General features: G+C 35.8%; 3 protein-coding genes and 1 non-coding gene across 5 annotated transcripts; all 4 read left to right on the top strand.

Moving 5' to 3' along the window:
- Positions 1 to 2,957: 2,957 nt before the first annotated feature.
- LOC127098731 (small nucleolar RNA R71) lies at positions 2,958 to 3,064 on the top strand. Its single transcript, XR_007793431.1, has one exon. It is a non-coding gene; the product is annotated as a small nucleolar RNA R71 (small nucleolar RNA).
- A 39,504-nt stretch (positions 3,065 to 42,568) lies between these two features.
- LOC127096269 (zinc finger BED domain-containing protein RICESLEEPER 2) lies at positions 42,569 to 44,121 on the top strand. The gene is made up of 2 exons (XM_051034862.1): positions 42,569 to 42,853; positions 42,973 to 44,121. The coding sequence occupies exons 1-2, from the start codon at positions 42,569 to 42,571 to the stop codon at positions 44,119 to 44,121; spliced, it is 1,434 nt and encodes a 477-aa protein (XP_050890819.1).
- An 11,922-nt stretch (positions 44,122 to 56,043) lies between these two features.
- LOC127092050 (QWRF motif-containing protein 2) lies at positions 56,044 to 61,521 on the top strand. 2 transcript variants are annotated; one of them, XM_051030831.1, is made up of 6 exons: positions 56,044 to 57,677; positions 59,392 to 59,511; positions 59,783 to 59,899; positions 59,980 to 60,069; positions 60,777 to 60,884; positions 60,981 to 61,521. In XM_051030831.1, exons 1-6 carry the CDS (start codon positions 56,328 to 56,330, stop codon positions 61,041 to 61,043), a joined length of 1,848 nt encoding a protein of 615 aa, XP_050886788.1. In that variant the 5' UTR covers positions 56,044 to 56,327; the 3' UTR covers positions 61,044 to 61,521. The 2 variants fall into 2 exon arrangements, with proteins under 2 accessions (XP_050886788.1, XP_050886787.1); XM_051030830.1 differs by having other exon boundaries at positions 56,045 to 57,677; positions 60,774 to 60,884.
- A 1,554-nt stretch (positions 61,522 to 63,075) lies between these two features.
- On the top strand, positions 63,076 to 64,185 carry LOC127096268 (uncharacterized). The gene is made up of 3 exons (XM_051034861.1): positions 63,076 to 63,351; positions 63,445 to 63,511; positions 63,596 to 64,185. Exons 1-3 carry the CDS (start codon positions 63,076 to 63,078, stop codon positions 64,183 to 64,185), a joined length of 933 nt encoding a protein of 310 aa, XP_050890818.1.
- Positions 64,186 to 72,089: the final 7,904 nt, after the last annotated feature.

Raw genomic sequence — 72,089 nt, 5'->3', positions numbered from 1 at the left:
TAGAATGGATGATGAGATTAATGCTTGTTTTAGCTGGTTAAAGGCCTTGATGCATTTCTCATCAAAAATAAATTCGATGTCTTTCATCAGAAGGCCGGTTAGGGGTTTTGTTATTTTAGATAAGTCTTTTATAAAGCGTCGGTAGAAACCGGAGTGTCCAAGGAAACTACGGACTTCTCTAACTGTCTTAGGAGGGTTAAGGTTTTCTATAACTTCTATTTTTGCTTTATCGACCTCAATGCCTCTTTCAGATATTATGTGTCCTAACACTATGCCTTCTTTGACCATAAAGTGGCACTTCTCCCAGTTTAACACTAGGTTAACTTCTACGCATCTCTCTAGGATTTTCTCAAGGTTAATAAGGCAGTCTTCAAAGTCTAATCCACACACCGAGAAGTCGTCCATAAATACTTCTATGATTCCGTTGAGATAATCTGCGAATATTGACATCATACAACGTTGGAAAGTAGCTGGCGCATTACAGAGTCCAAACGGCATTCGTCTGTAAGCAAACGTTCCGTAGGGACAGGTAAAGGTTGTTTTCTCTTGATCCTCGGGGTGAATGGGTATTTGGAAAAATCCAGAATATCCATCAAGATAACAAAAGTAAGAGTGCCTGGCAAGACGCTCCAACATTTGATCTATGAATGGAAGGGGGAATGGTCTTTCCTAGTTGCCTTATTTAGCTTCCTATAATCTATGCACATACGTCATCCGCCTTCTATGTGTTTAGCGACATGCTCTCCCTTTTCGTTCTGCACAATTGTGATGCCTCCCTTCTTGGGTACCACATGTACAAGACTTACCCTCTTACTATCAGAAATCTGATAGATTATACCAGCTTCCAGTAGTTTAAGGACTTCCTTTTTCACCACCTCGCTCATCACAGGGTTGATTCTTCTCTGATGTTCTCTGGAAGGTTTTGAATCTTCCTCTAGCGAGATCCTGTGCATACACACGGATGGGCTAATACCTTTTAAATCAGAGATGTTGTACCCTAAGGCAGAGGGGTATCTTCTTAAAACGTTCAAGAGTCGATTTATCTCCTCTTGGTTTAAGGTGGCACTAACTATTACTTGGCGGTTCATTTCTTCATCCAAAAACTCATATCTTAGGTTCTTGGGTAGTTCCTTAAGTTCTTGGGCTGGTTTTTGAGAATTAGGTGAAGGGTCTGGAGTAAGATCCAGACATTCGTTAGTGAGAGGTTCCGTTTACTCTAACTCGTCATCCTTTTCATTCGGGTTTGAAAATGGTTCGATCTTAGGTTCTCCCTGATCAAATTCTCTTAAGCACTCATCTATGATATCGATCGCATAACATGCGTCTCCTAGAATTGGTACCATTAGGAATTTCGAAAGAATGAACTCGATCTTTTCGTCCCCTACTTCGAAGGTTAATTTCCCTCTTTTGACATCTATTATAGCTCCGGCGGTTGATAAGAATGGTCTACCTAAAAGGATAGGGATATCTTCGTCTTCTTTGATATCCATGACCACAAAGTCTATTGGGATATAAAGTTGACCGATCCTAACTGGGATGTCTTCTAAAGTGCCTACAGGATACTTAACAGACCTATCGGCTAATTGTAGGGACATCTTAGTTGGTTGCAATTCTCCTAGGTTTAATCTCTTACATACAGCTAAGGGTATTAAACTTACACTAGCGCCTAAGTCTAGGAAAGCTTTGTCGATCACATGATTTCCTAAAATGCAAGGTATAGAGAAACTACCAGGGTCTTTATCCTTCTTAGCAAGTTTATCCTCAGAAATAAAGTTGCATTCCAAGGGTTTTGGGTCGTCAAGCCTACGCTTGTTAATTAAGATGTCTTTGAGAAATTTGGCGTAAGACGAAATTTCGGTGATAGCTTTGGTAAAAGGAATCTCTACATGAAGATTTTCTATCACTTTTATAAATTTTTGGTATTGGTTGTTGACTTTGGTTTGTTTAAGTCTTTGCGGATACGAGATTGGTGGTTTGTACGGGGGAGGTGGTTTGTAAGTTTTATCCTTGGCTTCACCTTCTTGGTTGGTTGGTTTCTCGGATTCCTCTAGTTCCTCTTCTTGGTTGGTAGGCATATTCTCTTTAGAAGTTTTGGACTCGCTCATTGCTGGGTTCTGAGGCCCTTCGTAAGCGGTCCCACTTCGTAACGAGATAGCGTTAGCTTGCCCTCGAGGGTTTGGTTGAGGTTGTCCAGGAAATTGGTCTCCAGGTGTAGTTTGTGGGGCTTGTTTTTGTGCTACCTGTGAGATCTGGGTTTCAAGCATCTTATTGTGAGTGATTATCTTATCAACCTTGGTTCCTAATTGCGTTATAAGTTCGTTCACTTGAATGTTTTGGTTTAGGAATTATTTATTCTGCTGAGTCTGGTCCGATATAAAGCTTTCCATGATCTTCTCAAGGTTAGACTTCTGGGGCACAACTTGCATAGGTTGGTTTGGTTTTTGGGCTTGATAACCTTGCGGTCTCTGAGGTGCATTATTTTGGATAGGGTTCTGGTTTTTATAGGAGAAATTTGGATGATTCTTCCATCCAGGGTTGTAAGTGTTTGAAAACGGGTTACCTTGGGCGTAATTCACTTGGTCGGTATTTAATTCGTTCAAAAGGTTACACTCTGCCGATTCGTGTCCTTTAGACCCACAGAGTTCGCACTCTATGTGGACTACTGCTACGGTGTTAGCATTTGTAGACATATGTTCGATCCTAAGGGCTAAAGCGTCCATTTTCGCCTGCATCATGTCTAGAGAGCTCACCTCATGTATTCCACCTTGGGTCTCCTTTTTCTCTATTGATGCTCGTTCAGTTCCCCATTGATAATGGTTTTGGGTCATATCCTCAATTAGGTCACAAGCTTCTGGATAAGGTCTGTTCATCAGCGCGCCACCTGCGGCAGGGTCGATGCTCATCTTGGTGTTATAATGGAGTCCATTGTAGGAGGTATGAACGAGCAGCCATTGTTCTAGCCATGGTGTGGGCAGACTCTTAATAGCTCTTTTTATCTCTCCCAAGCTTCGAAAAGCGATTCTCCTTGGTTTTGAGAAAATCTAGTTATTTGGTTTCGAAGAACAACATTCTTACTAGGGGGAAATATCTAGCAAGGAATACTCTCCTAAGGTCTTCCCAGGTAGTTACTGAATTAGCTGGAAGTGAATCTAGCCATGAACGTGCTCTATCCCTGAGGGAGAAAGGGAATAATCTTAAACGGATCGCATCGGGTGAAGCGCCGTTAGATTTAAAGGTGTCGGCTAGTTGGATAAAAACTTTTAAATGTTGATTCGGGTTCTCAGTAGCGAGACCCGCGTATTGGTGTTGTTGCACTAATTTCAACAAAGACGGTTTTAGTTCGAAATTGTTAGCAAGTATAAGGGGGTTTACTATACTCGAACTAGGTTCCTCATCAGAGGGTTGAGAAAATTCCTTAAGAAGTCGCCTATCGCGATTCTCGGCCATAGCTTTCTTAATTCGGATGAGTAAGAGGCGTGTACGAGTATAACGTTCGGGTTCCGCTAAAGGATCTACTAAATTTCCGATACTACGGGTTCTTTGCATTTACCGGCTAATAATGCCTTAGTCTATACGGTGTAACAACAGGGTACAAAATTTGACGAAGTTCGTCCCCGACAACGGTGCCAAAAACTTGATCGTATCGATTCGCAAGTGCACGAATAACGTCAAAGTAATATAAAAGAATATCGATCCCACAGAAACCAATCGTCAATCTATCGATTACTATCGTTATGGTGTTTTTCTAAGGCGGTGTAAAAGAGATATTGGGTTTGCAAAATAACGGTAAATAATTAATGCAGGTAAAGACAGGTTGAATGTAATTCACGTCAGTTAAGTGATGTTTCGATTGTCTAAATAGAACTACTTATGAGGCAATATTTTCTACTCTTGAAAAGAATCCATTTAACAGGAACTGTCGCTTTCACGTATTCAGAACCGAGTTTACCCTTAAATTAAGGCCTTTTATTGTCACTTATAAAAGGTGCACAAAACGCTAAAGTAGTAAACCTATATTTAAGAAATGAGACTCGTAAACTTAGTTGAAAAGTGATTTTGATTTGGAAAGTTTACCCAAGGAGTTTACTGATTTTAAACCTATCAACGCGTCCGAAAACAGTTTCAAAAATAGCTTTTCCTTAAAGTGATAATGATTCCTAGTTACTACGCCAGGGTGCTTTCGCACTCCTCGAATAATTAAAACTAACCAAGTTTGTTTTAGAAAACTCAAGTTAAAAATCAAAACAGCCTTTAAAGTATTTCTACAGATTTCAATATGTGAAACATTACTTTAACCGCGATCCTTACATTCTAACCTTTAAAATATTTAGCCAGACATGGTAACACAAACGATCATAACGACGTTAATCATGATGAAAAGCTTGTTTTAGAATGTGAGGCGTAAATAGCGAGTAAAGTGCGTAAAATAAATAAAGTAAAGCGAGTGCGGGAAAATAAATAAAGTAAAAGCGAGAGCGGAAAATAAATAAAGTAAAAGCGATGCGGGAAATAAATAAAGTAAAAACAATGCGGAAAATAAATAAAGTAAAAGCAATGCGGGAAATAAATAAATAAAGTAATAAATAAGAACCTACTCCAAACGGAGGCTTCGATTCTGGTACAAAAATAAACCTCTGACTCCTGAAGCTAAAGACGACAGCAACTCGAAGTGACCCAACTCAATCTCACAAATGTGCGATAACCCCCCAATCTGAAGAATTATCGCTATTACAAATGATAACTATATGTTTAGTGTTGTAAAACTAAGTTGGATCATAGAAAACAAAATGAAATGAGCTATTTATAGAGATTCTCAATGTTTGTAAAGACCATGGTGCCCTCCAACTTCTCCTTAGTGGGCTTTAGTGGGAACGTGATTTCAAAAGGTGGCGCCCGCCATCCCTTCATGGCGCCTGCCATGTGTGTAAATGGGGTGAATCATGGGAACGTGGCGGTTACCTCCTAGTTGAGGGCCGGTGACTCATGGCTTCTGTCATACGGTGAACTGGACTTTATTGGATTTGTAATCGCAATGTCGCGGTTAGCAAGAGTCGCCACCGACTTTTCTTTTATCCCATAAGGAAAGGCGGAAAAGAACAGGAAAGACCTTAATTTAGATTCTTAGGTTCGGGAGGTACTTTATACAAAGGGAAGGTGTTAGGCACCCTTCGTATCCATGGTTATCCATGGGCTCTTAATTGCTCAATCATTTATGTTTTCTTTGTTTGAAAAAAGTGGTTGAGAAATGTATGAAAAATGTTTTGAAAATGAGAATTTAACTTTGTAATGATTCTTGCATGAATGTATACAAAGTGGTTATCTCGTTTAATTTAGAAAATAGTTTAGAAAAATATAACTCGGCAATGATCCTAGTACGGATGTATGCTAAGTGGTGATTTTCCAAAAGAAGACGTTTGAAAGGTGCGAGGTGCGAAAAGTATATTTTTTAGGTTATGACTGAGCAATTAAGGTTATACCTGTCCGAGGTCTTTCCGGGCATTTCCCATCCTTATGAGGGTAAAACTGTCCTTACTATTGAGAAGTAAGTGGTTTTATCCTGGGGATGTTGAAGGGTCATCGTAGGGTCATCGATAGGTCATTGAAGGCAACAGTTGTAAGGATACCTTAGCATTCGAAGGGGCGATCATCATTTAACCGTAGGCTACACCGAAGGGTCGTCGGGGGACAAAATCGTATTTTCGAAGGCAACATCCGAGGGACCATAATTTATTTTATGATGATTTAACCGAAGGGTCTTTGCTAAGGGTATCCCCATACTCGCGGGACATGACCATTATACCGTGATACCGTAAGGCAGCAGAGAGAGGTCCAAGATCATTTATTTAAAGGTCATATTTTAAAGTCAATTAAGTAATTAAGTCCATACTAAAATCAATGCATTAAAATTAATACATTAAAATTAATACATTAGAATTAAGACATTAAAATGAACACATTAAAATTAATTAGGCCACTTAGGATGAGTCTCCACAAGGGTATCCCACAAATAAAGTGGGAGACCTAAACAGCAATCTTTTCCCGGGACATATGAACCTTTGCAAAATTCAGCAAACGGGTTAGAATACCAAATCAGGGTGCAATCGAGAGTTGCACCAAAGTAATAGGTAAACAAAGCATGGTTATGATAAAACAGGTCAGATGGGCAAAGATCAAAATAGGACGAAGAACAGCGGCATCCATTACAACAATTCAAAGTATCCAGGCATACTTAAGTTACATGCAAAGCCTCAAATATATTTATGAATCTCAATTATGATATCACATGTGAATTAGGAACATAAGGCGATAATAGTAACGCAAACCTGTTTGCAATTGAGTCGCAACCTTGAATTGGCCGATCGGATAGAATTGAGCGGAGGTGACCTTGCTGCCGCCGTAAGATTAGATTCGGTAAAAAGGCACACAATAGTTTCCGTTGTAGAAACTATTGTGCGAAAAGAATTAACTAAATACCAAAAGGGAATCCGGAATTGCAAAAGAAATAGTGTAGCACTTGTAAAACACAATGCCTAAGCTGCTGGAAAAGAAGAAAAAAATGCAAAGGCGAAAACGGCAAAGGAAAAAGAATCTCCGAAAAAGCTCCCCTTTTAGGTTTTCAAGGTGGCTATTTATATTGTTGTCATTAGGTCATGCATGCTGCCCAAAAAGTCTTCAACGTGCGCATGGATATAGTGGATGCAGGGCCCAACATTCCTCAACGGATCTTCAAGTCTCCGAAGCGTTACCTGCGCCTACAAAGTAGGGGAATGGTGTGACGTTCGTCACACCATGTGTGACGCCCGTCACAGGGGTGTGCTGCGTGACGCTCGTCACGCCTTCTGTGACGCCCGTCACAAGGCTGTGTTGCGTGACGCTCGTCACGCCCTCTGTGACGTCCGTCACAGGCACAACATTTGTGTCTTGCGCTTTGGGCTGGGCTTTGCTGTTTGGTTCGTTTTCTTTTCTTTTTGCACCCCTTTTCCTTCGCTTCCAAATAAACCACTTTCATATTATCACTGGGTGAGCGTGTAGGCCAGTTTGGGTCATTCGTGAGCTGGGCCTTTGTTCCTTTAAGTGTCATAAAATGAGTCGGAATGCCCTGAAATGTCTTGAAATATTAATGGGCAAATTTTGGGGTATGACAGCTGCCCCTGTTCAATATTCTTGAACCGAGAGAGTAGAATGGTATGCCGTTCGTGGTCTGGAGGTGAAAGATTATTGAACACTAGAATGCCCCAAAATTTTGCACTTGCCAATTAGTCTTGGTGGAGATGGGCTTAAAGATACCATCCAAGAAACTTGCTGAGGAGATTTCCAGATTGTTTCGTACATTAGACGATATCTAGAGACATGGGTGTCACACCGGGTCATACATCAGACCGTATAGTGAACCCTCCATTATGCTGTTGACTTCGTCGGGGAGTCAGAGTATGCTATACTGCTGGGGATAAGGGATCAGAATGGATCATACATTAGACCGTGTCTGAAGACCAGAGTGGGCTGTCCATTAGGCAGATGACTTTGCTGAGGATGAAAAATCAGAACGGATCGTACGCTAGATTGTATCTGAGTTGAAGATCCAAATGGGTCTTATGATAGACTGTATTGGAGTTGCAGGATGAGCCGTCCATTAGGCTGAATCTGATGATAAAAGGGGGTAGTCGTACACTAGACTACACTTCAGAAATGTACCGTACACTAGGTAGCATCTGAGGAGACAAAGGTCTTAATTGGGTCGTACATTAGACCGTATCAGAGCAGAATGAGCCGTCCATTAGGCCGAATCTGATGATAAAAAGGGGGTAGTCGTACACTAGACTACACTTCAGAAATGTACCGTACACTAGGTAGCATCTGAGGAGACAAAGGTCTTAATTGGGTCGTACATTAGACCGTATCAGAGCAGAATGAGCCGTCCATTAGGCCGAATCTGATGATAAAAAGGGGGTAGTCGTACACTAGACTACACTTCAGAAATGTACCGTACACTAGGTAGCATCTGAGGAGACAAAGGTCTTAATTGGGTCGTACATTAGACCGTATCAGAGCAGAATGAGCCGTCCATTAGGCCGAATCTGATGATAAAAAGGGGGTAGTCGTACACTAGACTACACTTCAGAAATGTACCGTACACTAGGTAGCATCTGAGGAGACAAAGGTCTTAATTGGGTCGTACATTAGACCGTATCAGAGCAGAATGAGCCGTCCATTAGGCCGAATCTGATGATAAAAAGGGGGTAGTCGTACACTAGACTACACTTCAGAAATGTACCGTACACTAGGTAGCATCTGAGGAGACAAAGGTCTTAATTGGGTCGTACATTAGACCGTATCAGAGCAGAATGAGCCGTCCATTAGGCCGAATCTGATGATAAAAAGGGGGTAGTCGTACACTAGACTACACTTCAGAAATGTACCGTACACTAGGTAGCATCTGAGGAGACGAAGGTCAGATTGGGTCGTACATTAGACCGTATCTGAGCAGACTGAGCCGTCCATTAGGCTGAATCTGATGATAAAAAGGGGTAGTCGTACACTAGACTACACTTCAGAAATGTACCGTACACTAGGTAGCATCTGAGGAGACGAAGGTCAGATTGGGTCGTACATTAGACCGTATCTGAGCAGACTGAGCCGTCCATTAGGCTGAATCTGATGATAAAAGGGGTAGTCGTACACTAGACTACACTTCAGAAATGTACCGTACACTAGGTAGCATCTGAGGAGACGAAGGTCAGATTGGGTCGTACATTAGACCGTATCTGAGCAGACTGAGCCGTCCATTAGGCTGAATCTGATAATATCTGTACATGTTGTACTTGCAATAAATGTCTGGGATGGGCTTAAAGATGCCATCGTTAGGAAGATACTGAACTGTAGTCAGAATGAATGTCCCGGGAATTGTATCTGAGATACATATCTGGATCTTGTACATAATTGATAGAGGTGTCTGTCTGAATGAATGTTCCCGTGAATTGCATCTGGAATATGTATCTGAATCTTGTCTGTGATTGATAAAGGCGTCTGCCTGGATGAGCCTTTTACTTTGACTATATCAGGAGGATAATTAACCTGCAAAGAAAGGTTAGCTTTATGCCATGTCATGATGCATGAGATGTTTTATGCTTTCGAAAATAAATGCGAATGTTGTATGCATGCGTATGATGTGAAATGATGTAAGGAATGAGTTATGCGTATGAGAAGTTCTGCTTGGAGACTCTACTGGGGAAAATAAATCCCCATCTACTTGATTGGAGATACTTGTAATGATGACCCTTTCGCGGCAGGGGGTTGTTGATTTGGTCTGATGGCGGAAATATTCAACAGAGCCTGGCTGGGGATGGAAGAGAGGATCAATCTGTCTGACGGTGCCGACCTCTGTTGGGGGATAGCTGGCTGTGCCGGGGAATACTGCCCACTTCTTCTGGGGAAGAACAGGCTTGCTGGGGGAAGAGAATTGGTAGTGGATTCATCGGGAGCATGATTAGACCTTATCCTCGATCCCAAAGTCTTGTAGTAATTGCTATTGTTATTCTATGTACGTATTTTTGATAAACATTGATCATATTCAAATGCACATATTAATTCAAATTAAATCAATGGACGTTTACGCAAACAAAACGGAAAAAGTAAAAAACAAAAATATCTTTTTTTTTGAAAGAAGGTTGTATTGATTTTGAAAGGAGGCCTATAAACAGGCAATTTGTGTACAAGGAGACAGAAATCCTGGTAAGAGGAAATTGTCGAAACAAAGAGAAAGCTATGCAGAAAAAAGTCCTATTGATTTTAAGTCTACTACTGCCATTATGTCTTCAAGCATCTCATCTCCTGCTGTCGGATAGAGGTGATTGGCTTGTTCAGTCCCTTGAACTTGGTTGAAGCTGACAGAGAACGGGACATAGTCATACGCTTGAATCCCTAATTTTTGCCTGGACCGCCTTTTCAGGTTTTCAGTCCACCGGGATACCCTTTTTTGCTCAAGCCGCCTTTTCAGGTTTTCGACTTGCCGGGTGTACGTCTTTATATGTTTATCCCTAATTTTTGCCCGAACCCTTTTAGTTCGCCGGGATGCCCTTACTTTTGCCTAGGTACGTCGACCTAGCGGGTCTCTTTTATGCGTAGTATTTTTTTAACTATGTCCGCGTTCACAGGATGCGGGAAATCTTCGCCGTCCATTGTAGCAAGCATCATGGCTCCACCAGAGAATACCTTCTTAACTACAAATGGCCCTTCGTATGTGGGAGTCCATTTGCCCCTGGAATCACCTTGTGGTAGGACGATGCGTTTGATTACCAAGTCGCCAATTTGATACACTTGTCTCTTGACCTTTTGTTAAATGCCTGGGTCATGCGCTTCTGATATATCTGTCCATGACAAACAGCCGCAAGTCTCTTTTCACCCATCAAATTTATCTGATCGAGTCGAGTTTGAATCCATTTATCCTCATCTAAGCCTGCATCTTTCACAATTCTTAGAGCGGGAATCTGAACTTCCACTGGTAAGACGGCTTCCATTCCATAGACTAAAGAGAACGGGGTTGCCCCTGGTCGGAGTACGCAATGAAGTGCGATAACCATAAAGAGCAAAGGGTAACATCTCATGCCAGTCTTTGTATGTTACTGTTATATTCTTGATATTGTTAGCAGCCTCCACGGCGCCGTTCATCTTTGGCCGGTACGGAGGAGAGTTATGGTGTTTTATTTTGAACTACATGCAGAGTTCAGTTTAATACCATTATCAGTGATAACTCTTTCAGGAGACAGCAGGTTTCTCGAATGTATATTTGATAAGATCCATCTTAGAAGTCAATAAGGTGGTATGATTCAACATATACTGTCTTAGTCGGCGAGCAGCCCAGGCCAAAGCGCAGCAAGCTTTCTCGAGCTGTGAGTATCTTGTTTCACAGTCGGTACCTTTTGCTAAGGCAGTATATGACATGCTCTTTTCGACCAGACTCGTCATGTTGCCCCAACACACCCTATTGAATTTTCTAACACGGTCAAATACATAGTTAGAAGTCTTCCTTCAACTGGTAGCATCAGAATTGGAGGTTCTTGGGGACACTTCTTGATTTTGTCATTCATCATTCCATACCATCTCTTGATTTTTCTTTTTTTAGTAATTTGAAGATGGGTTTGCAGGTAGCAGTCAAGTGTGGAATGAATCGGGCAATGTAATTCGAGTGCCCCAAGAAACCTCTGACTTCTCTCTTGTTTATTTCAGTACCCAGATTTACAATTTCAATCGATTCCTCATGCGGCTGTATAGTCTTTTGTAGTACCAGTCTGGCAAGTTCTCTAGGGACTTCACAATCTTCCTCACTTCCATCCTCGGCTTGGTAGATCGGATTTTCAAAGTCATAATGAACAGTAGCAGAGTCATTACCAACAGGATCCAGAGTGGATATGGATCGGCAAATTGTTACGTGAGTGTGTGCAAGAAAACATAGCTTGTTTTAAAAGAAGACAGGAAAGATAAAGAGCGCAATATTTGAATGCAAAAAGTCCATTGATTTATTGAATATGAATATGCTTATGAAATGACAAAACCCTTGAAAAATTAGCTATTATGCCCCGGGTATAGACACAATGCTTTGAAACACAAAAATAGCAATAACAATTACTCCTGACTAAAGGAAATCGGGATAGTGTCTTCAGCCTTCCAATTATTGGGTCCGTCACCAATTGTTGGGAAAATCCAGCTATCCAAGTCATAATCGTTATCAGTATCTTCCACAGCATTGACAGTCTCGTCATGATTAGGCAGAGGGGCAGTGATGCCATTAGGAGTCTCCGGAGGATCAAAGATAGTCGCCTGTATCTTCCCACTTCGAATGCCACTTTCAACATGTTCACCTGTTAATATAAGTTCAGTGAAACCCCATGAGGAACTCCTCAATAGATGGCTGTAGAATGGGCCAGTCAGTGTGCTCATGAACATGTCCACTAATTCTCGATCAGTCATAGGGGGTTTGACTCTGCCAGCCAAATCTCTCCATTTCTGAGCATACTCTTTGAAGCTTTCTTTAGATCCCATGGCCATGTTCTGCAACTGTAGCCGAGTAGGTGCTAATTCAGAATTGTACTGGTACTGCTTATAGAAAGCCGTTGCTAAATCGGTCCAGGTGCGGATGTCAGAGCTCTCGAGCTGATAATACCATTCCAACTGAGTGCCAGACAGACTTTCTTGGAAGAAGTGGATCCACAGTTTCTTATCAGTGGTATGCGGCTGAATCTTTCTCACATAGGCCCTTAGATGCATCTGAGGACAAGACGCACCATCATACTTAGTGAAAGTGGGGATTTTGAATTTGCGGGGAATGGTCACATCGGAGACCAGACCCAGACTTTCGAAATCCAGACCAGGTGTCTTCTGACCCTCCATGGCTAGCATGCGTTCTTCCAGCAACTTGTACTTGCCATCCTTTGGAGAGTACTGTTCATTCTCGTAATCTTCATCGTCATCCTCAGGGTTGAAAGGATCAGCATTCTCATCTTCTGAATCTGTCTCTGTTTCCTCTTCTTGATCCTTCGGAATTCTGATTTTGATTCCCGCAGCCTGTCCTTTAAGCCTTCTTCCCGGGTTAATGTAACTCACAGCTTTCTTGTCTTTCTTTTTCTCGAGCAAGAGAGCTTTCAGTTCCTCCTGCCCCCTGGATAAGTTCAAGATCATCTCCTGGAGTTGAGCATTCTGAGCATGGAGATCCTTGACAGTTTGTTCGAGGTCCATTTTTCTGTGTGGAGGAAAATCGTGAGAACACTGATCCCTTTAGAGTACCTGTTATGCTATGTTATGCTATGCAATGCATGAAATGTTTTCAAGGCCTTTTGGAATTTAACTTTGCATAAACTACCGAAAAGGGAAACTTTTTTTTTGTTTTTTTTTTTTTGTTTTTTTTTTGTTTGGTTTTTTTTTCCATACAAAACAGAGCAAAGTTAAATCCCTAAGTCCTTGAAATGGTTAGTACAATGTTATGATGCCATGATGTTATGATGTTATGATGTTATGAGGTTAAATAAATAACAAGCACAAGCAAGTCACACAACCATCATTCCTAGGTTTTAAGGCTTGCATGAGTTCCATAGGTAAGTACCCTCCCCACTGAAGTTTGGTTGGTTCAACCTGTCCTAGAATAGTAACCGGGTTCTAGAAGGATCTCAAATCATCGACCTTTCTTTAAGTCCACTTCAGTGCAACACCAAGTGGTTGACCGAAGCTTCCCTAAAGTCCAATCTCAAAGAGTGTAGTATCGAGTCTCAACCAACCCCAGTCGGAACCGAAGTCAGTTATCTCACTACTTTCTAATGGCCAGGATAAGTCAATTAGGGTTCTAAAGGTCTGGTTAATGCTTTGATGACACCACGCGGAAGCCAAATTTTTCCTCAAGTAAACATGAGGAACATCAGGACATCCAAAGTGTCACATTAACCGTAGCTATCATTTTGACCATTCCAGTATACGCCGGATAGTCGCGATGATCTATTGCTACTTACCTAGGGTACACTAGATCCGGGTGTAGGATCTTTCACTCAAAGCCCCCTTAAAAGAAGGAATAATAAAACATAAATGATTTTTTTTTTTTTTAAGATGGACCTCTCTTTGTACTCCCCAGCAGAGTCGCCAGTTCTGTCATACGGTGAACTGGACTTTATTGGATTTGTAATCGCAATGTCGCGGTTAGCAAGAGTCGCCACCGACTTTTCTTTTATCCCATAAGGAAAGGCGGAAAAGAACAGGAAAGACCTTAATTTAGATTCTTAGGTTCGGGAGGTACTTTATACAAAGGGAAGGTGTTAGGCACCCTTCATATCCATGGTTATCCATGGGCTCTTAATTGCTCAATCATTTATGTTTTCTTTGTTTGAAAAAAGTGGTTGAGAAATGTATGAAAAATGTTTTGAAAATGAGAATTTAACTTTGTAATGATTCTTGCATGAATGTATACAAAGTGGTTATCTCGTTTAATTTAGAAAATAGTTTAGAAAAATATAACTCGGCAATGATCCTAGTACGGATGTATGCTAAGTGGTAATTTTCCAAAAGAAGACGTTTGAAAGGTGCGAGGTGCGAAAAGTATATTTTTTAGGTTATGACTGAGCAATTAAGGTTATACCTGTCCGAGGTCTTTCTGGGCATTTCCCATCCTTATGAGGGTAAAACTGTCCTTACTATTGAGAAGTAAGTGGTTTTATCCTGGGGATGTTGAAGGGTCATCGTAGGGTCATCGATAGGTCATTGAAGGCAACAGTTGTAAGGATACCTTAGCATTCGAAGGGGCGATCATCATTTAACCGTAGGCTACACCGAAGGGTCGTCGGGGGACAAAATCGTATTTTCGAAGGCAACATCCGAGGGACCATAATTTATTTTATGATGATTTAACCGAAGGGTCTTTGCTAAGGGTATCCCCATACTCGCGGGACATGACCATTATACCGTGATACCGTAAGGCAGCAGAGAGAGGTCCAAGATCATTTATTTAAAGGTCATATTTTAAAGTCAATTAAGTAATTAAGTCCATACTAAAATCAATGCATTAAAATTAATACATTAAAATTAATACATTAGAATTAAGACATTAAAATGAACACATTAAAATTAATTAGGCCACTTAGGATGAGTCTCCACAAGGGTATCCCACAAATAAAGTGGGAGACCTAAACAGCAATCTTTTCCCGGGACATATGAACCTTTGCAAAATTCAGCAAACGGGTTAGAATACCAAATCAGGGTGCAATCGAGAGTTGCACCAAAGTAATAGGTAAACAAAGCATGGTTATGATAAAACAGGTCAGATGGGCAAAGATCAAAATAGGACGAAGAACAGCGGCATCCATTACAACAATTCAAAGTATCCAGGCATACTTAAGTTACATGCAAAGCCTCAAATATATTTATGAATCTCAATTATGATATCACATGTGAATTAGGAACATAAGGCGATAATAGTAACGCAAACCTGTTTGCAATTGAGTCGCAACCTTGAATTGGCCGATCGGATAGAATTGAGCGGAGGTGACCTTGCTGCCGCCGTAAGATTAGATTCGGTAAAAAGGCACACAATAGTTTCCGTTGTAGAAACTATTGTGCGAAAAGAATTAACTAAATACCAAAAGGGAATCCGGAATTGCAAAAGAAATAGTGTAGCACTTGTAAAACACAATGCCTAAGCTGCTGGAAAAGAAGAAAAAAATGCAAAGGCGAAAACGGCAAAGGAAAAAGAATCTCCGAAAAAGCTCCCCTTTTAGGTTTTCAAGGTGGCTATTTATATTGTTGTCATTAGGTCATGCATGCTGCCCAAAAAGTCTTCAACGTGCGCATGGATATAGTGGATGCAGGGCCCAACATTCCTCAACGGATCTTCAAGTCTCCGAAGCGTTACCTGCGCCTACAAAGTAGGGGAATGGTGTGACGTTCGTCACACCATGTGTGACGCCCGTCACAGGGGTGTGCTGCGTGACGCTCGTCACGCCTTCTGTGACGCCCGTCACAAGGCTGTGTTGCGTGACGCTCGTCACGCCCTCTGTGACGTCCGTCACAGGCACAACATTTGTGTCTTGCGCTTTGGGCTGGGCTTTGCTGTTTGGTTCGTTTTCTTTTCTTTTTGCACCCCTTTTCCTCCGCTTCCAAATAAACCACTTTCATATTATCACTGGGTGAGCGTGTAGGCCAGTTTGGGTCATTCGTGAGCTGGGCCTTTGTTCCTTTAAGTGTCATAAAATGAGTCGGAATGCCCTGAAATGTCTTGAAATATTAATGGGCAAATTTTGGGGTATGACAGCTTCCCCTATAGCGGCCTCCATGTGTGTAATTTCGCCGAAAAACCCTAATTTTAGGTCTTTTTGCTTCGTTTCTTCCAAAAGAGTCAGAAAGTGCTAAATATCTGAAAACAAGAGAAAAGAGAGCATAATACAAATAAAATGACAATAAAGTCCTAATAAACATGTGAAATCCGAGTCAAAAACACGGTGTAATTCGGTGTGAACAACATTTAGGGATGATAATGGGTACAACTACTAGTCCTCCGCTACCCTACCCATTTAGTAAATGTGATACCCGTACCCATCCCATACTGATGACAGTCTGTCATTGCATATATTTAGTCGAAGAATCAGAGCAAAACAAATGAAAGTTGAACAAATATGAAGAAGGATGACCAAAGAATGAGGAAGAAATAACTAAGTGTGCAAATTATGGACTCAGTGAAAATTTGAGTGAAAAAGGAAGCAAAAGTGTGCAACCACTGAAATAATCATGCGCACCATCACGTACACGATAAGGCATTTAAAGCTGCACCGCGCGCGCGATGCAGGTTATCATGCGCATGATGGTCACTTTTATGAGCTTTTTCTGACGCGTTATGGTCAATTCTGGCGCCTTTAAAAGAGGACTTTCTACATTTTCACGAGGGTTACAAAATTTGGAGATTGAAACATGATTTTAAGGGTACAAGTGGATTTTTTTAGAGCATTTGAAGTCATTGAAGGTCATCACTTCAAGAGACTTCTCATGTCATTTTTATATATCAATTATGGTATTGTAAATTGCACTATGAGTAGCTAAGCTCCTCTAGGTTAGGTTGTGTTATGATGAACCTATTTCTATATTGTTGGATTCTATGTTGATTTGACCATTGTATAAATCTATTGATTTATAATCTTATTCAATTGCTTCTTCTTCGTAATACTTTTTATGTGAGATACTCTTTTAATCTGATTTTGGGCACATAAGGAATACTGACCAGTAGTGTATGTGTTAGACCTAGGGAAATTATTGCACTTACTCTGTTTGAATAGGGATAGGAGACCCCGAGTAATGGCATAGAGAATTAACGTTCTATACACCATCTAACCCTGTTTATGCTGACGGACTAGAGATTGAAAGATCTAACCCTGTTTATATTTTTGTGTTTGCCAAGACTTCCTGAGTCTCATGCCTATGTACCATGGAGGATCAAAACCCCGTAGTTCGTGGTAAAAATAACAAAGATGTTTGTTTTGATTCACTTTTAATGAAAAGACAATTTGTCATTTTAAGGAGAATATTCAACTAGTCACCCACAAGTATGAGAACTTTGTCTCACCACAGAGAAAGGCTTCAACTTGGATAGGGATCAATAAGTATGCCAATATCTCTATTAGATGGGAAATAATTATCATCAATGCTATGGGGATAGGAGAATTATACCTCAACTATGGAAATAACTCATGTCTAAACTTTGAGAAAAGTTTTTAAAAGAAAAAGTGCATAAAGGGAACAAAATAGTTTGAATGAGTTATGTATTATTTAGTCTTTTGAAATTTGTTTGGATATGCTTAAGATGTGTTAGAATTTATTAAGAAAGAATCTTTAAAGTCACTTGACAAAAGTCAAGGTTTATTGAGAAAGTAATTCAAGTTTGAAAACAATAAGGTTTTTGAAAAGAAAGAATATTTTGAAAATTAAAGAAGGGGAGTGTCATACCCCAATTTTGTCCGGGCATTTTAAATTTTCATAAAATTGATTTCATTTTTAATTCACATCATGCGCACAACATGACATGCATTTCATCATGAATAATACCTAAAATATCAGTCAGAATAAATTTATTGAGAATACAGACAAATCGGTTGAATCATTTCTCAAGAACGTGCAAAATCAACGGGTAAAAAGTTTCAAAATTAATATTGCATACGTCAGTATTATTAATCTACGGTTCACATAGTTTAACCTGGTGCGCTCGTTGTATTTTTCAGCGGCTGTTTCGGTTGCATTTTGACCCGCCTGATCATTTTAGTGTGTCTAATTTAATTTTTCAAGCAAATTTACATCCGACTTCTATTTATAATCAATCCTTTTATTTCTTTGTTTCAATATCCAAATTAGAGATTTGTCTTATTATTATCATTTTCTAAATTAAATTACTGTCTAAGAATTTTTAATGAACATTTTTCTTTAATAATAAATAATAAGAATTATTAATTAAAAAAAGAAAAGGAACATAAAAATTAATAAAGACTTTGTCCTCTTCTTCTTCCAACATGCGGCCACCTATCCCCTCACCCACTCACAATCCTCAGACTCACGATTCTCTTTCCTCACACTATATTCCCTAACGGTCATATCTCCACTCACGTTTCTCTCTTCACTCACCCCCTCATCCTTTCACTCACGAAAAACACAAAAAAACAAAAAAACAAAAAGAAATAAAAACTTATTACTCACCCTTACTTTCGTCTCTCTCTGCTCTGGCTAATCACCTACCACAAACTTCACCTCACGCCTCTCTCACAGATTCCCACTCATTCTCTTCCCTCACCACGTGTCCCCCTCATTTAATTGCCCTCACCACTCACGTTTTCTCACCTTTCCCCTCACACACACTCTCTCTCACCCTTTACACACTCTGAAGAAAAAGAAAAGAGAAAAACAGAAAAAGGAAAATCAAGAGGACTCTTCATCTTCCTCCGCCTCCACCGTTCACTAACCACCACACCCACAAAAAATTCCGCCGTGCTTCTCATCCACCACCATCAAAACCATCCCTCCGTCAGAGTACACATCCCCTAAACGAACCACATTCAATAACTCAACGCGCCCTTCACCACCTTCCCATCCGTTCGCGATTCGCGTCGGTAACCACCCACTTGCCTTCCACCGTCGTCTTCCCCTCGCACCACTATACAACCGTCCTCAACAACCCAACGCCTTCAACAACACAGCCGTCGTCGCCCCCTCCTTCCGCGATTAACCACAACGACACACTCCAAACACCGCCGCCCTCCTCCACAAACCACTGTCACTCACCCTCCATCTTCTCCGAACCACACCACGAAACCCCCACATGAAATCCCATCACCTCTGCCGTTCTCACGCGCGACCCTCACAATCACAATCGTTCGCCAACAAATCGCCGTCACCGTGATGCCGACTTCACAACAATCATTTCACAAACAGCAAAATTGCCGACAACGCTCCTCCACGGGAAACGCCACCGCCGCGATTTAAGGAAGCAGCACGAACACCGTCTTCAACAACTTCAACAACGAGACACCGACAAGCCCCGGCTCGTTTCAGTTATCTTTTGCAACACAAAAACACCCTTAACTCGGCTGGTTTTTCGTACCTTTTGTTCGATTTTTGATGTTTATTGGGTTGTTTCTGTTAAAGCCTCTTATTCAAACCTAGTTGGTTTTCATCTCTCGATTTAGTTATGATTGGTTATTGTCCCGTTTCATTCAATATCTTGATTAGAATGTTGGTTTACATTAACACTTAAACTCTGAAGTTTTTATTGAGGTCACTTTAGTCATAGAATCAATTTGTGTGTTGAGTAGGTTTTTGATTTCAATTTCTAAGTTGGTTTCCTTTCGTTTGCTATTGGATTTCTTGAGAACATGTTATTAAATTTCTGGAAAAACATATATGTTGCTAATGTGTATGCCGCTTAAGATATTGCAAGAATCCTGTATGTAATCATAAGATACCGCGCTTTAAGGATATACTTTGTTACTGTTATGACATTCGTTTCAATTTCAATGTATTTGCATTACATGTTCAACATATTATGTATGAACCGTTTGGACTACGTTGGCAGCTATGTAAATATGGAAATATAGTTTTGTATATTTATCTCGTCCCATTCTTGCACGATTTAATTAATGGATTCGACAAATTCATGTCGCTATGCCACCAACATTTCAATAAATTAGTTGCATATTTCACCGTGTTTTCATCTTTACATATGACGTTTCGATTGTCGCTATGTATAAACCGGATTATGAGCACATTGTGACCGATTCAATTCAACCCATTAAATTAACATTGACAGTTATTTTCTATCACTTTTAATTAAATTAGTTGAATTTTGATTAATTAGTTAATTCCGATTAATTAAAATTAATTAACTTAATTATTTTGATTCAATCAAACAATTTTGATAATTAATCTTAATCAATTTAGTTAATCGAGTTAACCCAATTTTTAATAAATTAACTTTGCTAATTAAAAACATTTTTTATCGATTTATTTCACTATCGCCAGTTTCTAAATCAAGGCCAATTCAATTATCCATCCGAACCAATTCCAAAAACACAAATCTCACATTTCTTGATTTAACATCAAGCCCACTTTCAAAACAAACCCTTTGTAAGTCTATTGCTTTGGCATCACCGTCAACCTCACGTGAAAATAATTTCACTAACGTTTCCATACAAATTAAAAACCATTTTTTTAACAATTTAACTCTTAAAGAATTTCCTCTTTTAGCATCAACTTGGGATGAAAAGATATAGGAAACATTCACTTCACTATTTCTTAAGTATTCGAATGATTGGCGTACGCCATATTACTTGAATTCTTGTCATCCGATTAAAACTTCAATCACAATATTCAAATCATTTCTTCCAAATTAATATAATTTCTAAATCCTTTTAAATCTAAATTTCAGATAATAAAAGGATGGGAGGCGTTCGCCTCACTATTTCTCAAGTATTCAAATGATTGGTGTACGCCATATCACTTGAATTCTTGGCATTCAATTAAAACCACAATCATATAAATTCAAATCACCCTTTTAGATCAAACACAATTTCGCAAAAATAAACTCAATAACTTAAACTTCAATTGGACGAATGGGAGGCGTTCGCCTCACCATCCTTTGATTATTTGAATGAGTGGCACACGCCACATTGCTCAAATCATCGACTTTTCAAAACCTACCAATTCAAATTCAAATTATTTTCCTATACAACATCTAAAAACATATCTTTTATAAATTAAACCTCGGATGATAAAAGATAGGAGGCGTTCGCCTCACCATCTCTTGATTATTTGAATGATTGGCGCTCGCCATATTACACAAATCATCGACTTCCGATTAATACATTTTAACTAAACTTGGACAAAGGAATAAGTGGCGCACGCCTCGTTATTCTTTGAATAAACAAGTAGAAGGCGCACGCCTCACTACCGTGCACATTCAACATCCACAAACAAACTTTCAAAATAATTCGAACGAAAAAGGGAGTAGAAGGCGGTTGCCTTATTATTCCTCGAAAGAATTGGACGATTGGTGTGCACCACATTGCTCAATTTTTCATCGTTCTTCAAAACATCTCAAACAAATCAAACTAACTTCTCGCCCCCACGCGATCGAAATCAATCAAACATCAAACACATCAGTTCAACTTGTCATCCCCGTGTGACCAAAACCCTTTTCAAAAGAACACTCTTAATCCTTTCTAATGCGCACAACAAACTAGTGCTAGAGCTTCCACCGAGAGTAGACAAGCCAACGTTTAGCCGTTAGAACGCCGACCTACACAGTCGTTCATCAAACAAAACACACCAAATATTTGTAGTAACTCGAACTACGAATGCTCTGATTTCCTTATTGCACCATAAGGATACGTAGGCAGGAAATTGATGTATCTTCGCGAGCACACTAATAAAAAACCTCACCTTTCCCCTTCTGAGGTCTTCACCCATATCTATCATCAATTCTAATTACTCGAAGAAAGCAAATAACAATCAACTAACATTCAAATAGCAAATCAGACTAAAAGGTTCCCGTTGAGCACAACGGACGTGAGGGGTGCTAATACCTTCCCCTTGCGTAATCGACTCCCGAACCCGAATATGGTTGCGATGACCATTATTCCATTTTCTTAAAGGTTTTCTCGATATTTTCCTATTCCTTCATTGGAATGAATAAAGTTCGGTGGCGACTCTGTTCGAACTAACATTTTTCCGCGTTCCATCGCGAGGGATCGCATTTTTTCGAGGTGCGACAGGGAGGAGATGGAGAGACTATCCTAGAACATAAAGTAAAAGCTAGTGAGGAAAGATCTAACCAAGAGATAGAAAGCTTTATGACATAAGTCAAGCAAGAATTCCCTCATTTGGATTAAGCCTCAAGCAAACCAAATGAGTAAAGAATAATCCATGTACTAGATGAAACCAAAGTAACTAAGCTAAGTATTCAAAAGAAGTCCAAAGTCAAAGGCACCATATGCATCCCAATGTCTCAAATCACAAACTCCCAAAGTAAGGGCCAATGTCCTACTTCTAAGTCCATAACTCCACAACAACGTTAAGAATAGTAACCTCAAGTGCATGAATAAAAAAAACCAACTTTTTAGGGGGGTTTTATTTATTGATATCTTTAAAAGAAAAAGAAGTCCAAATGGACAAAGAAAAAAGAGCATAAACATAAACAAAGGTCCAAGTGGACAAAGAGCAAATATGATATGAGATGTTAAACATAAAAGCATAAAGTAAATAGCAAAAAATAAAGAGCATAAAATAAACGACATTAAAGTAAAGTTAATGCAATAAAATGTTATTAAATTCTGTTAGTAATCAAGACTGGAAAGAGGATTTGGTCATTTTTTGGAGAACACTCAACTATTCACCCACAAGTATGAAAATATGGACCTTTACATCACCATGAGAAGGGATTCAACTTAGATAAAATTAACAAGAATGCCACTAGCTCTCTTAGGTTAAAAGGAAACAATATTTTTCACACAATACCATGTGGAGTATGAGACTCAAAATCTCACTTATGAAAATGACTTGCTTTTAGATTCGGGAAAAATTGTAAGACCCCAATTTTGACCCTAAGATCCCTCATGCCATCTCATCTTTTGCATTGGATTTGGGATCACACTTTGGTATCTTCCTAACCCCTCATTCATTGGGTTTGTATTGTGAGAGATCACCAAGCACTTTTGATTGTATCATACTTTGTTTTTATTAGTTTACTAACCAAAATATCAAAAAATATATCTAGTGCAGCTTTCTTTCTTTTGTAGGTAGTGTGCGTGTCCATCTGTGCCCCACCAAGTTCATATCTAGGGTTAAGACCATCAATGCAAGAGATCAATCAAGAAAAGGTTCAAAATGGTTATAAGAATCATATATGGATCCCCATGTTCTTTATTTGCCATTTTTTATCAAGAATTCATCAAGATTTTAAAGCTTGTTTGCCTTGGAAGTCCTAATTCATCTGGGTATTTTGTATGACTTCCTCAACATGTTTCTTCATCAATTGATCAAACATATCAAGGGATACTTCATTATACATCATCTCAAGCATATATTATCCTTCATGAGCCCCAAAGATCAAAATAACTTCAAGTTTGCAAGTTGGTTCAAGGAGGTTGACCAAAAAAGTCAATTGGTTAAATATGGGATTCCCTATACCCTATTTCCTACAAAAAAAATCATATGAAAATGATTCCAAGATAAAAGTTACTATTTCTAACATTCCAAACAAATTTCATGTTTTCATCAACAGCTAATTTTTCTTGGAAAGTCATTTTTTTTATGTTGAAAGAATATAGGTCATTTTGTTTGTGCCCTAGATAGAAGGTCAACTTCCAAGAACCATAACTTGCTCAATTTTTATGATATGTAGGACATCCAAGTTTCATGATTAATTTCAAGATGTATTATCCAACTTTGTTTCTTTTATAAATGTCAAAATCTACTTGCAAGGGCATGTACCAATAGGAAACATTATAGGTCATTTTGGGCCATCATCATTGAACAAGCAATTTTCCTCAACTTCTAAAATCCATAACTCCCTCATGAAAGATTCAAATGGTGTCAAATTTGTGAATAAATTTAATATGAATGAAAGAGATACAACTTTGAAGAAGGAACCATTTTAATTTGAATCTCATAGAAAAATTTATTCAAGGTGGAAAAAGTGGTCATTTGACTTTTAACTTAGAAAATTTTCAACTATGTTTGATTCTTCCTAGTTCCACCTCAAAATTCATCATGATCCAAGCTCCAAATGGAAAATGTTTAAACTGAAAAGTTTCTCCCCTTCATGTTAGCTTTCCAAAGAGTCTAAGATCATGGTATTTGGAGTATTTTTAAGTGACTTGCACATGGGTGTAATGCATGGCCCTAATTGGAAAGTTTCATGATCATTTTTCATTTCACTAATGCATGGTTTCATGTTATTGTTGCAGCATCATTTGAACTTGATTTTGGACCTATTTACATCATTTTATAGGCATTGTGCATGCCCATGCAAGCATGCATGATAACATTTCTATTTTTGGAATTTGATTGAAAGTGTGTGAAAAGCAAGTGTGTAGACTATACATACATTGCCCTTGAGCTCAGAATGAGGACCCTTCTGCCCCAACTTTGATCCTGCAACTCCCTACCCTCCATTGATAGGATAAACTTGAAGATTTTAATTAAAATAGATTTTCAATTTCACTTTTGTTTTAAGATTGAAACTCAAAGAGTCCAAACCATTTGATCATCCATTTCACTTCTTGCAAGCTGGTAGAAACAAGCCAAGCCAAATTGGAAGCAAGATCGAGCTTAATTGCATCAAATCGAAAGTGATTTTTCAGAATTTTCTCTTCTTCGATTCTCCCTCAACCCTCTACTATTTTTCTTGTCCTTTGGTTGTCTGGAGACCTGCCAATGTAGGTAACAAGATTGAGTTGCTTTGATGCCAAGTCGAAGCAACTCAGTTTATACTCCTCAATTTTCAATTCCACGTATCTCTCTATATAGTGAGAATTGAAAATTTCTGAGGGCAGATTCGAGCTCCTGGCATTTTTCTCTTCAAATTAGTGCACACGTCTATTATTTTTATGAACTTTGGTGGTGTTCCCATCCATCTTATCTTGCTCCAGCGTTTTAATCCTAGCCTTTGTTTTGTTTGACTCATTTTTCAGCGCGTTTGACTTGGTGTATGGTAGACCATAAGCGCGTGCCCATCAGATTTGTCACCTCAATTAATGAGGGAGATCTGATGGCCCTTTTTTTTTCTTTTTATTTTAATTTCTGATTTTCTTTTAATTGCTCCTACTTTGTTTAATTCATATAAATTTCATTTTTAATCCAAAAAAATATGGGACTTTCACCAAAAATCTTTAAATATTTTCCTTTTCCATATTCTGAATTAAAATCATTTTTTGGATTGATTTTGATATTTTTTGTGAATTAAATGATTTTTGAATTGTTTTTAAATATTTTTAAATGCTTATGACTTTCCAAAAATTCTCAATTTTTTTGTCTAAGGTTCTTTGACCTTTTTTGACCTAGGATAAATCCCTTGGCCATTTATTTGGTGATTTAAAGGGATTTAAGGTTTTTACTTTTGAAAAATGTATTTTAATTTATTTTTAATTGACTAATTATTTAAAAATATTTTTGAGCCATTTGGCTGACTTTGTGATGCTTGACTTTTTGTTTGGCTTTGATCATGGTTGATTTGAACTTCCATTTGATCAATACTATTGGATTTAGGGGGTTGATAAAATGTACATTTCATCCCTCAAAATGAATGGATGGTATTGATCAGATGAAATTCCTCTCGTGATCAATTTGGATTTCTATTTCCCCTCGCATCTTCATCTTTATCCCCCTTCTTCCCCAATCCATCATTGACCAATGAATTCTCTACAAGTCAAATGCTAGTCGATTCATCAATGATCTTGTGTCAGATGAATCAACATGAGTCTGACTAAGATAGGTCCATCCCACTTTATTTTTGTGTGTGGTATGTTTTAGGAGCTTGGTTATTTGTACCATGTCTCTAACATGTATTAACTATTTGATATGTTGTTTCTTGTTTAATATCTAATACTTGCTTAGGGTATTGGTTTATTTTTGTTGTTGTGAATCATGTTGATATTGATTGTGTTTTAATAATTATAATTATTTTAATATAAATTATTTCTGCATACTTTCTCTAAAAAAGACGTTTGCCCCCAAAAAATAATAATAATAGGATTGATTATGAGATAGTAATGCATTAGAATTAATTTATGGGATAATTTTTTAGATGAAAAAATTAGGGATAAGGGATATAACCCTTGGGTTTACATAATTACCGTTTAAATTTATTTTCTCAAATAAACTAATAATTATATTTTTGCAAATAATTAATTGGGATAAATTTATGGGTAATATGGGATAAGGTTATGAGATGAAACCCTGGCATTTTAAGGGATAAAAATATATGAGATAACTATAATTTTGGAATAATTTTTGGGACAGTAAATAGGGATAAATTTGTAGGGTTTTAGGGATAAATAATATGATTTTAAGGGATAAAAATATATGGGATAATTATAATTTAGGAATGACTTTGGGATAATTTTTGGGACAATAAATAAGTATAAGTTTTTAGGATTTTAGGGATAAATAATTAGGGATAAGGGATGTAACACTTGACTTTTTATAATTAACCTTTTAATTTATTTTCTTAAATAAATTAATAATTATATTTTTGCAAATAATTAAATGGGATAATGGATAAGGTTATGGGATAAAATCCTAGGATTTGATGGGATAAAAATTTATGGGATAACTATGGGATAATTTAGGGATAACTTTGGGATAATTTTTGGGATAAAAAATAGGAATAAATTTTTAGGATTTTAGGGATAAGGGATATAACACTTGGATTTATATAATTACACTTTTAATTTACTTTCTTAAATAAATTAATAATTATATTTTTACAAATACTTAAATGGGATAAAATTCTATAATAATTTTTTAGAGATAAAAACAAGGGACAAACATCAAGGATAAAGGATATGGTCTTTGAGATTACATAATTAAACTTTTAATATATTTGTTAAAATAACTATATATATATAATATCACTATGAGTTTACTTTCTTAAATCAAAATAGTTAGATTTTTTAAATCAAAAGGGGTATGTCATATAAATATATAATATTTATTTTTATAAATAAATATTTTATTTATTTATTTTTTAATCAATAGTGGGGATAATCATGCGATAAATCTCTAAGGAAATTTTAGGGTTTAAGGGATAAAAGAAATTAGGGATAAAAGTTATAATATTTGGATTTATATAATTAACCTTTTAATATTTTCATTAAATAAATACTTAATTTATTTTCTTAAATAAATTAATAATTATATTTTTGCGAATAATCAATTGGGATAATATCAATCTAAACTCACCGCAAACTATAAATTCTCTACCCTAGTGCATTGAGGCATTTTTCCAAAATCAATTACTTCTCTGCCCCCGAAGCGTGAGAACTTTCAAGAGATAAAAACAACCAACCAACCAATGTTTTTAAGACGAACTACGGGACTCTGATCCTTCAATAAATTTGAGGGTACTGATAACATGAAATAATATCACATTCTAGGACTCGATTTAATTAAATTATATTATTATTTACTTCAATTTACTTCATTTTATTCGATATTACTCGGTATTTTCTTTCTATTTATCTCAGGTAGCTTATTTGAAGCACAAGTGAAAAAGGAAGAAAAAGAGGTGCAAAAAGAAATGAAAAGAAGCAAATTCCACCAAGCCAAAGCCCAGCCCAAAAGCAAGGCGCTGCGCCCGTGACGAGCGTCACACAAGCTGTGACGAGCGTCACGCCCTACCTACTTGTGTTACGAGCGTAACACATGGTGTGACGGACGTCACACCATTCCCCTATATTTTTGGCTTCAGAAGCGCAACAAAGAGGTTGAGGCCTATTGTTACGCTTGACCATTTGCAACGTGAAGACTCTTTATGCGGAAGATCTTTGGAAACAGTTACAACAAGTGACCAATATAAATAGTAGCTTTTGGCAAATCCTGCCAGGACTCTCCGCTTCGTTCAATTTTCTTCTTCCAGCCGTGCAAGCATACCATTATTTTTCCTTTACTGTTTTTGCTTTTAATTGCAATTCTTATTTTTACTTTCCTTTCCAGTTAATCTTTCAGCACTTCATTAATTTTTCGCACAATAGTTTCTACACCGGAAACTATTGTGTATCTTTTACTAGATCTAACCTTACGTTAGACCCTAGATTTTTATTCCTTCACTTTTATTTTCCTGTCCGATTGAAGAATTCAAGAACAAATCCAACCGGTCTGTGGTGGAGTGTTCAAGATTTCTATAAATTATTCAGGTTCTTTAATTATTGTTTGAATTTATATATGCTCTGCTTTACTGTTTATTTATATTATTTGTCTGAGATGGAATTATTTATGCATGCTGATTATTTAGATCTGTTAAGCATGTCTGGCTAATTTATTTAGGTATCGGTATGTAGAGTAAGCGGAATGAAGGAATCAAAACTAAGTTGGTTTAATTACATTTAAAGATAAAATCACTCTTTTTACGGTCTCAATTTACAGGTTTAATAACAAGGTTTTGTACGAAAGTAAAAGACATAAAGAAGTTAAAATCAATAGAACGAGAGTTTGAGTTTTTAACTGGACAGTGTAAATTGGACATTAATTCTAGATCAGGGCGAAAGCAATTTTTAGAGTTAATTAAATTCTAATCTTTTTCAAAAAGTATTTTTAAAGGTTGAATGTGAGGACGAGAGTTAAGCATTTGAATTTAATTATATAATCTAAGTCAACAGAGCGAGAGTTTGAGACAAGGATGTTTAAACGTTTAGTGTTTTCTTAAAAAGAGTTTCTACGGATTCTATTGTTTTCAAAAAGTGATTTTGGACTTAACTAATAAGTGACAGCTACGTTAATATAAAATCATAGTTTATTCAACAGAGCGAGAGTTTGAGAAAAGGCTTTTAATCAATAGTGTCTACTGAAAAGATTTATTTTAAAACCAAGAAACCAACGAAGAATTGATTCCCTAATTACGACGAACTACATACCGATATCCGCTTAATTAATATTTAATTTAGATCTTATTTTAGTTTTAACTTTTCCCCCAAACAATCAAAGTATTATCCGCCTTAGCTTTACGAAGTAACCTTAGAAAACGGTATATCGATTCATAAGTCCCTGTGGGATCGATATCTTTTAAAACTACGCGATAGAACTGTGCACTTGCAGTTTGTACCCCAAATTCGACTCATTAAGTCGCGATCAGGTACATAGACATAGAGTTGTAAGACTCTAGCGAGTATAATAATAAAAAAAAACAATTTTTAGGGTTTCCCTTATTAAAATAATAAAACATTTTTGTAAATAAATAAATAATTAAACAATTAATAAATATCAAGCAAACATCTTTAAGCACACACTAATCCTAGAAGTAAAGGAGGATCCCATTGAGTATAATAGAGGTAAGGGGTGCCTAACACCTTCCCCTTAGTTAACTGACTCCCGAACCTTGCATTTTACCCTTTGTTCATAGGTTTTATCATTATTTCGATGTTCCTTAGAAACAGATAAAGGATGGTAGTGACTCTGTCATTTTTCCAACCGTGACACTTTGGATAGACTAGTGATCTATTCATCGTACGTCACATCATTTCAATAATGACGTTGATTTCAAAACTCATAGAAGCATTGCATTAAAACTACCATTTTTGAATAAATAATTTTATCTTCAATTTAACACTTAGCATCAAGGAAGTTCCAACAATGAACAATCAACGAGGAATTCGATCATTTGTGGAGGACCTAAGTTGGGGAAAACCATCTAAGGACCCTGTTGACCAGGGGTAAGCAGTCAAAAGACACCATGGCCAGGGGAAAATCCGTCAAAAGATCAGTCAACCTAGAGTAAATAATTTTAAGATTAAGTCAATCTAGGGTAATCACTTCAAGGCATGGTAAATCCCTCAAAGAATCGGTTAATCAAGAGCATCCTGCTTCGAAGCTCGAAACACTAGGGCAAGCGATATTAAAATTATATTATGGTAAGGTTGCTTCCAAATATCCTCTAAAGGCAAATATCTCTAGAGATCCAACAGACCAGGGCAAGGTATGTTACAAAAGGATAAGTCATCTTCATACCTTCAAGTTGCCCAAGCGAGACACTGTCGTACATTAGCAAGCATTTAGTCCAAAACGAGCGTCGAGGAATTATGCCAGCATAACATCTTCTTGATGGGAAACTTGTTGCAAGAACCCTTCTTAGTATTAAGCGTTAAAATAGTTGAATTGTCCTTATGCATTGACATCAATCATGTTTGCATGCATTCGTATTACTCTTGCATCAAATCATGGATTTCATCTTGTGTATTATGGCGCCACCCCTATATTAAAAATCCAACCTTGTTTGGTACCTCAAAGTCAAGTTCTTGTCTGACAGTTACTTTCAAATCCATTTCTCGTTTAGAAGTTACTATTGGAATCTAGTTCCTGTCTGGTAGCCAGTTCTCGTCTAGTAATTTAGTTTTTCAAACCAGTTCTCGTTTGGTAGCCTATCCAGTTCTTATCTGGTGGCTTAATTTTTAAGTCACTTATCATCTGACAATCTTTCACTAGTTCTCGTCTGATAGACTAAATCAAATTCAGTTCCCGTCTGGTAGTCAGTGCTTGTATAATGGTTAAATTAAATCCAGTTCTTATTTGGAAGTCAAGTTTCAAATCTAGTTTGTGTCTGATAGCCAGTTCCCATCTGGTGGCTTAATATTTCAAGGTCAGTTCTCGTCTGGCAGTTAAACCATTTCTAGTTCCCATCTGGCAATTAATATTCAATCCAGTTCATGTCTGGTGGTCACATTTCAAAGTTCAAAATTCATTTGGCAAACATATCCATTAATCCATTGCAATATTGACCATGCGCATCATCACATAAATTGTTGTCATGTATTAATCATGTCGCTTCACTCGAGCATATCATGCAACACATAAGCACATTACTCATCATGCATATAACATACATGCCTAAGCCTCATCCATGGTTCAATAATCTATTAAGGAAGTTTAGTGTAATCCTCAGTAAAACCAAGAGTTATTCTCAGAGAAGACTTAGGTCTTCATTGCAAATTACAAAAAAAAAAGATGTTCAGAAGACATGACAATAATGGTATTGATCTTCAAGACGAGGTTCTTCCCCAATGAAGTGATTGATACTTCCCCAAGTGAGCTATAGTGTCTACAGAATTATTACCCGATTTCCCCAGTAGATATCTTCCTACAGAGTTTCCTCTAGAATTTTCTCCAGTAAAGCTTCACGAGCTCCCCAGATAAGTTCCATTTTAGCATGATTCCTTATTAAGGTATCCCCAACAACATTATCCTCAGTAAGTCCATATGATATATTTGTCTAAGATAGACATCTCTTCATAAGGATATCTCAATTTAACAATCTCCCTAGTGAGTCTAATGGAGATCTCTTGATAATAGAGATGAGTAACTATATTCACATACTAGATTAGTCGAATACATATGAAAAAGGTTAATGAAATCTAATCCTGATATGTTTCTTTACCTATTAATTTTTGAAGCATTTATCATTGTTGCATTTTATTGAAATTGTTTCTTTTCACAATTAAAACCATTTTGAACCCTTCCTTAAAATAGTATTAATTATGGAACGACAGTGATATCACACTAATCCCTGTGGAGACGATACAAAATACTTACCCTATCGAAAGTGTTTCAACACAGGTCCCCTGGGCGTTTATTCCCCAGAGAGTCTTTTGCATATCCCTAACATATTTACTTTCATCCAAGAGTAGCTGGATGCATTCTCTTCAGCCAAGAGCAATTGGATACATTTGTTGCATATATTTATATTCAACCAAGAGTAGTTGGATACTATATATGCACATATTTTCTTTCAGCCAAGAGTAGCTAGATGCAAGGTCTTACACCAAGAGTAGTTGGATGTGATTAGTTTCAGCCACGAGCAGCCGAATATGACATCTTCAGCTAAGAGCATCTAAATATGATCATTTTCTTCTCCAGGAGAGTCTGCCTAAAATGAAGAATGTTTAAAGAATAGATGAACATAATACTTTGTAATAAATCCACCCCTTGTAAAGTTGTCTAACATGTTTGTTGGGATCTACCGTCAACAAGAAATGGCAGAACATGATCAATCAACGCTAGAAAAATCTACCGTCAGTCAAGAGCAACTGAACATGATTTTCTAATCCCCAGAGAAATCTATTGTGAGTTAAGAGCACATGAAAAAGATTCTCCATTTCTTAGAAGAATCTACTATCAGTCAAGAGCAACTGAGGACGATCTTCTAATCCATTGAGGAGTCCATTTTCAGTCATGAGCAACTGAATTTGGTTTCCCAAAGCATTTTTCATCATCCGATGATTAATAAATTAAGAGTATTTCTTAATCTCAGCGCATCTACTCACTATTTCATGATTAAGAAATCAAGATTATTTCCTAATCCTATTTAATTTCATTTGATGGTTAGGAAATCAAGAGTATTTCTTAGTCCTATTCATTGGTAATATCTGAAGATTAAGGAGTCAAAAGTATTTCTTAGTTTCAATGCGTTCATCCATCCATTTGATGATTAGGAAATCAAAAGTATTTCCTAATCTTAGTGCATCCATTCATATCACTTGATGATCAAGAAATTAAGAGTATTTATTAATCTCAATATATTTCATTCATAGTTCATCAACATCATATCCCTTACATCAGAGGGCAAAATTTGGGTTTGTTTAATATTTAAACTATCTTTCACTATGACGATTTGAAGACAAGAGTTATTCATATCCTCTAGTTAAATATGTTTAAATATGGGCAATTGTCATACCCTAATTTCCCCCCAAGCATTCATCCATACGATGATTAAGGAGTCAAGAGTACTTCTTAACCTCTGTTCATTCATTTATATCATTTGATGATTAAGAAGTTAAGAGTATTTCTTAATCCCAGTATACATAATTCATTTTCATGTGATGATTAAGAAATCAAGAGTATTTCTTAATCTCTTTGTCTTCATTCATAACCATAACATATCATTTCCTCGTACAAGAGGACAACATTTGGGTATGTTTGATATTTAAACTATCTTTCACCATGATGATTTGAAGACAAGAGTTCTTCATATCTTGCAGTTAAAGATATTTAAATAGGGGCAGCTGTTACACCCAAAATTTTCCTTTTAGATCGATAAATCGATCATTCATCAAGACATTTGTATCATCTACATAGCATAACGTACATTCATCTTGCATAATGCCTGAAATGTCGACCAAAATAAATTTTCAAATCTATAGACAAACCGGTTGAACTGATTCTCAAATGTACATAAAATTAGTGAGCGAAATTTTTTAAAATCGAGATTGCATACATCAATTTCATTGATCTACGATTCACGTAGTTTACAATGGCGTGCTCGTTTTATTTTTTTCGACTTCTTTTATGGTCACATTTTGATCAGCCTGAGTCTTTTCAACCAAACATTTTTCACTTAAAAATTTGATCAAAATATGTCTATTTTCTAGAGGTTTATTTTGCTCTAATCATTTTAGTGCATTCATTTTAATTTTTCGAGCATTTTGCGCCCAATATTTATACATTTTGAGTCCTTTTATTTTGTTTTTCCGTCAAAATGTCCGAGATAATTAAATAGAATTAATTATATTTTCATTTTGATTTCATTTTGGTTATTTTAAAGAGTTTGATTTTATTTGATTTAGTTAGTTTTAATTCTTTTTATCACTAAATAATAGTCAAAAGGGTAGTTTTGAAAATTATTAAATTCAAAACGCCTAAAATATCATGTATTGTTGTGTTGAAAATTGGAGAGGAACAGACCAATAATAATGATCTCTTTCTCTAAATATGGACGGACTCAATAAAAAGAGAGGTTGACAATATAACGTTTGGTTAATCTCTTCTTTTTCATTTGGCACGTTGCAACCAAACTGAAGGAGAATTGCCATCCAAGGCGCAGCGGAATTTAAAAATTTCTCCATTTAGTGATCCTTACGAATGGGCATGATCAGTGATAGAATCATTACCTCTTGTGGTGATTCAAACCTTTGGTGCAGATCTCTTGTAACGATCAAAACCTTGGATACAAATCCACGGGGCGATCACGAACGTTGAACGATGACAACGTCTCTACTCAGTCCACACGAACGGATTCCTTCAATCGCAGTGCTAGCTGTTATGAATGAAGGCTTTGAGTGAGAGAAAGAGAGATACGAAATTCCAACTCTTCAGTTGTGTTGTATTCCCATACAATGCTTCTGCACAAGAGTTCTATTTATAGAACCACTTGTGTGGGCTTCAAGCCAAAAAGCCCACTTAAGTGCATTTTGCCCATATCTCATAATATGCCAAAATCACTTAAGTATTTGGTACCTTACCATATTTCTTATTCTACTTAAGGGCACCATACATTACGGTATTCCTTAATTACTCTATCTCTCATCAATCCGTCCTTTGTGTGTGACCCTGTAGGTTTTTGCAACGTTGGCAATTATATTAAATCACGCATTTAACATAATAAACAGTGAGTGGTATCTAGCAACATATCACTGCTACCCAAGACACGAAAATGTCATGTGATATGACAAAACCTCCTGTGATAATAATTATGTGTATAATTACCCCTTTGCCCTTATGTCTATATTGAACACAAGGTATAGACCGTGTCATCCTTGTCCAGTTCAATATTGGGCCCATAGACATTTATCCTGTTACGCATGATGGGCAAATTCCATCTAGGTCACTCATGTCCCTCAGTATGCTTCGTGGAGTACCCATCAACTGTCTTTATGGTTATCCAGTTACGGACAATGTTGGATCAGCAATAAAGCACTCGACTCTACATCTAGGATCCATAGTGGTTTCAGGTCGAAGAGTGGTATACACTATTATCACCATAAGAATAACTTATGACACTTTGCATAACTTTCTATATAGTATTCTCATAGCGGGTCAATCCGGTATAAATATTACTCTTAATATTCATACCTATGTTTAAGACTTGATAACTCTTTATCCATGATCCATGAGATGTGATCATCAGTCTACAAACATAATAGCCTTAATGCTTTAATGTTATCCCACTTCACACTAAAGCTTGACTATGGTTACTTTAAGAATAATGTCCTTATGTTTAATGTGCTCTCATGATTAAGTCACACTTAATACATTAAACGGACTATCTATTCCAGGGACTTTTTTAATCAACCATAATAAAGAAAAAGCATTTTTATTAATTAATAAATAATTCGATACAAGTACCAAAAGTATTGGCCTCTAGGGCTTACACCAACACAAACAACCATAAACCACTTCTTAAACCTCTGTTTTAAAACAACATTGCACATTTATCTTCTCCATACAACCATCTCTTTCTTCAATAACCTACACAATAACATGCATAAACAAAACAAAACCCCTCTCATTTTTTTAAAATCAATTCAACCTTCTTCTACTGTTGAAAAACTTCAACACACACAAGCCATCAAAACACCATAAACATTCTTCATACAAACCATAATACCACATGAACATTTTCACTTTCCATGTAGTCTCTCTCAAATAAGTTGAAAGGAAGTAGAAAAAGAGAGTTTCAATGGAAAGGACACGAGATACACTTCATCATAACCACACAACCACCACCATCATCGATGAAATCCGACCAAGTCGTTGCCCTGACCTGTTCCGCACACACCATCTCTAGCTATTCCGCATCATGTCGACCATTATACAATTGCACTTCATTCACCATAAATTTGGTACCCCTTTTGTTCTCTTGTTTTGATGTTTAATCATTTTTATGTGTGTAGATTATTGGTGTGTTAGAGATGTAAGATTGATTGATTTTATTATTTTTTTGGTATCCATGAATTTGATTGGTGAGATTTTGAATGTTTGAGTGGAAAAAAAGGAGAAAAAAAAGAGAGCAAAGGAAGAATAATGTGAATGAGAGAGGAAGAGGATTTGTGTTTTTGTTTCTTTTGCCTTGCCAGGTGTCAGTGAGTGATTAGTGGATTGCCTTTTTTGGAAATATTTGACCAACAACAATGGTGGTGCGCCTCCCCTTGTATCAGTGTAGTCATGTTTGATTTTTTTGTTTCTAATTTTTTTTTGGTATTATTATCACTAAATTAGGGTTTTAGTATTTATTTGTGTTGGGCCCAATTGATTTTGATGTTTACACTCCCTATTCATGTATGCACCCTTGTTCTATTTTTATTTTTTATTTTTATTTTATTAGTAAATTAGCAGTTAAGTAGTTTATTAGATTTTAAATAATTAGTTTATTATTAGATTTAATTAATCATTTGCTTTTTGATAATGAGATTTATTGGATTAGTCGACTTTCATTTGCTTAGTTGATTTAATTAGGTTATTTTATTCATGTTCATATCGTGCATGTAAATAATCACATTAACATCGAGCAAGTTTCATAAGTCAAACCATTTTCGCCGACGCGAGTGCTTGATCCAACGTCGAGTATCTCTTCTGCTTAATTCAAATTCTTTTGTAAATCAACTTCAAACACGTGATCCAATGTCAGTTCATCCATTTTCAAAATCATTTTCATAATAAACTGGAATAAAGAAGAAGATGATCAGGTTTAGACCTCTTCCCTTCCCAAATACTTGAATATTATTGTAGAGCTTATTGTTTGGGTATTTGTCTTCCTAACATGATAAGTAAACGAAGCTTGATTCGTCTTAAATTTTTCCTTAATAACTTTTGGATGAAAAAAGAGTGATTGGGCTTAGTCCTATCCCTTTTCAGGTATTTGAATACTATTTTGAGCTCACTGTCCAAATACTTGTCTCCATCTAAAATTAACTCAACTCATCAAACCTCTTTTTTTCTCCCGTATACGACTTTGAAAACCTTTTTAAGAAACGAGCATGCTTTATCAATTTCGATGCAAAGCAAACAAATACTTCAGTCACCAAGAGCGAGCAACAAGTAAAGGTGTAACAGCTCAAATGCTATCTAAGCAACACTCTTTAAAATAAATCAAAAAACAATTATATTTTTACAATGAACTACGTAGCCTTGAGTTCTCCATTGCACCTAGAGATACGTAGGAGCAGGATTTTCAAATCTTATCAGGCACCCTAATAAAAAACTTAGGTCTAGTTCATTTCTTTTAACACACTAATAAAAAACCAAAAAGACATTTTCTTTCTTTCTCTTTTTCTCGCTCAATAAATAGAAGACCGCGAACTAACATCACGGTAACACTCGATCATGAAACTAACTAAATGGGTCCCATTGAGTACAACGAATGTGAAAGGTGCTAATACCTTCCCCTTGCATAACTGAATCCCAAACTCGATCTGGTTGCGACGGCCATTTCCCTTAGCTTTAGCAAGTTTTATTCGATATTTTCTCATTCCTTTGGAATAAATAAAGATCGATGGCGACTCTGTTGTTATTTCGAGCGTGCGACACGCTCGTGGTATTTTTTGCATCGTGACAACTACATTCATCCTTCTCATTATAACTCACTTAACCTCACATGAACCTCACTCCCTCACACGATTTTAGAAACAATCAGACACAATTTCTTCTCAATTTTCACACGCTTTTTACATATCAGATGCTCACCAATTTAACCTAAATCTAGCTTATAAAACCTCATATAATTGCTTCACTCAGCAACCACACACACATTGAGAAAGCCACCACTCACCCTGATAAAACTTCAAATCTGCAACCACAAAGTTCTTCAAAACCTTCACCCAAATCTCTTCCTCTATAGCTTGTTAGAGCTTCACATTGAAGCTCTAAACAAGTTTGAGCTAAACTCCTTAAGACCTTCAGCAACAACTCGACACATCATAGCAGAGAAGTATACGATAAAAATAAAAAATTAGAAGGAGTTAAGTGTAGAAGAAGAAAGCAGAGAAAAAGAGGAGAGAGTTAAGAATAAGTTACCTATATTTTATCAACCCGCAAGAGTTCAAAACAATCGCTGGAGCTCTATTTTGGTACCTCCACAGTTCTTTTTTCCATATTTTCTGCTTGCTAAATCTTGATTTATGCTTGAATATGTATTCCCCCATGTTATCTCCTCTTAATTATTGGTGTATGAACCATATCAACAATTTTTTTTGTTAGGATTCATGAAACTATGGGTTCGATTTGGGTGTTTTGATGTTGTTTTTGTTGATTTCAAGCACAAATTCATGTTTAGGGGAAGAAAAGAGGCAGGACTTATGTTTATACTTTTTGATTTTGATGAAATTTAGAGAAATATGGGTTTTGGATTGAAGAACATTCATGAAGTTCATGATGTTCTTCATAGGTTTGTGTAAATTTGTTGGTTTGATCTGAAATATAATATAAAAGTGTGTGTTTGTGTGTTTGTGTGTTTGTGAGGAAGAAAGGTGTGTGAGTGTGTGTGTGTGTGTTGTTTGACGATATGCCTAGATCTAGATGGGGTGAATATATCATAAGTTTAAAATTTGAACCAAAATTGGTTTGAAACTGTTTATAGCGAGGAAGCAAGTTCCAAAAAATTTCTGGATCAAAAATCATCTAACCGAACCTAGTATCAAAAAGCTCGGATATGCGTAAAGGTGTCAATGTAATGATAATATATCACAAGTCAATTAACAACAACTAATCACAACTAGTTTTAATATAATACAATAGGAAAAGTCTATCTCCAATGAACAAAACAACAAAAAATTTAGTCAAGTAATTTGTCAAACACTTAGTGTGCGATCAACAATGTTTGAAACTTTATGTAGTGTTTGTTGTTCTTAGAAATCCAATCACAACCAAATGGTTTGTGATCTACACAACAACACAAATTTCAAAACGCATTCAAAAATTATGATCCAAATAATATTGATCGAATGATCAGTGCAATTGACAATTTGCAAACCACAAAATAAAAGAGATAGAGAAAAAGAGAGAGTACATAAGGATTTGCTTAGACAGTTTCCCAATCAACCTCACTATGGGTATGTCTGCCTTTAATTCAAATTCGAATTGAGATATTATAATAAATCTTACTTTGCAAAATGTGTGTATACAAGAGCTGAAGAACTCGAACTCTACAAACCCTAAGTTTGATGTTGACTATACCACCTCCAAAAGCCTTGATCAAAGATTGATCAAGTAACCAATAATGCTGCTTCAATTCACATGTTCTTGCTACTTCCTTGCAAGGCACTCCTTGTCTCAAGTTTTTCATCCGGTTGAATTAATCCCAAGCTCACACTTGTTGAAACCTAAGATTTTCTAACACAATCCATCGTCTCACGCTAATCCCATGCAAGGCACCCCTTGTTCCAAGCCTTTCACTCGATCGGATTCGGATTGCACAATCTTGTCCAAAACCTTCAAACCCTAAGAGATATTGAAGGAAAACCCCTACTCAGTTTTCTGATTTTAATCCCTCAAAGTTCTCAATCTAATATTCTTGTTACAACAAACCTAATTGTATGTTATCAACACTAATCTAGATGGCTCCCAATCAAAAAATGATTATGTGTAGTTTGATTGCGTGTATGCATAAATGAAGTTGAAGATGATGAGAATGCTTTAAAATCCTGGATTCATGTAGGTTTTACTCACTCTAGAAACCTTACTAGAGCATGTTGGATGTATGAAGTATTTATATACATGGATGATTTAGGGCAAAAAGGAATGCAAAGGACTTGAGAAAAATATGAATTTTTGAAAAAAATACATCGCATAGGTCGACCTATAAAAGTCATGTGTTGACATGTTCGATGCATAAGTTGATTTGTCTAAGGTCATGTGTTGACCTATGAATGTTATACGCTCTCTATGTGTCGACCTGAAGAGTCGGCACATGAAATAGAAGGTACATGCTTTAATGCTGCAGCATATGTGTCTACCTATAGAATGCATGTGTCGACCTATAGTCAAGAAATATTTTCCATAGTTCGACCTATATACGTATCTGTCGACCTGTAGGTCGCCTATAATTCCATGTGTCGACCTGTAATGCCATTTTTCACAAAAAAAATAATTTTTCATGCATGTTTGATGCATGAGACCTTTTCTAAGTTGTTTCCAAATGTTTTTATGCTTCCTAATGTTAAGATGCACATAGAGAATCAGAGGATATCGTCTAATATACGTTAATGCTAAAGTATCCTAGTTTTGACATCATACAAAACATATCTAACAGAAGTTGTACTCACATACTCCTCCTTTTTTTATCATGGAAAAACTTGAGATGACACGTTTTCAATCTAAAGCTCCCCCTGAATATATGCATCCTAACTTCATCTTGCTTCTCCCCCTTTGACAACATCAAAAAGAAATGAAGCAATTCACGAGAAGCATCTAAAATCACGCATAAACCAATATAACATACAAAGGCGATTTGCAAAGATAATATCATCAATACGACATCACTCACATAGAATGATTTGTATATTGATTTTTTTTCCTAAACATAAATAAAAGAAAATAATGCAACAATAGAACATACTTGTCACAACTTATGCCAAATAACATAACACAAACATGAAAAATGAAGGATACAATGTAATAAAAAACTCTTGAGTTGCTACAAAAACGATACGATTACGTGACATATGCCTTTGGTGCTCTCGAAATGTTGCACCCTCATATGCTCTAGCAAGGCGATAAAACAATATACCGCCACTCAAACCAAAAACAGAGATGAAAACATAACAATGACAATAGATAATAAGCCAATAGATAACAAGTTCAATCACAATTCATGAGACAATAGATAACAAGCCAATGCACCAACTATATATTTTCAAGCATGAAGAAGATAAACATAAAGTCACTATAAGCATATAAATTGGCATACATCAATTAGACATTTTTAGAAGTGAACATTCATGAACTATCTTATACATCAAGAATATCAATCATTCAAAATATAACAGCATGCAAAAGGAAAATCTTACACATAAAAGGGAAAATGGAACAATAGTATCTTGCTTATGAATTGATGAAGAATGAACTTTTATGTAATATAACTTCCAAAGAAGGTTAGAAAAACAAAACCTATATATAAAATCCATTCGACAAATCATATTTGGACAAGATTTGAGATGTTAAGAATCCCCAATTCCCTTTGAATGTTGAAAAATGGTTCGGTCGCAAGTGGTTTTGTAAAAATATCTGCAAGTTGATTTTTACTATCAACATGCTCAAATACGACATTGTCTTTCTCAACATGAACGCGTAGGAAGTGGTGACGAATCTCAATATGTTTAGTACGATAATGTAGCACCGAATTTTTGGTTAGATTAATGGCACTAGTGTTTATGCATATAATAGGAATACATTGTAGTTTAATAAAAAATCAAGTAGTTGTTGTTTACGCTACAAAATTTGAGCACAACAATTATCGGCTGCTACGTATTATGCCTCAGTAGTTGACGAAGCAACGAAAACCTGTTTCTTGATATGCCAACCAACTAACCGAGCTTAACAATGCTCAAACAATTCATAAAAGTTAAAGATTCAAAATCTGCAGCTTAACATCATCAAAACAAGTTTTTACACCTAATTAAGGCTTATCGCGAGTTACCCGCCATGGGCATGAAACCCTCCCTCAACATCAAAACCCATAGCGACATGGTCACCATGACGATGGTGCTCGCCATTGACATGCACATAGCTGAATTTGTCATCCTAGATATACTTACCATAACTTATAATCATTCAACACAACATATACTCACAAATCATTCAAACATGACAATTCATTGGCACTATCATGATGTAGCTATATGCATTATTTTTCCAATGCTTTAAACCACACCTGAATTCGAGTTCTGAAACTCAAGCTATGACCAAAATCGTATTTACACCCATTTAAGGCTCATGGCGGGTTACCCGTCATGGCCATAACGTCTGTCATGGACATGTAGAATGCATAATTACGTTTTCTGCTATGGAGTTCACTTTGGAACTCCGATTTTCCATTCCAGGTACTCAAATCAAACAGAAAAAAAAGAGAATCAATATATTAACATGACCCAACCTATATCTATAAGTTAATAAGCATGGTCATCAGTTATTCACCACTTTTATCATGATTCAAGACCCTAAAAAGTCAACAATGGTGAAAACATATTAACACATCAAAACATAAACTACTCCAAACACATGTACACAAATTTCATCATGAAAAACAGATCATAACACCAATTCAATACCAAATTTTAGATTTGCATACAAACGCAATAAAACATGCATTATCAAATTAAATATTTTAAAAAATACTTGTGATATTTTTTTCTACAAAGTAAAATACTTCTAACTCAAAAAAAAAACATAATGCACCGTGACCTTTAATTTTAAAGTGCCATTTTAAACTACTTCTAAATTTGTTTTTTAAACTACCACTTTAAAAATAACTTTTTTTAAATATTGTACCATTTATATAATTTAATTTGTATCCTTTTATATTATTTTTGACTTTATTATTATTATTAACTATTTTTAAGATTTTAAATATGCCTATTTATTAGTATTGCATTTTCCAAAAGCAAAACCTTTAGTATTCCTTTTTAGATTTTAGGTTTTAGAGAACTTCCTTCATCCTTCATATTACGTATTTTCAGTCTTTGTTCTTTATTCTGAATAAAAAAACTTTAACTCTTTCTTCCAGATTCAACAATTTTTTTCAATAGAGGTAAATATTATTATTCTCATCATCTGATTGTTTTAGTAGCTTTGTCATTTTTACTGTGTTCTGAACATGTTGAATATGTTCTCCCTGTATATAATGAACTATAACTCTGTTATGAGGATTTTATTTATTTTCTTTGTTTTGTATATGTTCTTTCTGAATCTATTTTTCTTGGTTTGAACTAAATATATAACTCTGTTATGAGAATTTTTTTATTATGTTCTATTTAAAAATTTTAATGATTTTTTTAATGGAACTTGTGGTTTTATTTATTTTTCTATTGTAGATATGTCATACAGTACCTCACTTGAATCATTGGGAGATTCACAATCACCACCAAAAGATGGAGAAGAGTGTTTAAATGTATTGAATCCTATCATTGATTTAAATGCAAATACTAATGAAGAACCACTAACAAATGAATCAACACCGGCAAATGAAGTTGTGAATGAAGAAAATGTTGAGAGCAGTGACATTGTTATTCAAAAGTCCAAGAGGAAGAAAACTTCTCTAGTTTGGGATCACTTCAAAAAAGTGGAATTAAAGAATGGAAAAAATGGCAATGTATACACTGTAAAAACAATTATTCTGTTGTTGCTAGTGGATCAACCAGTCATTTGATGAGGCATTTAAAACAAACATGTCATGTTTACAAGAAGCTAGTAGCACAACAAAAAAAATTAAACTTTCAGCCAGCAAAAAGCAAGATTGATGAGAAGCTTTCTGGACCACTACTAATGAATTCAGGAGGTAAATATGACCATGAAAGACAACGAGAAGCCACCGCACATTGGATTATGATGCATGAACGTGCATTTAGTATTGTTGAGGAAGAAGGTTTTCATTTTATGATGAAGTGTTCTAATATTTCATATGAGAAAATTAGTCGGAAGACACTGAAGAATGATTGTATTGCTGTTTATGAAGCTGAAAGAAAAAAGTTGAAGTCTACTTTAAGGACAGTAAATAAGATTTGTTTGACCACTGATTTATGGAAGTCACAAAATCAGAAGATAGAATACATGGTGTTAACTGGCCATTTCATTGATGTTGACTGGATTTTGCAGGAACGCATTCTTAGTTTTGTTCATGTTCCTCCTCCTCGGCGTGGTATTGGTATTGCTGATGCTATCTTAAAATGTCTTAAAGATTGGGGTATTGAAAATAAAATATTTAGCGTGTCAGTGGATAATGCACATTACAACGATAGATGTTTGAAAGAGTTAAAAGTTCTGATTTTAAGGCACCGGAAATTAGTGTTAGATGGAAAGTTATTTCATGTGCGTTGTTGTGCGCATCTACTAAATTTGCTTGTTCGAGATGGTATTGGGAAAATAGCAAAAATAGTTGAAGACGTGCGTGAAAGTGTGAAGTTCATCAATCAGTCTGAAGCAAGGTTGCAAACATTCTCACAAATAGTTCAACAACTAAAGCTTGGTGGTAAAAAATTAATTCTTGATTGCCCTACTCGTTGGAACTCCACCTATCAAATGTTGTCAGTTGCAATGCAGTTCAAAGAAGTCTTCCCTCGTTTTCAAGATCGAGAACCAAGCTATACGACTCTTCCAGATGATGATGATTGGGAAAAGGTTGAAAAAGTTTCCAAGTTGCTAGAGGTATTTAATGTTGTTACAAATATTATTTCAGGTAGTGAATATCCAACTGCTAACTTATATCTTGCTGAGGTATTTCGAATCAAACTAGTTTTAGATCAAGCTATCCAAGATGAATATGATTTTATGAAAGAAATGGAAAAAGCGATGAAGGGAATGACAAATATTGGAGCCAATGTAATCTTGTTATGTCGCTTGCTTCTGTTTTGGACCCTAGGATCAAAATGATGGGGGTTAACATGTGTTTTCCCTTAATTTATCCAGAAGTTGAAGCTAGAAAAAATATAGAAAATGTGCGTATCACGCTTGATGATATGTATAAAGAGTATGCTGATATACTTAGTGAGCATAGTGAAGAAGGATCTAGTAGAAGTGGTGTTGATCAAAATGGGCTTATTTTGGAGTCACAAAAATCCTCAGGGTGGTCATTGTTAATGAATTATGTCGAAGAACAACAAGCAATTCCTGCTGTAAAATCTGAAATTGAAGAGTATTTGAATGAGCCAACTTACAAACCTAAAGATAACGGCCATATGTCATTTTGTGCCTTGGAATGATGGAAATTGAATTGTGGAAAATATAGAGTGTTGTCCCATAGGTGGAGCAAGTGCAAACAGAAATTACATTACTCCCTTGATGATAAATAGAGAGATATCAATGTAGGTGAGTGAGATTGTTGTATAATTAACTGTGTATTTAGTCTCTATTACTTGTTAGTTGTTAGCATCTCATACAATTAATAGGGTGTTTAAACCATACCAGTGTTGTAACATAAATCTAGAAATTTCATGAATTTAAAAAGAATTAATCATTTAAAGTACTGCTATTTGTTATATATGAGGAACTAGTATTGTGTTAATTGTGATATATTTAAAAGGTAGCTGCAATGTATATTAATTTGTGAGCTTTAATATGGTGTTCAAACCATACCAATGTTGTAACATAAATCTAGAAATTTCATGAATTTAAAAAGAATTGATTTAAGGTACTGCTATTTGTGATATATGAAGTACTGATATTTGTGATATATTTTAAAGGTACTGCTATTTGTGATATATTTAAAATGAATTTATTTATAGAAGTAATTGATTTAGCATAGCATACCATGATCATGTTGTGTTGGTATTCTGATATATGAATTTAATTGGCTTAAAAATTATCCTCTTCCATCTTGCAAGTTATCCTTTCCTTACTAGCTATGACAGTAAATCAGTTGACAGTTGGTGTAATGAAGATTGAAGTTGAATAATCATTTTGTGATGGGAATGTATCAATTTCTAATAGTTTTTGTTGTACTATTTTATTATATTTGTAATAGATTTTGAATTAGACTTTTAAATTTATCTCTTGAAAGCTTTATTTTGTTTTAATATTTTCCCTTTAAAAAGAATAATTTAAAATGTCAAATATAATAAAAAAATTTAAACTTTAAAAAATGACTTTTTAGTCCGTGAAATAAACAAACTGAACCTAACGAACTGAACCTAACGAGTTGAACCGAGTTGTTCAAGAACTTAAAATGAGTCGAGTTCGAGCTTAAAAAAATTTGTGTCGAACTCGAGTCGAGTTTCGAGTTAAACCAATTCTTTTCGAGTCGAGTCGAGCTGACGACGGGTTCGACTCGACTCGACTCATTTCCAGCCCTAATAATCATACAAACCTATTGGAGGTTAAAGACTCATCAACTCTACCCCTTTAGCAATCTGAATCTAAACTGGTTTGATTGAGTCTTCTTCCTTAAACTCTAAGTTTTTCCTCTCTTCTTAGTCTTCTAGCCTTTTCCTCTCCAACTCTGTTTTTACGTACTGATAGAAATCCCCTAAACATAGGTTATCTCTTAGTCTTATATATTTAGGGTAATCTATTGATAATAATAATAATTTCATCTTTCGCTACCAATTACTCTTACTCTTTCCTCCCCTTTATTCTCTTAATTTACAATTCAGCCTGAAACCTTCTATTTCTTATTTTAGTTAAATAAATCTAATAAAACACTATTATTTTAATTATTAAAATAATTTCTAATTATCTTGGAAAAACTCTAGTTACTCTCTACACCCCCACCTCAAGGTCACACACCTTCATCCCCTAAACCAATTCAATTATCATACATAATAATTAAATTAAAAGATAAATAAATCAATTAAAATAATAACTCAAAAACTGGGGTGTTACATTTCTCATGATCAGAACATCACCAATACCTTCAGCATATAAGGTATTATCGTTTGCAAATTTTACCTTGTTCTTCGGCGAGGGATTGATGTTGATAAACCCATCTTTCCTTCCAGTCATGTGCGATGAATAACCTGAGTCGAGATACCATTAATCTCTGAATCTTTCTTCTTCTTTTGTTGTGACCATTATCATCACTTCGTCTTCTGTAAGCTTTACATCACTTTCTTGATCTTTCTTGCCTCCTCGACATTGACTTGTATAAAGACCAACTTTTGACAATTGTAGCATTGAATACGACTTTCATCAGGTTTTCTTCCATCGCCTCTTCCTCTAGCTGCACCACCACCTCTGTGATTTCCTTGGTTAGAAGATTGTCTTTGTTTCGATGAACTACCTTCTTGATGGTTTTCTCTACCATTCGAGTTATTGTAACTTCCTCTGCCATTACTACCATTCCATCTTCCTTTGTCTTTCTTAGTCGATTGAGCTTACAAAGCCACGTAAGTCTTCAACTTACTTGCATTTCTTTCAACCATTCTTTGTTCATGAGATTCAAGAGTCCCTTTAAGCACTTCTTTTGTAATACTTGACAAATCCTTCGATTCTTCTATGGCTCCTACCACATGATCGAACTTTGGAGCCAGCGACATCAAAATCTTTGGCACTACATATTTTGTTGTCAACACTCCTCCATACGTTTTGATTTTATTCACCAATTTTGTTACTCTGGTGAAGAAATAAGTCACGCTTTCATTAACTTCCATATTGTCATACCCCAATTTTGTCCGGACATTTTAAAATTTTCATAAATTCGATTTTAATTTCAGTTTGCATCATTTGTACAGCATAATAGGCATTTCATCATAAATAATACCTAAAATATCAGTCGGAATAAATTCTTGAATATACAGACAATTTGGTTAAATCATTCCTCAAGTACGTGCAAAATCAGCGGGTAAAAAGTTTCAAAATCAGACTTGCAGACGTCAGTGTTATTAATCTACGGTTCGCGTAGTTTAACCTGGTGTGCTCGTTATACCTTTTGGCGACTTTTTCAGTTGCATTTTGATCTGTCTGAACCTTTTAACCGATGAAAAATTATTTTTGAATTAAAAGAAACGTTGTATTTTTTCAATAAATATATTTTGTGCTGATCATTTTAGTGCGTCCGATTTAATTTTTCGAGCAAATTTTTGCCCGACATTTATTCATTTTTAGTTTTCTTATATTTATTCTCTCGTCAAAATAGTCAGATTATTTAAATAGAATTTTACATATTCTTATTTTATTTTTACCATATTCATTTTAGAAGTTGTGAATTTTATTTGATTTAATTGGTTTAAATTGTTTTAAATTAATTAAATCATCTAGAAGGGGTAACTTTGTCATTTTAAATTGTTTGTATTTCTTTGATTTAATTTGAACCATCGATTCAAATTAATCAACGGCTCATGTTAGTTATCCACACTTATTTCATTTATCCAATCGAAAATTAGGATTTAATTAATAATATTATTAAAGAAAATCTGAAAAATAAACAAACATATCTCTCTCCACCGATTATAACGTGACACCTCATTATTAATAGAATAAAGGTGATATTTGAAATGAAAAAAAGAGACGAGTGGCTTTTGGTTATAGGGGGTGAGTAAAGACAAAATAGGAAAAGGGTGGATTTTCTTCAGCTCCAACGTTTCATTAGTCGGCATAGTAAGAAAGAGAGGGACAATTTGGGGAGAACACGTCTCCAACAATTTTGAAAGAAAAAAGAAATACAAGAAAAGAGAGGACGCTATGAGAGGGAGGATACTTTTTGGCCTCTCCATTTCAAAAGGAAGAACCACCTCTTCATCTTCCATTTCTCTCTATTAAAAAAAAGGAAATCAGTTTTCACGCCACCTTCACAAACAAACCCATAACCATCGTCTTACTTCCTCTCACCAACAACAACACTCGTCGCCATCACTGTCACTTGCTCCCACGACGTCAACTCCTCCTCACACTTCCACTAAACCCCACACACAAAACCGTCAACCTCTTCTTCCTCCTCACAAAAAAACTTCAACAATCTCCACCGAAAATCTTTCTTCAACAATATCGAGCCTATTTTCCAAATACCCTTGTAAGTCGATTGCTTTTAGCATCGCCATCAACTTCACATAGCTTACTCTTGAGCTTTCTTACAATGTGACCTATTCGGTTATTAATTAATCGAGTCGATGATTGATACACCAATAAAATCCAATTTATCCATAAATACAAATTTAAAACCTCGATCCAACATCGAGTATTCTTATTCAAATTAGTTTAAAATGCTTATCACAATTAAATACCACTTCATTTAGAAATGAAAAGGGGGATGATTTTGAACCTTCAACTCCTCTCCTCGATTGTTTGAATATGAGTTCCCTTACTTGGTTAGTCAAAGCAATTGTCATTTCTTACAAATTTCTAACACGATTGAATCAATTTTTTTCATAATAAACTGAACGAAAAGGGAGATGGTCTAGAGCCTTCGATTCCTCTCCTCAAATACTTGGTTATGAGTTGTCTTACTCAGTCATTCAAGCACTTGTCGTTTATCTAAACACGTCAACCATACATAAACTTATTTTCTTAATCACTCAGATGAAAAAGAAAGTGGTCTAGAGTCTTCTATTCCCTTTCCTGCTTATTAGGATATGAGTTATCTTACTCGACTATCCGAGTATTCGTCATCCATTTAAAATACCTTAACTATTATCAAACTCCTTTTACAATTAAGGATGAAAAGGGAGATGGTCTAGAGCCTCCGATTCGTCTCCTCGACTATTAGGATACGAGTTGTCTTACTCGACTATCCGAGTATTTGTCATCCATTCAAAAATATCTCAACACATCAAATCTCTTTCGTCGTCCCCGTGCGATCGAAACTCTTTCCAAAAAGAACATTGTTTAATCCTTTCTAACGCGCACAACAAACTAGTGCTTAAGCCTCCGCTGAGAGTAGACAAGCCAACGTTTAGCCTTTAGAACGCGATCTAAACATTTGTTCACTAAAAGACACCAACAAACTATAGTTCCCCGAACTACGAATGCTCTGATTTCCTTATTGCACTATAAGGATACGTAGGCAGGAGATTGCTAGATCTTCGCGAGCACACTAATAAAAAACCTCCCTTTACCCCCTTCTGAGGTTACCATTCATCTCTATTTCTAATATTTATTCACTCAAAGAAAACAAACAACATAAGTTAACATTCAAATCGCAAATTAAACTAAAAGGTTCCCGTTGAGTACAACGGACATGAGGGGTGTTAATACCTTCCCCTTGCGTAATCGACTCGCGAACCCGAATATGGTTGCGACCATCATTATTCAAATTTTCAAAGGTTTTATCGATATTTTCCTATTCCTTCATTGGGATAAATAAAGTTCGGTAGCGACTCTGTTCAAACACATTTTTCCGCGACCATCGCGAGGAATCGTATTTTTCGAGATGCGACACATATGAAGTAATTCATACATTCTTTCGTGACTTTGTAACCTCACCTCCTCCGTATTCTCAGCGCCTCTAAATTATTTCTCCAGGATGTCGCATGCTTCCTTTTCTGAATCTATGTCACCAACTTTCTCAAAGTTGTCTGGATCAACACATTGATGGATTAAAAAAAGAGCCTTGTAATCTTTCTTCTTCAAATATTTGTGTATAACCTTTTATTCATCCATAGAATTCTCTCCAATGGTATTGCACCATTCTTCACAAGATCCCAAAGATCTTGATAACAGAAAACAACTTTCATTTGCTTACACCAATTTTCATAGTTCTTACCATTCAATATGGGAATATTCTTTGGAAAATGCTTGTTCGGATGATTCATCGTGATTCAATGTGTTATAAAGATCACATAGTCAGTGCTTTAGATACCAGATGTTGGGAAAACTCCAATCTTGATGGACAAGAATCATTCTTTTGGATTGATTTTGCCTCATGTTCTTCACGCTTCACTTAGGTGAAACAATTATCTCCTTGGTTGCAAATGATTCTACACTGCAAAAAAAAATGAAAGAAGAAAACAAGACAATTGAAAGTGATAGAAAAGAGAAGTTATGGAGGAAGAATAAGAATGTATATTGGTTTTCAAACTATACCTTAAGTGTTTTCTACAATGTGTGTTAATCACAACGGTGATTTCTAAAACTACACAATGCAAAACTGTTAAAAATGAAATATAGCTCCTCTTTATTTATAGATGGGATCACTTGCACTCAAGTAATCACAAAATAACTAACTCAACTAAAACTAAGATAAGTTAATCTATTTCTACTCTGTCGACTCCTTTGACAACTACATGCTTAAATTGCATATTTTGACAAACTATATTTGACTTTTTGTCAAATATAGAAAATACATACTCTGTTCGATACAAACACATTTCGACTTCGACACAAATAATTACATATTTAATATTGGTCATGTATAATATTTGTTTTCCTCCCTCTTCTTTTCGATTTGGTTATGTTTGATTAAGTTTGATTTAATTCAATTTCATTCAATTTTTTATGTGTATTTGATTTGGTATAATTTGGTTCAAATTAATTTGATTTGGTTCAAATTGAATTGGTTCGATTTAGATTAGTTATGTTTGGTTTTATTTGGATTGAATTAGATTGGATTGGTTCTACAAAATTGATTTAGACTAAAATTAAGTTGAAGATAAAGGGATTTATGTCCGGATAAATTATTATAAAAGTGAGTTAAACATTAAATTTTATTGTAAATATCACATTTAGACTAAAAAATACAAATTTTAATTTCATGCAAAACTAATTCTGAAAAATATAATAAATAGTATTCGAGAGCAATCAAACATGTCAAAATCAATTCTCCCTATCTAGAATAAATTATGAGTATTCCAAACATGAAAACAAACATACACTTATCGTGCATTTGGTTCAGCAATGAAAAAAATTGATTGTAAAATTAATTATAAATAGAAGTCAGTTAAAAGTAAAGTAATTTGTGTTTGGTTAAATTCTTTCAAAAATAAGTTGAATATTAAATTTCAGCGTAAAAATCATGTTTAGACTAAAAAACTCAAGTCCTAATTTCAAGTAGAATATAATTTATTCAAGAGTTACCAAACATATCAAAATCAGAATTAAATTGCTAACTCTTCATGGATATGCTAGGGTAAACAAGTGAAAACCGCACGAATCAAACGAAAGAAGATGGCCAGAAATAGTGGAACACTAAAAGAGTTAATGAGGTATTCTCGTACAACGCTATATTAACCAGAGATAAAGAGAACTCTGTATCTATGAGCATCAACAACCCTAGTGGAAAGCCCACATCGTCGGTTAGTCAGAACCATAAGGGAGGCATGCGTATTGAAGAATGAAGATTCAGGGAGTATGAATGTCCTGAGTTCATCCTAACAGTGTAATAGGAGAACATAGTAGCGGTCCCATGAAAGAACAACATGGTAGTAAAGATGTTGGGGAAGAGGAATGGCTTTAGAGCATTGGAGAATTGTCTACACCAAATATGGGCGAGGAAGGGTGCATTAACAATGGTTAACCTATGACAAGAATACTACCTGTTAACCTTTATATGTGAAGAAGATCAACAAGCTGCACTAATGGAGGGACCATGACTAATCTATGCTCATTACCTCACTGTTAGAGAATGGAGCTCCAACTTCTTCCTGGCGAGTTATACTATAGAGGAAGTAGCAGTATGGGTCAGAATCTTAGGCTTGCCTATAGAGGATTATGATGATCAAGTCCTCACCTTCATCGGTAATAGAATAGGGAAGATGGTGAAAGTTGACAAAAACATGCTAACCATGGAGATGGGGAAATATGCAAGGCTTGTGTCCAAGTGGATCTAGCAAAACTTTTAGTGGCCATGTTTTCCATCAAAGATGTGAGTGCACTATCCTCTTAGAAATGTTTTGAATGACGTCAAAACTAGGACACTTAGTATTTGTGTACATTGAATCTTATTGTCTATGCCTAGATGTGCATTTTTATATTATGACACTTAAAATCAGGTTAGATAGGCCATTACAAGTCAAAATTATAATTTTTCATGAAAAATAAGTATATGGGTCGATACATCAAATCTATGGATCGATACATACTGAAGGAATTGATTTTTTTAATGAAAAACAAGTTTATGGGTCGATACATCAAGTCTATCGATCAATACATACTGGAGGATTTTTAAAATAAAAACTATGCCTTCAATGCATCGATATATATGAGTGTGTGGGTCGAGACATTATGCGTATGGGTTGACTCATCCTTGATTGGAGTTGACTCCAACTGAAGGTTTTGGCAAGCCAATGGCTCTGCCTTAGTTGTATCGACTCCTTGAGTCTTTGTATCGACTCTCAGGCTTATGTATTGACTTATACTTATTTGGAGTCAATGCATTATGTTATGATTTTACAAAAGTTGTAATTTTTGTTAAAAAATTATTTTGTTTGTTATTTTTATACACACACACATACATATAAATATGCATTCATGCATCATTTCTCAAAATTGAAACCAAGAACATACAAAGAGTTTTCTCATCATCTTCCTTCTTCTTCTATGCATACACACAACAAATGCACATAATTATTATTGTTAGGTGCCATCTAGATTAGATGATAAGGTCCAATTTAGAAATATCTGTAATCAAATTGGATTGAGTATTCTTTGGGGGGTTTCATTGATAAAACCAGTTAGGGGTTTCGATCCAAGATCAAGGTTGATTTTTTTTTTGCATAAGCCTTTGCATTTGGATTCAACTGAGTGAAAGTTTTGAAGAACAGGGGTTCTGTCAAAGGAGTAACGGTGACCGAAGGATCATTTGAAAGGCTCGAGACAAGATTTTGCAACGAGGATTCAACCGAGTGAAAGCTTTGAAGAAAATATTTTATGTCAAAGGAGTAGCGATAATTAGAGGATAGAATTGGAAGTCTTGGGTCACTTGATCTTACTTAATATCAACGGGGGAGAAAAGTTTAGGATCAACATAAAACATAAGGTTTGAGGGTTTGAATTGCTACTTTTTTTCTCTTGTATACAACTCCTGCAAAGGTTAATTACATATCCTAATTCTATCTGGGATTGGGGGCAAACATACCCATAGTATGATAATTAGGGAACTGCCTAAACAAATCCTTGTGTTCTCTCTCTCTCTCTCTCTCTCTCTCTCTCTTACACACACACACACACACACACACACACTTTAAATTTTGATAATACACTTAGTGTGCAATTTAATAAACTGAAAATCATGTTTGTGTTGAAGTAATTCAAACTATTTTGTAAAGATAATTGCAATCTAAACAATTGCAATTGGTTTTTCATATCTTCAACACAAAGCAAAACCAGCTCGGTGTTCATTGCACACCAAGTGTTTGATAAATTGTCTTAGTTAATTTTTGTGTCCTATTTCATTGAAAATTGATTACAAGATGTGACATTGTTCAAACGATTATTTTGTAAAACATATTGATTTACTTTATCATCATTGTTTTACATTTTGTTACGGTTTATACGCATATCCGATTCTTCTGATTACAGTTTGGGATAAATGAGTGTTGATCCATAATTGCTTTCGTTTTCCATAGTAAATAGTTTTTAAAAAAATATTTTTTAATCAAAGGAAATATTATTTGTGATATATTCACCCCCTCTAGACCGTTTCCCTTGTCTAACAAAAGATAGACACTACAAAGTAGACTATAAAGGCCTTCATATGTTGTGCTTGAGTTGTGGTTGCTTTGGGCCCAATAAGGAAGGATGTGATGAAACTCACCAAAAGATGAATCCCATGTCTGATAACATCCAGGTTCATGCTAAAGGTAATGAGATTGATATCAACGTCCAGGTTGAAGAGGGACTCTGGATGGTGGTCCAGAAGCCCAAAAGATCTCGCAAAGGAAAGGAGGTGGAGGAGAAACGATTGGAGAAATGGATTACAGTGAAAGTTATTAGCCCTCAGGCAAAGGCTATTGGTTCTCCAAAAAGGGGAAGATTGTTAGAACAAGATTTGGTTATGCATCTATATCTTGAGTTTTGATGATAACAATGTTGTATTTGTATGAGAATAATTTTGGTACTCTAATGGTTTGTTATTGTGTAGCTTTAACATACAATTCTGATTCTGAGTATATGACGTGCAACATCATCAGTTTCTGAATATTGTGTTCCAAATTCTGCTTATGTGCTAATCATGAGAACCTATGAAAGATATCAAGTTGCTTCTATAATGTTCTTTCTTCTTCTATGTTGATTCACCCCTGAGAAGTTTTTAAAGAGACGATATGTTGTTGCTACAACATTCTCTCCACTTCTGCTTCTGGTCGTAACTCTGATCATCAAGCTTTTAAAGAATGGCAAGCTTCTGAAGTTGTGTTACCTAGCTAAAGATTCTGAAGATCTCAAGGCAGACGTTGAGGTTATCAAGGTTCTGACTGAGGATTCTGAAGATACTGAAGATCTCAAGCCAAACTGCTGACATTGTCAAGGTTCTGACTGAAGATTCTGAAGTTTCTGAGTTCAGTTGTGTGTTTTTTCATTTCATGCTTTATCAACTTTCATCAGAAGCCAATGAACTTGAAGATAAGATCAAATTGATACGTGATCAAATAATACATAATACAAATCAAATATTCTTTCCACTACCAGATATCATGGGAAAATGACAATACTATATATCACATCTATCACTGAAATTATGGGCGAAGGATGGTACGTTGTATCACTCCTTACACCAATTCAACAGTGGACAACCCCTCTATTTGATATCCCCATTTTGTCCTTCAACAGTCTCTTTTCTTATGCTATATAAGTGGAACTTGGAGACTTGAAGAAATGTTGTTGAGATACTACAATATTTGACAAGTCTATTTCTACGTGAAAAACTATCAATTTTGTACACAACTTTCTTTAAGTATTTTGTATTTCATTTGTGTAAAATCTGCTTGTGTAGAAGCATCTTGTAAACACAAAACCTTTGATTCAAACGTGTTGTTTGAGATTCCTTAAGGAGACTAGGATATAGTCGTATTCTTGAGAAGACAAAGAAAGTTGTTCTTTGTGATTCCTTAAGGAGACTAGGGTATAGCCGGATCCTTAAGACAAATAAGGTTATTCTTTGTGATTATTGTAATCAGTTGATTATAGTTGATTAAGTCCTTGTGTATAAGACAAAATCACCTTGACGGATGGACTGATGTAGCTTTGAGTTTCAAGCGAACCAGAATAAAAATACTTGTGTTTTTATCTCTTTGTTATTAACATTTAAATGATGTTCTTGAGTTGATAAAAAACTTTTGTTTTAAAACCCAATTCAACCCCCTCCTCTTGTATTTTTCACTTCTTCAAAAATTCATCATATTTTCGAGAAGCCAATATGTACGCAGAGACATTGACTAACCTAAATATATATCATAGTTTGTGCGGTGTCTTTTACCGAGTCTTGCCTGCCTCAAATTTTTGATTTAATGTTATCGGACTCTTTAAGGATCCTATTTCTAGGATCGCTCATGTTTAATTTCTTTTTGTTTGGACTATAAGTCCTCTCTTATATAAAAAAAATCTTTTTGTTTGGACTATAAGTCCTCTCTTATATAAAAAAAATATCAAAATCAATTCTAAGTGTTATAAAATAAAATATGCATTTTCTTATCGCAATGAATCATATATGTTTTTTAGTGTTTGATATTTATTATGCTTTTTTTCTTCTTCTTAAATGATTACTTTTTTTATATTTTTAAATTCCCCTTCTATCAAGTAAAAAACATAGTTTTTCTTGCTTTGTCCATCATATATCCTACCTTGTTTACTTATTTTAACCACATTATCCTTCCTTTAACAGTACAAATACTATTAGAATTTTGACTTTGAGTGAGGGAAAGAAAAAGCATTAACAATAAGAAACTTACAAAACCAACAAAACAACATTTAATTCATCTTAATTAACACTAACGTTCCTCCAAAGATTCACAAAACCAAAACAAAAACAAAAACAAAAACCCTTCTACTCAAACAAAACCACTTTCTCTCTCTAAAACAAATTTCTTTTTCATTTTTTGTTTATTCACCTACTTCACTTTCTGTCTCATTTTCTCTCTCTAAAATCTCTCACTGTTCCTTCTAAAATTGCTGAATCTGAACCATACCCATTTTCCATCTCCTTGATCTACACCATTTTGCTACCATTTTCAAGCTATGAAGTTAACAATGTGAGGTAAAGTTTTCATCTTTTTGCAATGGTGGCTGCCATTTCAGAGAACCCATTAACCTCATCAAGGTCTGAGAAAGACAACAATGGCGTCATACCCAAAAGAGGTAAAGGTAGACAAATTTCTTCAAGGTATATGTCACCTTCACCTTCTTCTTCTTCTTCAACAACAACAACAACTTCATCATCAACTACAACTACAACAACAACTACAACGACTACAACATCTTCTTCGTCTTCTTCAAGGAGATTCGCTTCACCTCTTCTCACACGTTCAACGAATTCACCTACACCGCTTGTTCCTAAACGTTCTCAATCGGTGGACCGTCGGAGACCTCGACCAACAACACCGGTTCCGGAAGCGACAAAGCTTTTGGTAACTTCTACGAGGAGTTTGTCTGTTTCTTTTCAAGGTGAGGCCTTTTCTCTTCCTATTAGTAAGAGTAAGGCGAAAGCCGCGACTCCGGAGCGACGGAGGGTTGCTCCGGTTGCTGGAAAAGGAGATCAGGGTGAGAACTCTCGACCCTCGGATCAGCATAGGTGGCCTGCACGGTCTAGACAGCCTAATCAGTTGTCAAGGAGTGTGGATTGCAGTGGTGGTGGTGGTGGTGTTGGGGATGGTGAGAAGAAGAAGGTTGTTGGGAAAGTTGTTCGCGCATTGCAACAATCAATGGTTATGGAGAGTGGTAGAAGAAGAGCTTCGTTTGATGGATTAAGTGGTTTGAGTTTGGATTTAGGGAAAACTAGTACTCCTCAATTGAATGAGCCTCGTTTGAATTTGAATTCAAATTCTGATGTTAATGCTTCTGATACTGATAGTGTTTCATCTGGTAGTAATTCAGGAGCACATGATTCTTCTCTTGGGATCCTTAAGGTTCCGAGGGAAAATCGTGGCATTGTTGTTTCTTCAAAGTTTTGGCAGGAAACTAATAGCCGGTTACGCCGGTTGCAGGATCCTGGTTCACCTATGTCAACTAGTCCTGCTTCAAGGGTTAGTGTTCCATCCAAGAATTCTCAATTGAAAAGGTATAATAGTGATGGTCCTGTGTTGTCGCCTCGAACTATGGCTTCTCCTATAAGGGGAAATGCGCGGCCTGCTTCGCCTAGTAAACTTTGGGCGTCTGCTGCTTCCTCTCCGTCAAGGGGTTTTTCTAGTCCTTCGAAGGTGAGGAGTGCGGTTGCCAGTTCCATTAATAGTAACTCTGGTAATTCGCCTTCGATACTTAGCTTCTCTGCTGATGTGAGGAGAGGGAAGATAGGGGAAGATCGGATATTTGATGCACATACTTTGAGGCTTCTTTATAACCGGTATGTGCAATGGCGGTTTGTTAATGCGAGGGCTGATGCTACCTTTATGGTGCAGAGACTGAATGCAGAGGTATGGTTAAATTTGTGTTTTGTCAAACTACATTTGATGCTATGGCTTTTGTTACTTGTTAGTGATATGGATTTCTCAATTGTTGATTTTTTCTTATAATTATGTCATTGTCTTGTATATTATAGTGTGCTTGTGGAGTGGTTTAGATTAATGTACCATTGTGCGTAGGGATTTATTGTCAAACATTAGAAACCCTGTGCCAGAAGAGAAGTTATTAAGAAAGATCCTGAGATTAACGATTTGGATAGAACATTTCGGCGAAAGTTCATCCATGTAGCCGACCCCACTTAGTGGGATAAAGCTTGGTTGTTGTTGTATTAGAAACCCTGTGCTAAGCTAAGCTAAGATATTTGGGTGAGTGACCAATGCTGCTTTCTTATTTTCAAGGAAGTATGCTAGTTTTTAGAATGCAGATTGACTGAGATGATGAAACTCATCCCTCATTTATTGGATTCATCATCTTAATATCAAAACATATATAGTATTTCTCATCATCGTTCCATTACTTTGGAGTTTTAATTATTTGTAGATTTCAATGTTTTCAAGCATTGCCAAGTATCATACTAGTTGCAGATAATGCTGGCTCGTTAGTGGATGATCTAGTTCCGCACTTACTAAATAAGGATGGTTGTTTGTGGTTTATGTATTGTGAGTTAAGAATCTCACCGACAACGACATCAAGAAACTATCTTGTTGGCGATGATCTAATTTGGATGTTCTTTAAAGCAATGTTGTCATTTATAGATTTGCGTGTAGCTTTATCCCAGATATGGTTTAACTGTATTAGAATATAAACAAGTAGAATTCTACAAGAAGTGATTCAAATGGAAATGGATGTAAGCTAAGCTGATAGATAGGAATATAGTATTTCTAATAAATGATTTAGGGAAGGATTCCACCTATTACACAGTATATTGTAGAGCTTCGAGGTTATGTATCTCGGTTGCCAAAAGAATGAAGCCCCCTACACTTTTTCAAATGACAAGAATCAAGATAGTCTCCCTCTCATCCCTTCCTACCTCACTAGCTATCTTAGTAACGACTGATCGCAACTAACTCTATCATACTAACTCCTTCAATTAACAACCCTATCATAAATGGTCAACCTTTCTATCTATGTGGAGAAAAACTTTATTGCACGCCGACATAAGGAATGTGTTGAATGGCCATATATATTTAGGTATACGTACCGAAAATAGTAGTTGCTAAAAATGGTTGAAGTTTACCTCAAGTAAAATTCTTTGTTGTACATCATGAACTAATATCATGTTGGCCATGAGTCATGTTCAGTGTTATCAAATATCCGCGATGGTGGTTTTTGGGCTCGCCGCAATGGTTATTATTGGCCGATATTGCGGGGTTTTCCGCCATAATCGGCTATGGCGGCGCCGCAAAGCAGCCGGTATGGCGATATTTTGGCTATCTGCCATCGACAACACTTGTCAAGTTTCTACCCAAGTTGTCTCCATTCAAGTTTTTTTTACATTACTTTATAGGCTCTGGAAATCTACTGGTCTTCTTAGTGACATTCAACAATTTCCTACTTATCCGGTTTTTCATTACGATATAATGCTATGAAGTGTTTATTCATGTATTATGAAATAATGCACTCCTACAATGTTTAGCTTAGGATGACAATGGCAACACTGTTTGCTGATAACAATACATGGTAATGTACTATACAAGCCTAAACTAAATGATTTTCATTTGCCAGAGACATTTGTGGAATGCATGGGTAACAATCTCCGAGCTTCGGCATTCAGTCATACTTAAAAGAATAAAGCTGGTACTGCTGAGGCAAAAGTTGAAACTCACTTCCATTCTAAAGGGACAGGTATGATTCAGAACTTTCGATTTTAAAACATTGCTCTTATGCATTGAATGTAGCTCATGGAAGGCGATAACTGATAAGCTTGATAAACGAATTGTATTTTCGGTAACAATGTTTTTTTTCCAATAAATACTCACGTGCCCGTTGATGTGCGTATTTATAACGTGATGCAAAGTCTAATATTCAATAGTATTTTGCTAATATTTCAAGCATACACGTTATCAAGTATTTCAAGTATTTTGTCATAATTAAAGTTTATTGTACTTGGTTATAGATTTTGTATTTGGAAGAATGGGCACTTTTAGATAGAGATCACTCCAGTTCTTTACTCGGAGCAACTGAAGCTTTGAAGGCCAGTACTCTCCGTCTCCCGCTTGTTGAAAAAGCAACAGTATGTATTTCTATTTTTAGATACTTCATACTAATTTAAAATAGTCTGTCAAATATTGAACTGTTGCGATTTCTTATCAGGCCGATGTACCCAATCTGAAAGATGCTTTGGGGTCCGCAGTTGATGTGATGCAGGCAATGGCGTCCTCAATTTATTCTCTTTCGTCAAAGGTGAGTCTCTATAAGGTGTGCTGTTCCTTTAATCCGGTAGCGTTAAGCCGTTAACAATGTGTCTATATGGCGTCATTTTGTCATAGTCTATGGTCATAGCACGAGCACGTTAAAAAATGCGTCTTATCCTCATCTGGTTCATAGTCGTATCAACACTCGAGAGTTTCAACATTATTTTACGAAAATTAAAGGCACATGTTAGCATTTGCCTATTTTTTACAAATCCTATTTCTAATGTAGCATAGTGTCAGAATCTGATGTGTGGCCAGGTTACTTGCCATTCTCCATCTCATTTGCTTTGAGCTCTAAATAAATATTTTGTAATGTCAATTCACACTACCCTATGCATAGTTGTTTGTGTTGGTTCATTTCTGAACCAGTCATCATAGTTTTCATAATTGCTGTTATTATTTTGCTTCCTCTGTAGTCACCTTTTCAAATAACATGATGAAAAAGAGCTTATTTTGTAACAACTCAGCTTATTAAGTGGGGTCAATTTCCCCATTTTGATGGATCAATCAACACCATTTTTGCTGTATACAACCCCCACCAAAAACCTTTTCTCACTATATGGACCATTTTGCTTTATCCAAAAGCAATTTTTCAGGAAATCCAACTTATTAAACTGTACTTGTACTTGTACATACACTTGTGTATACTTGTATCAGTATAATACTGAACAACATGAGTTTGTTTGTTTGTAGCAGGTGGAGGAAACTAACTGCTTGGTAGCGGAAATTCTAAAAGTAACCTCGAAGGAAAGGTATTTGCTTCAACATTGCAAGGATTTTTTGTCGTCCTTAGCAGCCATGCAGGTAATAATCACGTCCCCGAGATCAAACCTTTCCCGTACTAGTAATTTTGACTATACCACCATTCTTAATCGCTATTTCCGTGTCAAACTACGACAGGTGAAGGATTGTAGCTTAAGAACGCATATGTTACAACTTTCTCGCGTACCATCAGCTTCCTGACAACAAACAAACACGTGTGTAGAACTGATCTTATTTGACGAACCTGACACCTCTCACTCTTAATGCTAACACACTACTCTCCGAATCCGAAACCTTTTTAATTAACACAGAAGAAGGTAATAATAAGAAGAAGAATGGTATGAAGAATCAATAGCTGGTTTTCGTTTGCTGTTTGTGAAACCTGTTATGGTCTTGAATGTCTTGTGTGTAGTAGTGTATCCATGTGTCTGAATATTAATTACAGTTTACAAAAGAAAACAAAAAAAAGGTTTTTTCTCTGTCTCTCTCTCACTAGATCTGTCTGTCTCTCTCTCTCTCTCTCACTAGATAGTTAGATTAATTAAGATGTATACAATTAATTACCTTTGTCTGTGTATATATGAAATATGTAAACAACTAATTATTGTTTAGTAGGTGTTAGTTTGTGGTTTAGATTTTCATTTTAATGAATAGTGTATTATGTTTTATTGTTTCTAAATATCACTTTCTTTTAATTATTAAAGTGAATATGTCTTGTCTTTGTTACGTAAAACCTCTTCTGTTGATTATTATTAACTTGGATTATAAGCAATGTGGTGGTAGTACAATGAATTTAAAGCTTGTGTATTGTCAACAGAATCAAACATGTGATTTGAACAATTCGATGAATGAGGATTGTAACGTGAGTGAAAGGAACGTAGCTATGAATGTGGTCCAAACCAGAGAGGCCCATTTCATGTTACTGGTGTGGTCCTATAAGAGTGCCGTCTTCTAAAGGTTTACTTCCAGTTATATATTCAATCTGTTTTGAGTGTCAACGTTACAATTTTAGAGACATTAGCTTAGTTGTGAACTCATTCGATGATTCATCATGTGTGTTATTTTTTACTATTACTAGGTTGAAAGAATGGTTTGTTTTTAGTAAAAGTGGACCACATGCATTTAGGAATTTGGTGAAGTTTGGTGATACAGCCCATTTGCGAGTATTGGAGAAAGTTATCATTATTTGAGGGAATTTCTTAATCAATCCTATATATTACTACGACATCACTTGGAAATATAAAATGCTTTAGATTTCATAGATGCATTTCTAGACGCATCTCAAACACACACATCATAGGTTAATTCAGAGTCATGTTCTAGGAACGTGACTTTTTAGATCCGAAGATGCATCTCCGGACGCACCTCAAACACACACATCCTAGGCCAATTCAGAGTCACGTCCTAGGAGCGCGACTTTATTAGATCCGGAGATGCGTCTTCGGATGCACCTCAAACACACACATCCTAGGTCAATTTAGAGTCACATTCTAGGAGCGTGGTTTTCTTAGATCCGGAGATGTATCTTCGTAACTTGTCTGCAGATGAATCTCCGTAGTATAGTGAAACAAAAACATAAGTAAATGCATTTATGGAATATCCACCGGGCTGCTCAAATGTCAATATATTTGTTGAAAATACTCGGATATGCATCTTCGATATAACATTTTATTTTACTCTGGGGTGACACTCATTTGATGCGTCATAAGATGGTGCAAGGGTGCGTCCAGAGAAGCATCGCTGAAATCTGAGGGACATTTTGAGTCTTTATAGGGTGTTTTTTCGCCCTATAGAGTGGGATAAAAAAATCCCTTATTTGATTCAATTCAATGAAAGGCTTGTGACATTCTTGTATACATCCCATACTAGTAACTTATACCGTATACTATATATGCGATATGATTTTGCAAAAAATATACACATGGTTGTTGAGATATAGGTAATATAATCCAAGTTGCTTGTAACCCAAGCCCACAGTTAATTAGGGTTTAGGATTTGTTACTTAGTATACAAGTTAGTTGTATATAAATATACATATTTTGTAATTCAGTTTGTACAATCATAATTCAATAATATCAATCCTTATTTTCATTCTCTCCTCACTAAAAGTGCCTCACACACTAACAAATTGGTATCTAGAGCTCCAATTAGATTCTTGATCGTGTTTTCAAGAATAACACGTCGATGATCGTGTTCCCGGGATTGTGGATTGTTAATCGCGTTTGCTGCAAAAATGAATGGTAACAATGACATTCTGAATTCTCTTCCGATTCTTGACGACAATAATTGGATCCGATGGAGAAAACAAATGCAATATCTGTTTGGCTTTCATGAAATTCTAGAAGTGGTTACTAATGGCGTCTCTGAGCTTGTTGAGAATGCAACTGATGTTTCGAGAGTCGCGAACAAGGAGGCCAAGAAGAAAGACTGCAAGACTGCATTTTATATTCAATCGGCGGTAGGCGCGACGAACTTTGATCGTATTTCTCATGTTGAATTGACGAAGGAGGCATGGGAAATGTTTGTCAAGTATTACGAATGAGGTGAGAAGGTTAAAGTCGTCAAATTGTAGATGTTGCGAAGGCATTCTGAATTACTGCAGATGGGAGAAGAAGAAAAGATTGCAAGCTATGTCTTGAAAGTGCATAATCTTCTCCATCTCATGAAAGGTTGTGGTGAAACCCTAATTGATAAGATGATAATTGAGAAGGTAATGTGTACGTTGACCTCTCACTTTGATCACATTATCGTAGCTATTCAAGAATCCAACAATATTAAAACTTTGAAATTGGAAAATTTGGTTAGTTCGTTGGAGGTGCATGAGATTGGGATTGTCGAAAGGAAATTAGTTCAAGATTCGATACAAGCACTACAGGCTCGGGTATGGAAGAAGCATGGTGGTCCCAACAAATTCAAAGGAAAAAGAGATAATACTCATAACAAGAAGTCTTGGTCGAACCCTCAAAAGCATAAGGTCGACGATAGAGCTTATGAATCCTCGAAAAGAGGAGAAGGAAACTCCTATCAGCAAGAGAAAGATAAAAAAGGTGTGCAGTGCTATAACTGTGAAAAGTGGGGTCACTTGACCAATAATTGTTGGTACAATAAAGACAAGGGAGCGACAAAAGGCAAGGACGAGGGAACAAACCTTGCTCTTCAAGATTCAGATGATTATGAAGATATGATGGTTATGCTTGTAGTTATAGATGATCATATCGATTCCAAGATCTGGTTCCTCGACTCGAGCTGCTCGAATCACATGACTGGTCGAAAAGTGTGGTTAGCAGATTTCGATTCGTCGAAGAAGAGCAAGGTCAAACTTGTTGATAATAGCTCATTGTAAGCAGAAGGTACTAACGACATAGTTATTCCAAGGAGCAATGGAGGAAAAACTATGATAAAAAATGTACTATATGTACCTGGAATGAATTGCAATATGCTAAGTGTTGGACAATTGGTCGAAAAAGGTTTCTCAGTGATTATGAAAGATGGAGCATTGGAACAGTTCGACACTCAAAATAATTTTGTCTTGAAATCTCCTTTGTCGAAGAATAGGACATTCAAGAGCATGATTAGTTCGACTGAAGTACAATGTCTAAAAACTATTGTCGACCACAAGCATAGTTGACCGTGGCATGCGAGGTTTGGACATTTCAACTTTCGGTCACTCAATCAACTGATTACCAAAGATATGGTAATTGGTATACCAAGTCTTGAGATGCCCGACAAACTCTGTAAAAGTTGCTTACTCGGAAAGCAATCCAGAAAGTCTTTCGTTTCGACCATGCCAATGAGATCCTCCTATATACTCGAAGTTGTACATTCAGATGTATGCGGCCCTTTTAAGGAGCATAATATTAGTGGAAACATGTGTTTTTTTTTTCGTTTGTCGATGAGCTTAGTCGAAAGCTATGGATCTATATGATCAAGTGAAAGGAGGAAGTATTTGAAATCTTTAAGAGATTCAAGATGCTTGTCAAAAACCAGAGTGAGAAGAAGATCAAAGTTCTGCGAACAGATGGAGGTGGTGAATACACATCCAAGATGTTTGATGAGTTTTGTGCAGAACATGGTGTCGATCATGAGGTAACTTCTCCTTATACGCCTTAACATAATAGACTTGTATAAAGAAGAAATAAGACCATATTGGATATGGAGAGATGAATGCTGAAGTAGAAGAACTTGCCAAAATTATTATAGGGTGAAGCAGTCACCACTACTGTCTATATTATGAATAAGTGCCTTACCAAGAAGTTGAAGAACAAGGTCCCTGAAGAAGTTTGGAGTGGCAAACAACCATCAGTGAGTCATCTGAAGGTGTTTGACTCTATTTGTTACAAGCATGTTCCTGATGCTATAAGAAGGAAGCTTGATAACAAGAGTGAACTTATGATTCTGGTAGGATATCATAAAACTGGTGCATATAGGTTGTTCAATCCAATTAATCAGAAGATCATGATGAGTCGAGATATTGTGATTGATGAAAATTCTTCATGTGATTGGAATTATAGTGATGCATTTGACAAGCCATTGATGAGCTATGATTTTGACGAAGTAAGTAATGATGTCGAAGTCGAAGTAACAACTGACATGCTCGACACAATCGAAATCGAAGATGATGTAGCTAGTACTAGTCAAAGACCTAAAAGAACTAGAGTTCGTCCAACAAGACTTCAAGACTATGAAGTGACTGGTGATAATGAAGTCACACCAGATGAAGAATTAGTTCATTTTTCCTTACTTGCAGATACTGAACCAATCAACTATATAGAGGATTTAAAGAATATGAAATGGAAGTCTACCATGGTCGAAGAGTTACAAGAAATCGAAAGAAACAACACATGGGAGTTAGTCGAATTGCTGATACATACAAAAGCCATCGAAGTGAAATAGGTGTTCAAGATGAAGAACAATGTCGATGGGTCGATAAAAAGACATAAGGCGATTTTGGTAGCTCTAGGATTTCTTTAGAGATCAGGACTCGACTACTCTGAAGTATATGCACCCATTGCAAGATTGAAGACTGTCAGATTGGTTGTAGCCTTAGCATGCAAGCAAGGCTGGTCGACATTTCACTTAGATGTGAAATTAACATTTTTTAATGGTCCATTAGACAAAGAAGTCTATGTCATACACCTGAGTTTATGATACATGATGAAGCAAGGAAAGTGTATAAACTGCACAAAGCGCTCTATGGCCTCAATCAGGCACCTAAAGCATGGAACAAGAAGATCGACTCATACTTAGTCGAATTGGGGTTCGTCAAATGCAGGTCTGAGTATGGTGTCTATTCACAGGTTGTGATACAAGATATAATAATCATCTACTTATATGTTGATGACTTAGTGGTAATTAGAAATAACTTGAAGAACTTGTCGAAGTTCAAAGAGCTGATGATGAGGGAATTTGAAATGTCGGATCTGGAAAATTTGTCTTATTTTTTAGGAATGGAATTTCAAATTTCTAAGCAAGGTATGATGCTACATCAAAGAAAGTATGTCAAAGAGATACTCAAGAGATTCAAGATAGATGATTCAACTCCTGCATCTTCATCCGCCGAACCAAATTTAAAGTTGGAGAAGCAAGGAGAGGAAGACAAAGTTGATGCAACTTTGTTCAAAAAAATTGTCGGATTTCTGAGATATGTGTGCAATAGTCGACATGATATAGATTTCTCAATCGTATTAGTGAGCAGATAAACGAGCGAACCAAGGGTGTCACACATGAAGGATGCAAGAAGAATCATGAGATACTTAAAAGGATCGATAAAATATGTAATTCTATTTTGACGAGACTCTGAAAGCAAATAATATATGGTTACTTGACATTTAGATGCTGATTAGTGTGACGATAAGGAAGATCGAAGAAGCGCAACTGGTTATTTCTTTTAAGTATATGGTGCCCCAATCTCATGATGCTCGAGAAAGCAACCTATGGTGGCATTGTCATCATGTGAGGCTGAGTATATAGCAGGATCCTATGATGCACGTTAAGCAATCTGGATCAAATTTGTGTTGAAAGAGATTAAGGTCGAAGTGAAGAAACCTCTGGTGCTGCAAATTAACAACAACTCATCCATAAATCTTGCGAAGAATTCAGTTCTGCATGGAAGGAGTAAGCACATTAAGGCGGGATTTCATTTCCTTAAGAAGGTAAATCGAGGTGAACTTGAAATGAGACATTGCTCAAGTGAAGCACAGTTGGTCGACATTTTCACCAAAGGATTGAAGATCGACATATTCCTGAAGTTGAGAAATAAATTAAGAATAGTTTAGATAGACTATAATTAGCATTTGTTCGAAAACTTGTATTATAGGGGGTATGTTGAGATATAAGTAATATAATCTAAGTCGTGTGTAGGTCAAGCCCAAAGTTAATTAGGATTTATGATTTTTTATTTAGTATACAAGTTAGTTATATATAAAAAGACATATTTTATTATTCAGTTTGTACAATCATAGTTCAATAATGTCAATCCTTATTTTCATTCTCTCTCATTCTTTCTCTCCTCACTAAAAATGCCTCACACACTAACAATGATCATGTTTTCAAAAGTGAATAAATGAGATGTCGCAGATTCGAACCTGTGCCACTATATCTAATGTCCCTACAAAACTATCAATTGAGTTGGCTTAACGATACTTCATATGATCATGTTAATTCTTACCATCATTGCTATTTTTAGTTTAGAAAATCAATTGTATAATCTTTATGGACAATTTATTTATTTATCTGTCTAAAGAAAAAGTGATAACAATTACTAGAAATTCACATCAAACTATAAGGTTTTGAATTCAAATTCCCGTGTTAGTATTTAATATAACAATATAAATAAGATTTTGAATTCAATTCAAAATCCAAGTGTTAGTATTCAATATAACAATATCGATAATTATCAAGTTATAAATATAAGGGCAGGGCAACTAAACAATTGTCTATGCCTCCAAAATATATAATTTGTGCTTAGTGAAAATACCTCATATACTATTATTTTAATTTTTTATATTTAAGTATCATTTTAACAAAGATTAAATCGACTAACTTTATCATCAATTAAAAAAGATATTAAACAAGATAAATTACATTAATTTAATGAATGATTTTGTATTCTAAAACATATAAAAAATTAAGCTTAAACAAGAAATAATAATTTACTAGAATACAATTATGAGGTTTTCTTTTTCATCCCTAAAACTTCTCTGAAACTTCATGAATGGACAAAAACGTCTCCCAAATTCTAAAATACAGAGCGTGTTTTTGAGAATAAAAAATTGTTAATCCCTAGACAAACACTATGAACATAAACACTCCATTAAATCATACTAAATCCAACGTATTATATACTAAACACCAACAATCATTTGTGAATAATAAGTAACATCAATTAAACAAAAAAAAAATCATAAATCAAACAAACTAATTACTTCGTCATAGGCTCAATCATAATAACTAATTGTGGAAGATAAATAACATCATTTAAACACAAACAAAATCATAGATCAAACAAATTAGTTACTTCTTCACGAGGTCAACCATGCATGCCAAAATTTCATCAAATATCCAGAGATAAATGAGACTTGAACTAGTAGCACGAACGAATCTGACTAAGGTATTATCTAACTTTATGGACCCCTTGATACTTGTAGTGGTAAATTCATGATCATCAAGCTATGGATAAACTAGAGATCAAATAATAAGAGTCGCCACCGCGCTTTTATTGTTTCCAAGGGAAAAGGGAAAAAGTACGAACAAAACCCAAAAGTAAGAAGTTTTCAAATCAAAACTAATAAAATGTCAGAGATTACAGGTAAGGGGGTTCGTTACACAGAGGGAATGTGTTAGCACCCAAAGAGTCATAGGTACTCCTAGGGAGCCCTTTTTGTGTGCATATGTATTTTGTATAAAGTGATGTTTACAAACAAATAGAATGGGGGGATGAGAAAATAATTCATTAATTATATTTTTGTGTTTGACAAGACCTTCGGTCTTGTGCATACGTACCAACATAAAAATGAGGGATCAAAACCTCATAGTTCGTGATACAAATTTCAAAGTGGATGCATTGTTTTTAACAAAAATTAAGTTTAAAAGACACAAAGGCCTAAAAATGATTTGAATGAGTTAGTCCTTTTTGGCTTTTTGAAAGTTTAAGTCAAGTATAGTTAAGTTTATTTACAAGTTTGATTTAAGAAAAGAAATTTGAAAATGCAATGGCATAAGGCCAAAGTTTCTATCTTTTTAAAAAATGGTCAAAGTTTTAGAACAAAATAAGTTCAATTAAAGAAGGTTTTGAAAAAGGAGGGGGATATTTTGAAATTAAAGAAATGGGGAGAAGATGAAGGGACTATCCTATGTACAAAATTAAAAGTTTAGAGTTGAAAAGATCTGACCAAATGGGTAGCAATCCAATATACAAGAATGTCAATAGAAACCCAGAATTCCCTTGGACTTTTAGAATCAAGCAACACACAAATGCACAATTATATTATCTTGAAAAGCAAGGCATCAAATAAAGATGGCCACATCCAAGCTTATCCATTCCATGATCTTCTTCAAGGTAGGCCATGTAACAGATGAATTCCACAAGTCACAGGTTCAAAATAACAGCTTCACAATGATCATGTTGCAGATGAACTCAGAGGGGTCTTGAATGATGTATCAGATGAAGTTTCAAATTGCAAGCACTTGGTTTCTCAATAAGTTGGCATTGGCCAAGTCCTTTAGCATAGGAATGTTGCCTAAGTTCTAAGTCCATTTGTCCAAGATCAAGCCAACAGTCCACACAAAAGTTTTTTAGGATTTTTGTTGTTATTATGTACATTAATGGTCAAAGACCACACAATCAAGCAAAGTATACACAAACAAAATATATCACACAATATGGTCCAAGTGGACAAAGTGAAAATTGCATTAACATAAACAATTAGAATGATATGAACAATGGCAAATGTATAAAAGCTAGAATTAAATGACATTAAAGTAAAGGGCTTGAAATTAAAAGTTAGTAGTTAATAGGTTAGAAGTTAGTATTGTTTTGTTTTTGCTTTTCATTCTTAGACATTCTTTGGACAACACTCAACCCACTTATCACAAGCATGAATCCTTGAGCCAAAACATCTTCCAAAGGAGGGAAAGAAGGTCAAGTTTCCACACAATACCATGAAAGAGAGGAGACTTACAATCTCACTAACTAGAATACTATGCCTTTTATGTCACAAATTTAGCGCTATGTTAAGCAATCGTAATTGGACTTATGTAGAAGTCACAACTATTTGAGGCCGGACAATAGAATTTTGGTGTTAATGCATGTTAGAGACATAATATTATGAACTATGCTCATGAAACATACCACACACAAAAAGAATATGCAAAAAGTGTGGCCTAATCTCATCCATACTCATGTTAATTTTTCAATAAACTAGCATTAGGACTTTGAGATATCATAGGCCAAATGAGATGAATGCATAAAGAAGGGGAATGAGATGAAGAGGGAGGGGAATAGCTGAAATCTCAAATTGATCAAAGGAGGACTTTTACCAAATTAATATCATTAATTCATTTTGGGAGATGGAATGTACATTCCATCAATCCTCTAAATCCAATGATATTAATTTGACAAAAGTCAAATCAACCTTGATCAAGGCCCAACAACAATAGTCAAACACCAACAAGTCATCACAATTGGTCAATAAAATTTATTTGGAATTTATTCAAATTAAAAATACTAAAATAATCCATTTAAATTAAATATGGTTTATCAAATTCCAAAAACCTCATCAAAACACCAAATAAATGGCCATGAGATTTATCATAGGTCAAACAAGGTCAAAGGACCTTGGAGAAAATTTTTCAGAATTTTTAAAGACTTAAAAGTATTTTTAAACAATTAAAAACAAATGAAAAATCAATTAAATCATGAAAAATATTAATAATAATCCAAAAAATAATTTTAATTCAAAATATAAAAGAGGATAATATTTGAATTTTTTTGGTGAAACTCTCATATTTTTTAGATCAATATTAAAATTAATATGAATTAATGAAAATAAAAGGAATAAAAAAAATCAGAAAATAACCAAAAAACGTGAGCCACTTGATCTCCCTCATTAATTGAGGTGGCAGATCAAGTGGCCTAGAACACGCGTTCCATGATACACGCGAGTCAGCGCGCCACATACTTGGTAATCACAATGGACGCGTGAGATTAGAACAAAATAACAAGATCATGTGGCTGGGAGACATGCCAGCGCATGGCCGAAGCTGTAGCTCCAGTCTTCTTCTCCGGTGGACCTCACCGGACTGGTCCACCCTCAACCATCACTAAAATAAAAAAGGAGGACATGATCTAAAAGAAAAAATGGCATTGAGCACGAATCTGACCTCAATTTTAACTAACTCCACATATATTGAAAGATATGAGGAGTTGAATTTTGGGGTGTGTCAACTGAGTTGCTTTGATTTGACCTCTAAGCAACTCAATCTTCTTGCCTACATTGGTAGGACTTCCGACAACCAAAGAATCAAGAGAATTGAGCAAGATTGAGAGAGAATCGAATAGATGATTTTTTTTGGAAAATACCTTCAATGTAGGTCTGGATTCAACTGTTCTTGCTTTGGCTTGTGCTTGATCTTACTCAAAATGCTTGCAGAAGTAGAATGAAATGCACAAAAGGTCTTGGATCCCTGGAGTTTTGAATCTCAAAACAGTGAGAATTCAAACTCAATTTCAAATGAAATTCTCAGGATTATCCTTTCAAATGGAAGGGTTAGAGGTTTGGGATCAAAGCTGGCGCGAATGTATGTTCAATTCTGAGCATAAGGGGCTCTATTTATAGCCAATTCAATTGATATTTGCACACTTGAAGTGAACTTCCAAATTTAGCAATGTGTGATGCATGGGTGCATGGGCGTGTACAGGCCCATGAGATTATTCCTTTAGGTCCACAAATGAGTGTACACAAGTCTGAGATCATGTTGGAATGCTAGGCAAATGTGCATGGAAGTTTGAAGTTCAATCTTTGCCAATTGATGATACCATGTTCATGCCATGCGCAACCCTAGTAATTCTTGTCCAAAAGGGATGAACTTGGACTTTTTGGAAATGTTAGATCAAGAGGAACAACTTTCATGTTTAACACTTTTCCATTTGAATCTTGTATCATGATGAATTTTGAGGTGGAAGTTTGGAAATTTCAACATGTTGATAATTTTTCCAAGTGTCAAGCCATATATCTCAATATTCCACCT

This window comes from Lathyrus oleraceus, chromosome 6, assembly GCF_024323335.1.
Source record: "Lathyrus oleraceus cultivar Zhongwan6 chromosome 6, CAAS_Psat_ZW6_1.0, whole genome shotgun sequence".
NCBI lineage: Eukaryota > Viridiplantae > Streptophyta > Magnoliopsida > Fabales > Fabaceae > Lathyrus > Lathyrus oleraceus.
The sequence above is the reverse complement of the archived record's forward strand: the minus strand, read 5'-3'. Positions and strand labels throughout refer to the sequence as shown.

What these genes read in the sequence shown, in the direction of transcription:
- LOC127096269 (XM_051034862.1), top strand. Translation starts at nt 42,569, where the DNA reads ATGTCATACAGTACCTCACTTGAATCATTGGGAGATTCACAATCACCA. An exon ending in AAAATGGCAATGTATACACT is followed by an intron (nt 42,854 to 42,972) that starts GTAAAAACAATT and finishes TTAAACTTTCAG; the next exon opens with CCAGCAAAAAGCAAGATTGA.
- LOC127092050 (XM_051030830.1), top strand. Translation starts at nt 56,328, where the DNA reads ATGGTGGCTGCCATTTCAGAGAACCCATTAACCTCATCAAGGTCTGAG. An exon ending in CTTCCATTCTAAAGGGACAG is followed by an intron (nt 59,512 to 59,782) that starts GTATGATTCAGA and finishes ACTTGGTTATAG; the next exon opens with ATTTTGTATTTGGAAGAATG. An exon ending in CGTCCTTAGCAGCCATGCAG is followed by an intron (nt 60,885 to 60,980) that starts GTAATAATCACG and finishes AAACTACGACAG; the next exon opens with GTGAAGGATTGTAGCTTAAG.
- LOC127096268 (XM_051034861.1), top strand. Translation starts at nt 63,076, where the DNA reads ATGAATGGTAACAATGACATTCTGAATTCTCTTCCGATTCTTGACGAC. An exon ending in ATGTTGAATTGACGAAGGAG is followed by an intron (nt 63,352 to 63,444) that starts GCATGGGAAATG and finishes GAATTACTGCAG; the next exon opens with ATGGGAGAAGAAGAAAAGAT. An exon ending in TCTTCTCCATCTCATGAAAG is followed by an intron (nt 63,512 to 63,595) that starts GTTGTGGTGAAA and finishes ACATTATCGTAG; the next exon opens with CTATTCAAGAATCCAACAAT.